Source organism: Nicotiana attenuata, chromosome 8 (assembly GCF_001879085.1).
Source record: "Nicotiana attenuata strain UT chromosome 8, NIATTr2, whole genome shotgun sequence".
Lineage (NCBI taxonomy): Eukaryota > Viridiplantae > Streptophyta > Magnoliopsida > Solanales > Solanaceae > Nicotiana > Nicotiana attenuata.
Window position 1 is genome coordinate 16,250,551 of NC_031996.1, and position 72,089 is coordinate 16,322,639.

Consider the following 72,089-nt stretch of genomic DNA (forward strand, 5'->3'; position numbering starts at 1 on the left):
GTACTCATTTCATGTTAGCACATCTATGTTTAAGAATTTAAAATTAGGGTCAGTTTGACTTACTATTAGATTGAAATTGGTGAGTTCATGTTTTCCTAAGTAGATGCAATAGCTAATATCAGTATAGTAAGTTTCCATGTCAAAATTAGTATTTCCTTAAGTTCATTACTTCAGAACAGGCGTTAGCCTTTAGTATTTGGTATTTATGAGTCCTCTGAATTTAGCATGTAATCTCAGTAATTGTCTGATTTGATTTAGTTAGTCATTGGATAATTAGATACAAACTATGAATTTAAATTTGTGATTCAAATTGTGTCAACTAGAATAAGAAATACAATGTCTAGCTTGCTGTCAAATATTGAACACACTGACTGTAGTAAAATCTGTGGTTTAAATCTGTTACTTTTGGTAAATTTGAGCATGGCACGCCAGCCATGGGGATTCGACCCCCTGACCATCCCCAGGCGTCATTTGTTCAGTTTGGGCCCATGCCAGGTCCATCTACTATTAATTCAATAAAGGCTTGAGCTACTTGGCTCAACGACCAGGCCCAAATAATCAAACAAATGTTACTTGGGCCCAGTTATATAACAATCTGCTCAATAATTGCCTATTTGCCTCTTGATGAAATCTTTGACCAATTAGGCTCAAGTAAGTTCACAAAAAATTTACCTTAGAATAGAGGAAATTAATTCATAAATATAAAATTGGGTTTCGAATTAGGTAGCGGGCTCAAGCTAAAAGGGTCTTCCCTTTTGTTTGAATTCAGACTTGAATTCGAGGCCCGAATTTATAAATGTGAATTAATCGGCCTTTTAGAGACAAATAATAATAAAATCATAGTTGTTTTAGGTTGGCCTCTAATAAAAAATGAGACGAGCCTCGCCAAACAAAATCCATAAAATTGCGGGGCCCTCATTAAATGCTTTATTAAAATCCTTATTATTTGGGACGTGCCATTTAGCGAATCTCATGGCCTCCCGCAAAGTTAATAATACGTTAGCTGCTTTAGGCCCGACATTTAATAATATTACCTTCTTAAATACGGGTGCACATTTATGTGACCCAAATCTAAATCTCAACGAAGTCGAAATGTGTCAAAAACCGCGGGTGCATTTATGTGACGTGGTTCGAGACGTGTTTTCACGACGTTGCAATTCTCTTTAAAAAATAATAATAAAAGCGGTTTAAATTTATAAAAGAAAAAGCACATAAATTAAAACATGTATTAAAATCATATTTTTAGCCAATTATAATAATTTAAGCGACCGTGCTAGAACCACGGGATCCGGGGGTGCCTAACACCTTCCCACGGGTCAACAGAATTCCTTATTCAGAATTTCTGGTTCGCAGACTCCAACTGGGAAGTCGAAATTTTCCTCGATTTGGGATTCAAGTTAAACCGGTGACTTGGGACACCAAAAGCCAATCCTATCCCAAGTGGCGACTCTAAAAAATAAATAAATAATCCCATTTCGAATAATGTCACTTTAAATGGAAAAACTCCCTTATACATTTATCCTTCGGGGTAGGTGTGTAAAGAAGGAGGTGTGACAACGATAGCATCAAGTAGGTTTCAGTCAATTACGCAGTAAAATCAACAACCGGGACGGACCAAGTCACAATCCGCAACGGTGCTCTACCCCACGCTCATACCTGGCATGCAAGTCACCACAATACAGCACTATGATGTGCAAATCCGGGGTTTCAAACCCTCAGGATATCATTTACAAGTATTACTCACCTCGAACCGGTGAATCCCTAGCTCGCGACGCCTTTGCCCCTCGAATCGGCCTCCACGCGCGTCGAATCTAACCAAAATCAGAGCGAATACATCACAATATGCTAAGGGAACAATACCCAATCGAAAACAATCGAAAATTAGCAAGAATCTCGAAACTAGCAAAACCCGAGCCCCGGGCCCGCTTCTCGAAAAATTACGAAATTCACATCACCGTATTCCTCGTCTCGCCACGAGTCCATACATATAAAATTCACCAAAATTGGAGTTCGTTTGACCCTCCAAATTCCATTTTTACATCAAAATTCTCAAACCCTAACTTACCCCATTTTTACCCTTTAATTCCTTGGGTTTTCAGTGTTAATTCATGTTTATACACAATAACAACATAATCTAAGCCCAAGAATCCATACCTGATGATAGCCCTCGAAACCCTCTTCGAAAATCGCCCAAAATCTCCTTAGTCCGAAGTCCAAAATGTTGTTCTTTCAAAAATTCGCGAAGATGATTAATTTCACTTAACTGCCAGGCATTTCGCTTCTGCGGATCCAGTACCGCTTTTGCGGCTTCCGCTTATGCGGTCAACGTCCGCTTTTGTGGACCTTTCACTTAAGGCAACCTTCCGCTTCTGCGGTCCCCAATCGCATCTGCGGGACCGCTTAAGCGATCCAATGCTCCGCTTCTGCGGAACCTGACCAGGGTTCCAAATTCCGCTCCTGCGAGGTCTAGCTCGCTTCTGCGAGGCCACCTATGCAGTCCTCCTTCCGCTCCTGCGGAATCTGGCAAGGGCCAAGACTTCCGCTTCTGCGCATCTTCCAATCGCTTCAGCGAGACCGCACCTGCGGTCCCATAACCGCAGGTGCGAAACCAACAGATACCAGCAAGGTTGAACCTGCAATTAACTCCAAAAACCTTCCGTTTAACCACCCGAATTCACCCCGAGGCCCCCGGGACCTCAACCAAAAACACCAACACATCCTAATACCTTATTCAAACTTGTTCCAATCCTCAAACACTTCAAACAACGCTAAAACCATCAAATCACATCGGATTCAAGCCTAAGTTTCTTAAAAACTTCCGAATTACGCATTCGATCAAAACCCCGACCAAAACACCTCCGAATGACCTGAAATTTTGCATACATATCCAAAATCACCTAACGAAGCTACAGCAACTCTCGGAATTCCATTCCGACCATCGGATCAAAATCTCACCTATCAACCGGAATTCGCCAAAATACTAACTTCGCCAATTCAAGCCTAATTCTACACCGGACCTCCAAAATCAATTCCAATCGCACCCCTAAGTCACAAATCATTTTCCGAAGCTAACCGAATCACCGGAAATCATATCCGAGCCTTCTAACTTATAAGTCAACGTCCGGTTGACTTTTCCAACTTAAGCCTTCCTTAAAGAGACTAAGTGTCTCACTTCTTATCAAAACCAATCCAAATCAACTCCAACACACCACATACCGATAACGAAACATAAGGAAACATAAAATGGGATAAACGAAGCAATAACACCTGAGACGACGGGTCGGGTCGTCACAGACAATTTCCTCTTACAAGGTTAGAAAGGAGACTCACCTCGCTCCGAAGGTCCATAACCGGCATTCCACGCCCTTCCAAAGACTCTAGTTGATGCACCACGCTCCAAAACTAGCCAACGGTTACGCAAATCCATTAATATATGCTCAAATATTCGTTACAATCTAATTTATAGAAATTCCTAACTCCGATCGAAAAGTTGCCCAAAATGCCCTCGAGCCCACGTGCCCGGAATCGAATTTTTTCGAAGATAAAGATTACCCATGACCTTAGGAACTCAAATATATAATTTTTCACTAAATTCCATACTCAAAATCGTGGTTAGATTCCAAGAATATAATTTCTAGGTCTTTCTACCAAAACCCCCAAATTTCAACCAATTTCATGCTCAAATCCTTACATAATTGATGTATTTAACTCATAATAGGTGGGGATAACTTACCTTATAATTGACGATGAAAAACCCTCTCTTGAAGCTCCCCAAAAATCGCCCAAGCTATGAAAAATATGAGAAAAATGGACAAGATCCGATTTTTAAAACACCCTCACTGCCTCAGCTATTTCCGCTTCTGCGGAAATATTTCCGCTTCCGCGGTCACGCTTTTGCGGACAAAACGCCGCTTCTGCGGACACTGGGCTTCAACCCAATTTTCGCTTCTGCGGACGGCCCACCGCTTCTACGGTTCCGCTTTTGCGAATCTAGGGCCGCTTCTGCGGTCCTGGGCTGCTTCACATCCAACCGCTTCTCCGGTTTCTTCCTCGCTTTTGTGGTCCCAAATCCGCAGAAGCGGAAATACCAGAAGCAGCAGCCCCAGCCCTTCTTCAAACTCCGAATTCGATCCGTTAGCCACCCGGAATCCACCCGAGGCCCCCGGGACCCCAACCAATCGTACCAACCAGTCCCAAAACACATTACGGACTTGCTCGAGGCCTCAAATCACATCAAACAACGCTAAAACCATGAATCAACCCCCAATCCAAGCTTTATGAACTATAGAACTTCCAACTTCTACTTTCGATGCTTAAACCTATCAAATCACGTCCGATTGACCTCAAATTTTGCACACAAGTCATATTCGAAATCGGATTCCGACCCCGATATCAAAAAGTCCACTTCCGGTCGAACTTCTCAAAAACCTTCAAATTTCTATCTTTAGCCAAATGACTCCAAAATGAACTACGGACCTCCGAATTCACTTCCGATCGCGCTCCCGACTCCAGAATCACCATACGGAGCTATTCACAGACTCGGAATCCCAAACGGACAATGATAACACTGAAATGCACTTCAAGCCAAACTTATGAAATTTCTTCCAAAATGCTAACTTCCACAATAGGAGCCAAAACGCTCCCGGGTTATCCAAAACCCGAACCGGGTATACGCCCAAGTCCGAAATCATCATACGAATCTGCTGGAACCTTCAGATCCCGATTCCGAGGTCGTTTACTTAAAATTCCAATCCTTATTCATTCTTTCAACTTTAAGCTTACGAAATGAGAATACTCCTGCCAATTCAACTCTGGACTTCCCAAAATTCAATTCCGCCCACGCGCACAAGTCATAATACCTGAAAAGAAGCTGCTCACGGCCTCAGGCTGCTGAACGGAGTGCTAGAGCTCAAAATGACCGGCCGGGTCGTTACATTCTCTCCCACTTAAACATACGTTCGTCCTCGAACGCGCTGAGAAGTACACTGAAGTAGTCTGAAATCACCGGTTAACTTCTCATGCACCTTCCCGTGCTACCACCACTCAGTTGAGCACATTAGCTCGATCAGTTCTGAAGATATTCCCTTCTATTCAAGCAGATAGGCCTTAGAGCCTAATTGCAACATTCGGAATTCTCTGTCAGGCCTGTTTCCAACATACGAACACCGTATCAATCACTACACGTTGTACCCGAACATGACTGCATAACTTTGCTGAATTCACACCTTGCATCATCTTACTCGCCGGACCACAATAACATTTTCTGATCAACTTAGTCGAAATTCCCCGAATCGGATGCTCCCATTGCACCCCACGACATACACAGGTCTTACTCTAACTCTTACAATACCGCCACAACGGAAGAGATGTGCAGAAATTCATAATCAACTGCCGAATCAACCAATCATTTGGGTCTATACTCCTGACAATAACCATCACCTCATTCTGAACCAAATAATGGTCTTAGCTCCTTAATGTACTTCGTATAGTCAGATTGCACTGATCCTAAATCCAATGATCTCGTCTCACCCAGTACGAACTGCTCAGGCAATAAGCCACCCCGACATGACCAAAAGTCCCATATGATGCTACAATGTGCCAATAGGCTACCATAACGAACGCAATATAAAGGAAAGCAAACTTTGAGAAGGAAACTCAACTACACCGCTCGCGAATCATACATGCGACGCGGTGGACTTAATTAACAAACACCCCGCTCGTGAATCATACATGCGACGCGGGCACACAGCTAATATAAGCTTTCCTCATAAAAATAGGAAACAAAACACATAAAAACAGATACAGGGATTTGTACTCAGCTTCACACTGTTGCGGCGTGCAACCCGATCCGAACAATATAACTATGGAGGCGTGCCACCCGATCCACCCATAAAACTCGTATAAGGAGATACGCACCGAGCTAGATTGCTCATTTTAATAATATACTGAATATCGGTCATAAGCATGCTAGATGCATAATAACATCCCTGAGGGAACATATAGCGCCATAAGCTACAAAACTCAAGCACAACTGAGGTACGATATACAATCTGAATCTCAAAAGCCATCTTGCTCATAATACATCATTCCTACATGGATCCTCAACACACAAGCAATTCCTCAAGCCGTCTCACAACTCACACGGCGCAATGCATCATTACATGAAATATTTGGCAACGAAATAACACCCTGACTACTCCATGAGGAGCACATTACTGAAATGAACACAACTAACCTGACATAGAGCCCAAATTCATATTTAAACCCATCCACCGACCTCAAGTCGATCCTGATCATATCAAACTAATCCAATAACCTTTCAAAGGTCCATACTAATTTCCCTCTTCTCATAACACACAAGGACAACCATCATAATCGGAGTACTCATCCACAGTCCACAACTCAGTAACGGAGTGCCCTCCAGGCATATATCCTCAACTTATCGCTATCATCACAAATCTTCATACTTGGTTTAATTGCTTCAATCAATCAAGTGACTACATGCCACACTTATACGATCTTCCTGTGGGGCTCGCTCCCGCAACCTTCTGAAACACATAACAGGTCCACACATCCAAACCACCGGCCGCACTAACGCTGAAAAGTGATCAAGAATCATCAACCATGACACAAGCCCCTTTTTACAAAACACCAATCTTAGGTGACGCTGAAGACAATACTAACTTACCTTAAACATCGAAACTCCTTTCCTGCTCATCTGAGCTCGTGACATCCTTGTCCACACCGAGCTGCTACCTTGATCTTCACTGCAATTTCCATACCACTCACTGCACTTAATATGCCAGTATACGATAGAACTCGTTTTTCATCATAGCTTCGGAACCACTAATAGGTTAACACTTCATCATATAAAAACTTTTCACTTGACTCACTTCAGGAGATCCATAGTATCACACAGGTGAATTCCCATAATCGTAGAATATGCAAATCTCTAAGTAGTGGTCTAAGCCACCATAGCCCTTCCGGAATCTGCTTCCACACAACAAGCCATAACAGTAGAATGCTTCTGAATAACATCAATTACGGCGGCTGACAAGCCTGATACGTACCATCACAAATCACTTGCATAACTCGATCACGCTGAAGGAACTGATCACTAACACCAATATGCCAAATTCAACTATGGCTAATCAATCTACCTTCTTCCAATTTATCCTTGATTGCCTTAGAGATAATACTAACTCCATCCAACACATAACATACTCCATCTGCACTCATCTCGAGTGACCTTGAATCACGAGACTATGCTGTCCTGAATCCCGTGAACCACTTCATACCTTCCTTGCGCGCATATTCGCACCCTCAACTGATATGCCCATTCTGCTAATCCTCTTACGAATCCGAAATCTCTTCTCATTTTCCTCTCAAGTTCTACACTGCAAGTCAAAACATCATAGAACACTATGTGCCTCTTCTCATAGGCTGCTATCAAGCTCGATTCTAAACCGTATCTATAGGCTCGAAATCATTAGGCATCACACTTTATCTTTTAAATTCACTAGGACCGTTGTTGAGAGCCACCCGCTCTGACTTGGCCCCGAATATAATCAATTCCATAAATCTTCTAGCACATGAATACCCCATTGGTGATGCACCTGGCAGAATCCCTTCCCTTGGAACCCGCATCTTTACAAACACAATCTTGAATCCTTCCCCAAGTCTGAATATGGCCAATAAGGCCAACGATAGCCCACCTTTTGATAATTCCTCTGCTCAAATTACCACTTATGGTCTTTTCCCATTGCTAAAATAGCCCATCAATATGCTAATAACCAGAAACTTTGCAAGTAGTTAACCATGCAACCCCATCATAGGCGGTGGGACTCTCCCACTTAGCTCGAAGCCACTATTACACAATTCTAGAATTTAATAGGATTCTTAATCTCCTAATTGACATAACCTTGCGCAATCAACTGCCAACATGCTCGATATCTTACTATAGAAACCCCCTTCTTATACTCAGAATCATCAACAACATTCGCACGACCGATCCCTTCGCTGTATAACCAATAGAATTCTTCGCAGAAGCTCGCCAACCACGCGATCGCTGACCTGCTCACAGGGATGAACTACCTGTAGAAATCACTCCCGTCATCTTCCAGCGCTGCTACACGGGGTACAATCACTACGACATCAATAACCCATCCTGAGTCTGAGCTCACTCTCCAGCTGCACAGGTCCATTTACCCCTCGTGGACATCATTTAAATGTGCGGCAACATCCTTCCAATTCAAAGTTATGCTGCATCCTTCTTCATTTAAGCGGCTCCTTTCCGTCATATTAAATCTCCTGCCGCACAAGAACCCCTACTTCAAATTAGATCCGTAGACCCTAATAACCAAGCACTAATATTCTCAAATCGCCCCAAACTCTCCTTAAGGTACGTGGTCATCCCGCTGCAAAGCCCATATGCAACTCCGCCACTCTCCCACTTTGGCGGAACTCATCCCCTTAATCGACTACTCGACCTTCGCTTCATATACCTGGCCTTTTTAGAATTTTTGAACACCGCCTGACGCTTCCCATATGTCCTTCCTCGTCCTTTGATATTCAGTGGCTATCTTAAATAAAAATCTATCTTCGTGGCACTTGAAGCCACAATTGCTGCTAACTTTAAACCTTTCCGAAGGTCATCTTTATCGAACCGTCAACATTAGAAATACTGATTCAATCCTGAACCTTCGCACCCTGCGATATCTGACAGTCGCATTTTCAATACTATTTAACAATAGCTTGCCCCAAAGGCGAATTGTAGAAGGTCATAACACCAGCGAACTTAGTACGTTCAATTAGGACAACGACACCACATCATAGAAGAAAGCTCCACCAAGCTCGCCAATACCCAGTCTCATTACTCCACCAGCCCACATCTGACCATTCTTAGTATGATTGTCTTTCCCTTGCCGTGAATAAAATACTGAATCTCTAGATTATGAACTGAGTCAACCTCCCTTCAAGTCATTCACCGCCCCGACACGTAGGCAAATGTCCTACCATCATATCAATACTGTGAAACAATAGTTCATAAGCATTATGGCAACTTGTGCCTAGCCTTAGAGCCCTCAGAAGTACTGCTACTGGGCTGAAATAATAAAATATTCTTCCATAAAACGACGATAATAATCCAACAGCTATACCGGGAGAAACATCCCGTATCACATCTGTAGTACCATTACAGTTCTTCATTTTTCGATTTATAACAAGCGGTTCACGTCACGTAAGATTGAGTAGGAATGAATTAAAGGCATACGCCTCCAAGGATCAAATCGCACGATAAGGAATCAAGAAGGGAAGTACTCCTAACAGTCCTGCAGCCTCCCGAGGATAAGTACAGACGTCTCCGTACCGATCGCGAGACTCTACTAGACTTGCTCATGACTCGTGAGACCCTAGGAACCTAGTGCTCTGATACCATGTTGTCACGGCCCAAAATCCACTAAGGGTCGTGATGGCGCCGGACACTGCTGTCAGGCAAGCCAACCAAATTACTTAATCAAATTCTCGTTTTAATACTTTTGAAATCTAGGATTTTCCTTCAAATTTAGCAATTTAAAAGATAATTGTCTCAAATAAAATTTAAATGATAAGCAGTTAATACAAAATACTTCAAACCATCCAAGAACCCGGTGTCACAAGTGCATGAGCAATTTCTAAGAAAAATCAAATAAAGTACAACAACTGTCCGGAACATAATATTGGACAGAAAATAAATACAGATAATTGAAAGAGACTCTGCTGACTGCGGGTCACCTCGAGAAGTGCAGCTCACCTAAGTCTCCGTATCCACCATGCTGCTATAGTGGGCCACTAGAGTTACATATACTTGTACAACAAAAATGCACAGAAGTGTAGTATGAGTACGAAAACAACGTGTACTCAATGAGTATCCCGTCTAATCTCGAAGAAGTAGAGACGAGATGGTCAACTTCGACACTTACTAGTAGTCCAGTAATAATATGGTGAAGATGTGAGGAAAACATGGATTTATCTAGCAATTATAACTCATAGAGCAAGAAAACAGGTAACACCTTCTCAAATAATAAGGAAATTCCATGATTTACTTTTCGTTATCTTTATTAGTTTATAGCGGGCCAAAAAGGCAATATCAACTTCATTAAGTTTCAGGATGAGCAATGCAAGCATGCACATATTATGTCGAGGCGACGGTCCGATCCAACAGAAATAAACTGTGTACTTGCCGAGGGTCGACGGCGCGCCTATAGATGCATCTATTTAATCAGCCGAGGCGTTCGGCCCGTTCCATAAATAAACACACAGACAGTCAATCAAGAAGTCCACACGGAGTAATTATCCAATGAAAACAAATCTTCTTTTAACCATTTAAGAAAAATGAAGTTTTATCTGTTTAGAAATTCGTTTACTAATTCGATGTGATTTAAGCAATTCAAGCTATCAATAGGTTCGTAAATAATCCAAGTATAGCATGCTTTTGGGTCCTAACTACCCGGGCAATAGCATAATAGTAGCTACGCACGGACTCTCATCACCTCGTGCGTACATAGCCCCCACAAATAGGAGCACATAATCAATTATTTTATCTATGGGGACAATTCCCTCTTACAAGGTTAGAAAGGAGACTCACCTCGCTCCGAAGGTCCATAACCGGCATTCCACGCCCTTCTGAAGACTCTAGTTGATGCACCACGCTCCAAAACTAGCCAACGGTTACGCAAATCCATTAATATATGCTCAAATATTCGTTACAATCTAATTTATAGAAATTCCTAACTCCGATGAAAAGTTGCCCAAAACGCCCTCGGGCCACGTGCCCGGAATCCGAAATATTTTGAAGATAAAGATTACCCATGACCTTAGGAACTCAAATATATAATTTTCACTAAATTCCATACTCAAAATCGTGGTTAAATTCCAAGAATATAATTTCTAAATCTTTCTACCAAAACCCCCAAATTTCAACCAATTTCATGCTCAAATCCTTACATAATTGATGTATTTAACTCATAATAGGTGGGGATAACTTACCTTATCATTGATGATGAAAACCCCTCTCTTGATGCTCCCAAAAAATCGCCCAAGCTATGAAAAATATGAGAAAAATGGCCAAGATCCGATTTTTAAAACACCCTCACTGCCTTAGCAATTTTCGCTTCCGCAGTCACGCTTTTGCGGACAAAATGCCGCTTCTGCAGACACTGGGCTCCAGCCCAATTTTCGCTTCTGCGGACGGCCCACCACTTCTGCGGTTCCGCTTTTGCGGATCGAGGGCCGCTTCTGCAATCCAGGGCTGCTTCACATCCAACCGCTTCTGCGGCTTCTTCCTCGCTTCTACGGGGCCGCTTCTTCGGTCCCAAATCCGCAGAAGCGGAAATACCAGAAGCAGCAGCCCCAGCCCTTCTTCAAACTCCGAATTCGATTTGTCAGCCACCCGAAATCCACCCGAGGCCCCCGGGACCCCAACCAATCATACCAACCAGTCCCAAAACACATTACGGACTTGCTCGAGGCCTCAAATCACATCAAACAATGTTAAAATCATGAATCAACCCCCAATCAAAGCTTTATGAACTTTAGAACTTCCAACTTCTACTTTTGATGCTTAAACCTATCAAATCACGTCCGATTGACCTCAAATTTTGCACACAAGTCATATTCGACATTACTGACCTACTGCAACTTCCGAAATCGAATTCCGACCCCGATATCAAAAAGTCCACCTCCAGTCGAACTTCTCAAAAACCTTCAAATTTCTATCTTTAGCCAAATGACTCCAAAATGACCTACGGACCTCCGAATTCACTTCCGATCGCGCTCCCGACTCGAGAATCACCATACGAATCTATTCACAGACTCGGAATCCCAAACGGACATCAATAACACTGAAATGCACTTCAAGCCAAACTTATGAAATTTCTTCCAAAATGCTAACTTCCACAATAGGCGCCAGAACGCTCCCGGGTTATCCAAAACTCGAACCGAGCATACGCCCAAGTCCGAAATCATCATACGAACCTGCTGGAACCTTCAGATCCCGATTCCGAGGTCGTTTACTTAAAATTCCAATCCTTGTTCATTCTTTCAACTTTAAGCTTCCGAAATGAGAATTCTCCTGCCAATTCAACTCTTGACTTCCCAAAATTCAATTCCGCCCACGCGCACAAGTCATAATACCTGAAATGAAGCTGCTCACGGCCTCAGGCTACTGAACGGAGTGCTAGAGCTCAAAACGACCGGTCGGATCGTTACACACAGAACGCAAGTAAATGAGAGTACATGTAAATGGTCAATAACATCAAGATTCATCTTCCTAAACCAATATGGGTGAGAAATTACGTGTATGCTTGTGCAAGTGTTCTATCACAATTCAAGTCAGTAAGTAAGAGTAGGGACTATGAATGGCACATAGGAAAACAGTCACCATGAAATGTATAATGTATAACTCACACAAAGTAGGCACACCACTACACAAATATCATCAATAAAAAGGCCCCCAGGCCATAATAAGTCATCACAAATCATTCCCCGACATATCACACCTTGTCTTACCACTTGCGCAACAATAAAATAAATGCCCGCCTTGTCTCGTTGCACGCGCATAATAATATTCCCACCTTGTCTCGCCACATATGCAAACCCACATATATAGCCCGCCTTGTCTCGCTGCATGTGCAAATAATAATAATAATAATAATAATAATATAATAATAATAATAATAATAGCACGGTAGAAATCTCGTGCAAACACTCGAACAATCCCCCAAGAAGTCCAAAAGTATCATAATCATAACAACACAACATAATGACTTGCACAACGTGCCCATATACCACAATATTTCTTAAAAATAAATTTCAATACCACAATCATACATAGCCCTCGGCTCAACAACACTGACTACAACAACAATAATAATGACCCGGGAGTACGACAAGTAGATCAACAAAAGAATTACAAAAGCACAATGAAACGTAAGGGCGAACTCACAATGAAGACATAACAAGTAATAATGGCTACAAATAGAATAACTCAACAATAAGAGAGACAACATGTAATAACTATTTCACGTAAGGATAAATCACAGTGGAAGAGACAACATGTAATAAAAGAGGCAACAACTCCAATTAAAGCATAAAAGAGTATATTTGGCAACAAAGGGTAGAACGTGAACTAATCAACTTCAATAAGGTATGTAAGGGTAAATTTAGAAATGGAGGATATAACATGATAAGTCAACTTCATTTCAAATGTGCATAAGAAACCTAAGAGTCTAAAACGGTCAGATTTCCACATATAATCCATGTACACACTCATCACCTCGTGTACACGTCTTTCACATAGTTCAAATAGTGCAAACAACCCAATTCCTATGGGGTAGTTTCCCCCCACACAATTTTAGGCAAGATACTTACCTTAACGAAGCAAGACTGATACTCTAAAATGGTCTTCTCGTGTGCAACAACCTTCGGACGGCTCAAATCTAGCCAAAATAATTTCATAACACAAATTAAACTCATTGAAAATAATTCTGGATAATAAAACTTTGATTTTAAATTTAACACTAAAAAGTCAAATCGAAAGTCAACCCCGGGCCCGCACCTTGGAACCCGATAAAAATTTACAAAATACGAACACTCGTTCCGATATGAGTCTAACCATACCAAAATTACTAAATTTCGACTCCGGTTCGGCCTTCAAAACCTCAAATCAAGTTTGGGAAAATTTCTATTCTAATGCCCCCCAAATCACAAAAAATAGGTGCTGGAAATAGTGTTAGATTCATGAATAACGGACCAAATCAAGTTAAGATTACTTACCCCAGTCCAATTTGTGAAGTTTGCCTCTGAAAATTGCTCAAACCGAGCTCCCCAACTCTAATTATGTTAAAAACGGTGAAACCCCCATTTTTAGAAACCTCTCCAGGCAAGTCGCATTTGACACCTGCGATTTGCCTATGTTCCCTTAAATACCAGAAAAACAACAGTCTTTCCCGGCACGGAAATGGGCATAACTTTCTCATACGACCTCGGAATGCAACAACTCTTGTTGCTATGGTTCTGTAATTACAAAACGGATTAGATGGTTCAATCGAATCACAAATCAAAGGTCGTTTGCACAATATGGTACCCTTTATGCCAAAAGAAACGACGCCGAAACATCAAATAAGAGCGCGGCACAATCCAAACCCATCCGAAACTCACCCGAGCTCTATGGGACCCCAATCAAATATACTAACAAGTCCCAGAACATGATACGAACTTGCTCGAAGCCTCAAATTGCCTCTAATAACATCGAAACTGCGAATCGCACTCATATTCAAGCCTAACAAACGAAGAACGCTCCATAAACCAAAACTAACGGAAAACGTACTTAGATACCTCGACTTGAATCCAATTTTTGCACACAAGTTCTAAATCACATAGCAGAGCTATTTTAACTTTTGAAATCATAATACGACCTCCATAACGTAGAATCGACCTACGATCGAACCTCAAAATCTCTAAAATTTCAACAGTTTCCAATTTTCGCCAAAAAGACCTAAAATGAGCTACGGACCTCCAAATTAAAATCCGTACATACGCCCGAATCCAAAATCACCATACGAAACTATTGAAATCATCAAAATTCCATTTTGGAATCATCTAGACAAAATTCAAATTCCGATCAACTCTTACCGCTTAAGCATCTAAAACAAGAATCCTTCTTCCAAATTGATCCTGAATCATCCGAAAACCGAACTCGACAACACATGCAAGTCAACACATAATTTGAAGCTACTCGAGACCTTAAGCCGCCGAATCGGACGCTAATTCTCAAAACGATCGGTCGGGTCGTTACAGGATGCCTCATGGCATGCCACCTCAGCACCCTTAATCCATATATAAAAGACTAAAATTTGAAATACAATATTTTTCATAGTAGCGGTAATGGTGGCAAAGTGGTGGAGGGGAAGGATATTTTTATGGTGAAAAAAAAAATAGAAGAGATGAGTAAAATGGGTTAGGGGCGCTGAGGTGGCAAGCCACGTGGCATCCACTTCATCAAATGTCAGTGCTACGTATGATTGGATGTCCACTTTGGAAAAACTTAATGGAAAAAGGGTATTTTTGAACCAATAATATAGCGACAAGGGTATATTTGGACTCAAAGTATAACGAGGGACATATTTAAACTTTTTCTAATAGTATAGGGGTATATTTGCCCTTTTCCGATAAAAGAATGACCATCTCTGAAATAATATGCATGGTTTCTTTCTGAGGTTCCGAACAATAGAAACATTTGGAAACAAAATTGTTCCCAAATCTTAAAAGAGTATCACCAAAAGGTAACTTATCTTTCAAGATTCTTCATACCAAAAATGACATCTTAAAAGGAAGGAATTTGTGCCAGATCCTTCCAAGAAACATAGAAACTTCCCTCCTTTGTCTGATGTTATTCCATGCTGAAGCCATACTAGTGAAACTGCCCCCATTGTCAAGCATCCACACAGGAGAGTCTGCGAAACATCTCAATACAAGAGGGACAGACTGGATATGCTCAGGGAGAAATTCAAGAAGTTGTAGGTTTCCAACTTCCTATTTGTCATTGAAAATGATATCTCTAAGTGATTACCATGATGCTCATGCATATGAATTATTTGAGCTATAGCACCTATTTCTAACCAATTATCCCGCCACAAACTAGAGTTACCTAAGTTGACCTTCCATACTAAAGCATCTGCCACCTTCGCCCTAATCTTTCACAGATTTTGCCATGTTGTAGATTGATTTGGACTGAGTTTAATAGCCACAAGATGTGAGATACTACAATACTTGGCCAGTAGAAAGTCAAACCACAAATTTTTGAAAGTTCTAAACCTCCACCACTTTTTCATTGTCAAACATTTACTAACATGCATCAAACTCCTGAAACCCACCCCTCTCTCCTCCACGGGATCGGATAACATAAATTAGACCACGAGCTCCAGTAGCTCCCCAGAAGAACCTAGCCATGTAACTTTCAAACTGCTTATACTGTTTTAGGTTCTAATGCAGATAACATGTGTATAGGTTGAGATTGTAAAACATATTTAATGAGAGAATATGTTTCCAATTCTCTGAAAAGCCAAATCACATGTAGTAGAAAATGCCAATTTGCTCTGTCGTAAGCCTTTGCTATGTCCAGCTTAATGACAATATTCCCATTTCCCTCCCACATTCTTTTTACTAATACCATGTACTATTATTTTCTGAGCTAATAACATATTCTCTGTGATAGATCTACCCTTTAAGAAACCAGTCTGATGGTAAGAAATGAGTTTGGGAAGTATAGTATTCAATCTGGAGCTCAATATTATTCCTTCTCCCTCTCCCCTTCCTCGGTTTCTAAGATAGAACTAAAAGTTCAATGGCTTTTAAAACCTTTGAGCCAATTCAGTACAAGATAGAATGGGTTACATCGTAACAGTCGAGGCATATAGCAAGTTGGCTGGAATCTGTAAATTCCAAGGGTTTAAATGATGGATACCGTAAATTAGAAATTTTCCAAAATCACTCTTATATGTTTGGTCAAACTTTTAAAAAGTATTTTTGGGAGAAGCAGTTTGTGTTTGGCTAATCAATTTAAAAGCAATTTTAAGCAATAATTAGTGTTTAGCCAAACTTTTAAAAAGTATTTTTAAGTGTATTTTTCTCAAAAATAAACTTTTCAAAAAAGTGTTTCCGGGAAAATATATTTTTTTTTTCTGCTTCTCAAAAACACTAAAGCAGGTATTTTCCTTCTAAAAGTTTGATCACACACTTTAACTTTAGAAAAAAAAATATATTTTTAGCCAAAAAAAAAAAAAACCCGGGCAATACATGCTATTAATCTATTTAAGCAACTTATATACTTACTTTATTTTTTAAGTTGTCATATCTTATTTGCTATAAACAGTTACCTCTTATTGCAGGTAATACGTACACAATATTACTTTAAAAACTCATATTAATTTCCAATACAAACAGTAATAAGCCGTCTCCCAAACGGAAAAGAAATTCCACTAACCCTTTTTTTCCTTTCTTTTATTATATTGTGGGTCTAATTTGTTAGGAAAGAAAAAACTTTTCCCTATCAAATTCGGACTATAACTAAGTTCACTAGGTCTAGGATTTGCTTCGCAAACTAATATATAAGTACATAAGACGGGGTTAAAATCACTTTGAAATTAACTCTCTGAACATGGAGTGTGTTTTTGAATACCACCATTGCTCCTCAAATATAATTACCAAAATTCATGAATCAAACCAAGAATTAAATTGCCCTATAACCATTCAGTTTCACCTTCTTACTCAAGAACAATATTGGCATATATCATCCCATGACCCCGCACAATATCAACTCCTAGATAATTATAATCAAACTCATACCAAATCACTTCATCTCACAATTTACCCTTGTTTATACACGTCTCATGACATGCTTTACCATGTCATATCTCGAGCACCTTTTTGAGAATAATTATCAACCAACTTTGATCCATGATACGATGGAGAAAATATGTAAAATTGTTGATGATGAATCTAACAATGGTCTTCGTCAGTTGGAAATGTTCGTTCATGTAACATCAAACATTGAACATGTTGGTTATATGAGGATATTATTAGAGGAATCGTCGCGCGACAATGGGACGGTACCTGCTAGTAAGTCATCCATGAAGTTGTTAAAGAGAATGGAGGTTGATGAAGAACGTACAAATGATGACTGTGTGATTTGTTTTCAAGAGTTTGGAAAAAAGATGGAGTTATTGTGCATGCCTTGCTCACATGGGTTTCATGCAGATTGTATTACCAATTGGTTGGAGAATTATGGCCATAGTTGCCCTATTTGTCGTTATGAGATGCCAACTACTGAATTAGACTCCTAGCTAGGAAAAGAAACATTAGTAGTTTACTACCAATTAATGTTTGGACTTTATTTTAAACAAATAGTTGTATGATATTTCTCCCTGCGTCTCAAATTATCTGTCATGATTTCTAAAAATAGTTGTCTTAAATTATTTGTCATTTTATTTTTTTCCTATTCTATCCTTAATATTAATTGTTCTTGAAGACTACAAATACCTCAATTTGCCTAAAAGATAGATTCTTTTTTTACAGTAATGTACTTTTCCCATACTGTTTAATAGTAGTAGAAGAAATGGGAATACAAATCACCAATGACTAGGGGTGTTCATAAAAACCCGAAAAACCGAAACAAACCGAAAACCAAACCAAACCGACCCAAAAAAACGATACTTTTTTGTTTGGTTTGGTTTTGGTTTTGAATTTTAAAAACCGATCAAATTTGGTTTGGTTTTGGTTTTAATCAGAAAAAAATCGAACACAACCGACTATAGGAGTAGCTATTTCAAATTCATTATTACACCTATATATATGTATATTTTTATATAAAGTTTCAAAAATTTAATGGTAAATGTTAATAGTTTGCACTTTTAGTATAGTTCTTACCTTTACATTCTAGTTTGATTGGTAGTTTTCTTTTATTAAGTGTAAGAATCCATTTCGTGTTAAAAATAATATATTTTTAATTGAGTCCTTAAATTATTCATCACTATTTTATTCAATTATCATCAATATATCTTGGTAAATAATAGATTTCTCAAAGGGAAATTGATTTGATAGTGTTACGTTGAAAATGTGATCTCCGGAATATGTGTTTGGTAGTGTATGTCTTATATTTAAGAAAAAACCGACAAATAACCGAAAAAAACGAAAAACAGACATAAACCGAATTGAGAAAATACCAACTTAATTGGTTTGGTTTGGTTTTGTTTTAATATTTGAAAAACCGACTTACTTGGTTTGGTTTCTTTTTATGAAAAACCGGTCCAAACCGAACCATGAACACCCCTACCAATGACATGTGACCTAGCCACTTTTACCAGAACAAAGCAACCATTTTTACAGGGCTGAACTGTTACAAAATGGCACAAAAGCTAAGTGGCTAGATGTTCAAGATATTTAGATGAGCTAACCTAGAATCGTAGTTTGATAAGTGACAGTGAGGGGATTACATTCCTTGCGACACACAAGAAACTAGTGAACTCGGAATTATTTTCTATTTTGTGAACTAACGTTTCTTTGCTTCTATGATTTTTTGATTTTGAACAGAGCTTAGATAACAAGAGCTAACACAACGTATGAATAGGCTACAGAGTGAGTATTTCAGCATTGAACAAAAAAACAGAACTATGCTAGGAATGCCAATGCATTAATACATACTAGACAACAAAATTTGGTAGATATATGTGAAATGTACAATGACAACTAAATATATATATATTCTCTCAGTCACCTTCCGCGAGGAGACTTTTGATAAGCTTGTAATGGAGAAGCAGACGGTGTCATATTCAGGGGTGAGCGATGTCTCATAGGCGATACTGCCACGGGACTAGAAATACCCCTATGCTCGATATGTGAGAGTTTGCTAGCACCTTTTGGAGATTGAAGCTCTTCAAGTGCAACTAAAACCTCAGACATTCGTGGCCGGAGCTTGGGCTCATTGCTTAGACATTGCCAAGCAAGGTTAGCAGCTGTATATGCCCCTTTCTGAGGATACTGGCCTTCTAATTTGGTATCCATTATTCGAAACAACCTCCTCTTGTCACCCAAATATGGCTTTGCCCAGTCTACAAGATTTTGCTCTATACCGACCTTTGTGTTATCAACAGCACGTCGGCCTGATAACAGTTCAAGCAACACAACGCCAAAGCTGTAAACATCACTTTTTGCTGTCAAACGACCTGTAAGATAGCACGATAATTAGTTACAAGATAATAGACAATGGTATCACAAGCATAATTTGTTCAGTCGTGAGAGGATAATAATCATCATAATTCATATTCACGAAACAGAGTTATGTTTATTCCTAATAAGAAATCAAGCGCTTTCTTCTACGTGAAAATATACCGATTTTGTCAAAAGTTATGGACAAATAAGATTGGTAGGCGGCGTCATAGGAGTCTGGGTAAGAAGATGTATAGATCTATACATCGTTAACCTTTTCTCTATGTTCAAGTAAAGCAAGAGGCTATAACAAGAGTAGAGATAACATTGTTTTTTCTGAAAAACAAATATACAAACACATTCCCCCAATATATTTCCTCTTCTCTGGCAATTAACGACATCATCAACAACAACAACAACAACAACAACCAACCAGTATAATCCCACAAGTGGGATCTGGGGAGGGTAGAATGTACGCAGCCTTACCCCTACCCTGTGCGGGCAGAAAGACTGTTTCCGATAGACCCTCGGCTAAAGAAGGTGAGAGAAGCCCTGATAGCATGGCAATTAACGACATCAAAGAACATATTTCCACCATGCTGGTAGAGTATTACCATCATATCCAAATTATGAAAAGTAAAGTAGATATAGCAAATCTTATCACAAAAAAGTTAGTGTTTAAAATATTTTAATCCTAATTCCTGCATGATGGATCTCTAACCAAAAGGCCGTGCTACAAGTTCAATATAGCTAAACAGAGAGGTACTCTACTAACCTGTAGCAACATATTCGGGAGCAGCATAGCCTTGTGTACCCATTACTTGAGTGGATACATGAGTGCGATCACCGGTTGGCCCAGCTTTAGCCAAACCAAAATCAGACAGCTTTGCATTAAATTCCTGCAATCACAGAAACCAGACATGTCTTAAGCTTTGCAAGGCACCAGGAAAACTTATCCTAAGGAAAGGCGTATTTACAAATAGGGGGATCAGGGTCTGATACGTACTGCATCCAACAGAATATTTGAAGCCTTGAAATCCCGATATATGACTTGTTCTTTAGCATCATGAAGGAATGCAAGGCCTCTAGCAGCACCAATAGCCACCTTTATTCTTGTAGCCCAATTCAGAGGTTGAGGTCCTCCTGTTTAACAAAGATTAAGCTAAGAGTTACCACCAATTTGTAAATACACATATAATACAAGTTCCACTGGACAACTGAATTACATTTGGTCATGACAAGTGTTTAAAAACTATTAAAAGGTAAAACGGGGAGGCAAGCAGCAGATGAAATCACAGCAGTTTGACAAATCCAAATCAAGGAGGAGGGAGAAAGCTGACATACTTCTAAACAAATGGTTCTCCAAGCTTCCTTTAGGCATGAACTCATACACCAAAAGGTGGTTGTCACCGTCGATGCAATAGCCAATGAGTTTAACCAAATTTTGATGACGAAGTTGCCCGAGGTAATTAACTTCAGTCTGTAAATTACTTGATATTAATTACAATGCCAACGAGAATAATAATTCATAAAGGAGGAATATTGCATCGGTACATACCAGCCACTCCTTGTGACCTTGAAAACCCTCTGGCTTCAATTTCTTGACAGCAATCACCATTCCCGAACCAGGCTTTGCAGCAGTAAGATTATGCTCATCGATCCATCCTTTAAAAACATAACCAAATCCGCCTTCCCCAAGAAGACTGTCAGGTCTAAAATTCCTCGTTGCATTTTTCAATTCATTGAATGAGAAGGATTTGACATTAGGAGAAAATAATATTTCGCCTTCGGATCTTGGAGTAGGGATGCTATCACAACTGCTTTTCCTTCCGTAGGATGGAATACTTAGGCTTGACGGAACAGAAGAATCGCTGGTTTTGCTTGGAAATCTTGAGGCTTCAGAAGCTGGAACATAAAAGCATAGGAAATGTCATTGTTTATTCTCAACAATCAATAAGCATTCTTGCAATAAAATTCTCCTTTTCAACACCTTGTGGTTAATTTTAGGAGACAAGCCAAAGACTTTGCTACGTCATCAATTTCAGTTGACACTTTAAGTATGAAATTACTATGATGTGTTTTGCATCCTAAACATAAGAAAACTGGACATAAAAAAGAATCATCTTGATGGTTGGAAATAAACTTGCAAGTAACTATTCGCTGCGAAATACATTTGTTCGATGCATTTAAGCAGAAGAGAATGACTTCTAAACAATCTAATCATCTCTGAGTTCAAACGAAAATAAGGATGACAAAGCAACTAGACAACAGCAAATAGAGAGATTACAAAATTCAAATAAAAATTCTAAACCAGCATCCAAAACTCACAAATTTCACTACTAAATTATCTTGCAAAAGTCAAATAACTTGAAATAAATAAAAAGATCCATGCTTTTATGTACCAACATAAATAGACTTCCTGATCAAACCAAATGCATCAATAAAGAGGAGGAAAAAATAAAGCCCACACATCAGATATCTAACAAGTAACAACTTAAACTCACCTCATACACTAATTGGAAGCAATCAAGATTACAGTTGACAAAGAACAAAGCAAAGAACTAAATCAAACCCATCATATAGCAGAAAAAAAAGATACCCAAAAACCAATCTTTAACTGCTTTTATACCCCACAAAAAGAAGAAAAAACAAAATAGGGATGCAATTAACTAAGCTCAGAGACATAACAAGACTAATGAAAACAATCAAGATTTACTGCTGAAAAAGAGCAAAGCAAACAAAATCACACAAAAACCAATTTCTAACTGCTTCTACACACGCACACACACACACATACAAGAGCAAGAAAAACAGAAAAGGGTGAAGTACCAGAAGGGGTATTAGAGCTCAAAGTGGCTTCAACTCTAGCTGAGGAACCTATGCAATTCCCCATCAGAACAAAAAAAAAATGACAACCCCACAAAATATCAAGCAAAAACTCTCCAAAATCAAGTCTTTACAGCAATATTTCTGCAAAAATGTCAAATCTTGCACAACCCAAATACAAGATATTTTTGGGGGGGTTGTACAAAATTTATGTGAGCTGAAAAGTTTGGTACGTTTTAGTTGAAAAAAATGAAGATGAGTCACATGAAACAACTACTAAGAATAGTAGTTGAAGGCTTTTAGTTAGTAGATAAATATAGAGGAATTAATTAAGGAAGTAGAGGGGAAGAGATATAGAAATGGGGGAGTAGCTTCCTTTTTCCATTTCTCACTTGTTTATTAATCATAATTCATACATTAAACGACACAAATGCGTGTCTACATTATGATAACGTGGGACGTCACTACTCGTCATCTCTTTTTTAGCTCCTAATTTGCCCCTACCTACTCAGCATGTCAAATCTACAGAATTTCAGAAATTTTCTCTGAAATGACTTAAATAACCCCCTTGTATTTGCCTTTTTTCTTAATACTAATAAATTAACAAAATGCTGCCTTATTTTATTAAATAAATATTTTGTTCACCACATATTAAAAAAACTTGATCTCTTTTTAGTTAGTTATTAGAAAAAAAAGGTGGAGAAATTAGGATAATCTAAAATATATAGTAGGTAAATTAATTTAGGTCAAACAAAGTACACTTATTATATTCACTGTTCATAGATATTATTCCAAATAATTGAAAAGCCTAATGTCAAGGAGCTGAAGAGAAAATGAGAAATATAGGACCAACAGCCCCACATGTGTGTCACTTGGTAGGCGTTTGGGCTAGGGATGTCAATGGATATTTGAAAACCGGCTAAATCGATCGAATCGTACTGCATCGAACCAATTTTAGGTTTCTTTAGGTTTTTATATAAATCTGTAACCATACCGATAATTACGGTAGGTTTTTTATTTTATAAAAATAAACCGAAAAAATACCAAACCGTACCGAATAAACTTTATAGGTGAAAAATATATTTATATAGCAAGTTTAAAACGAATAAACATTAAATTTTTTATTGGGTCTTGGAATTATGAAAATTGTTACTACAAGCCAACAAGTAATTAAACTCAAAATACTAATTCCTAAAATCTATTATGCTACTTATACTTAAACTAAGTTATTTCAAGTATCTTTATTAGCAAGACACAAAGTGTTCTAGCGATTATGAGTAGAAAACTACAATGTATTGAATATGTTTCCTATCATACAATTTAGATTTATCTTTTTCAATATTTAATATAAACTTTATTTTTGTGTCCCGGCTTGGTTAATATCTTTCCACTCGTGTGATTTATATTTTCTTTGCTTTTACTTGGGTTTTTTTACGTTGCTGTCGAATAGTTGATGGATCTATACTCTAGCCATCTTCCATGTTTTTTTAAATTCATCACCCTTTAAACAGTAAAAATGTCTAGAAAGTTTTGGTAAGTCCTGTAAAAGAACATATGTTATTGCATTCTACTTCTACTAGTGAGTTTTACACATGATATTTAAAAAAATACCGAAAATTAACCGAACCGTACCGATACCGAAGTGAAACCAACATGATTGGGACGGTTTCGAAAAGTCTAATTTTGGTTATACATAATAGAATAACCGAGAAATTGGTATGGTATAAATTTTATAAAATAACCGCCCGAACCGAACCATTGACACCCCTAGTTTGGGCATAAAAGGTGTAATTTTTTGGAAAAAAAAGTATTATTTGGAGTTAAATGACATTTGAAATTTGAAATTATGTTTGGACATGCATTTCATTTGAAAAAATGTTACAGTTTTGTCAGTGAGGAAAAAAATTAAAAAAATTGATTTGAAAAAACTCTTTTTTGAAAAATTTTCAAAAACTAATTGCAAAATTTTATGGACAGACACATTTTTGACAAAAAAATTCGGAAAAAAAAAAAAAGAAATGGACAAACGGATCCTTAGATTGCTCTTGGGAAGATGAGATTTTCACGTAGAAATATAACAAAGAGATAATTGTGAATAAAGTGTTCGAATTTCTAGATTCTATAAATTATTGCTGGTGACTTGACTTCAATATGAAACAGTTGTTAAACATACGAGTATCAGAAGTTAGAAAACAATCTTTATATTCCTGCAAACAAAATAAAAGCATTTTTATACAACAAAATGAGGTCGGTATGTCCCTTTACTTTTTTATGTTTGGCTTTTGCATGGCTCTAATGAAGAAGATATTAGCTAGAAGGATTCACTATATTAATCTCTCTTCACATTAGTAATTTGAGTAAGGATAAAAGTCAAAAATTTAATTAATTTTTCTTGATTTTCTAAACTAAAAATCATTTTGAATTAATTATTTTTAATAATCTTAATAACTAAAAAGGACATGAGGACTACAGCTTTTAGTCGTTTTCAGAAACTAATGTAATTTGTTGCCGAACACATTACACACGTTTTTATGTTCAAAGTCTGAGACACGGCTAGCATGTAGTTATATACATGTTTCAGAAACAAACAACTTAAAAAATAAAAAAATAGACATAAAAGGACCAATAATAAATGTGTATGTATATAACTAGATAGAGTGACTTGTCCATACTCCACACACCGTCCATCCTTAGTGTTAATGTGTAGTAGCTTTACGGAATAAAGAATTTTTTTTTTTTTTTTTTGAGGAAATTAAAAGCACACAAACATGTGTGAGTGTAAAACTTGAGAAATAAATGAGAGCAATTGCAAGAAGAAATGTGTATGTGTTTCTTGTCCTGGAAAATGAAAGCATAAAAGGTTGAGTTTAAACTTATAAAATGGTCCCCAAAAATCATGGAATTTTGGAGGAGGAAAAATATTTAGTTCACATATTAAATATTTGACTTAGAACATGACAACTGTCAGGGGCGGAACTAAAGTTTATGTTGCGAGTTCGGCCGAATTTAATATTTTTGATTCATATTTTGTATTTGTCTTAAAAAATTCATTAACTACGTATAAATTATTAATTGACTAAAATCCTGAATCTGTATGTTTCAGGGCTGGAAAAGTCATTTCTCCTTTTTGGAGGGCGTAGATAACATTTAATTAATTTATTTACAAGACGCTTTTTGAAAAGGCAAGCAAAGCATATACTCCTGTAAGATATTCCATTTTTGTGCAATCAGCAGGTACCACCAAGGAATTTAATATAATTTTGATTAATATACTTTATCTTATACAAAAATCAATAAACTAGTGGCTGAATCAATATACTTTAAAAACAAGTTTCGTTGACTGACAGTGAAAGTCCAGCAGTGTCTGAATCTGGCCAAGACAAATTTAATTCGAATCCACTTCAACCTCACACTTTCTTCTTGATGCAGCCTGCAAATTATTTTTCCCACTTCAAAAAATAGAGTTCATACTTCAATTGGATTTATTAAATTCAAGGGAAATAGTCCTTTTAAATAAATCTAATGATTTTTTAATTACTATTATCCTTATTGTTGTAGAAACTTCTTAGCCAAGGGGAGAAGTGAGAGGCAAATGATACTCATATGTGAAAATTTTAATTTTTTCTTTTTCTTGGAAAGAGTGGACTACAGTTTACTGAGGCAACTTTTTTTAAGGCAACCATGCACAAAAGAAATTCCATTCATGTGGAGTATTTGACAATCTAAGTTAGCCAGTTGACCCACGAGAATTCAGTAGCTTTTGGCCAAATATCATATATGTTGCATACGGTTAAAATCCAGGATAAAGTTACCTCCAATTTATCGTTGTGAGACGAGAAACGATGTTATTTCTTACTGGCTCGAGTGAGACCGAAGATAACTACAGATCGGAACCAAGAACGGACGAATGATATAACGGGTCTCGAGCACGGCCAAACCCGGAGGGAAGCAAGCTCGAGTGGGATATAGAATCGAGGGTAAAGGAAAGACGGTTACAGGAGACAAACATGGAGCCGAAATATCCGCCATCAGCCGGGGATTGCAGCACGGATCACGCTCGGTATCGAACTGTGTGGGAGATAAGGAAGGAAAAGATTTTTACCTTATTTAGACTTGTACTAGGGTTAAATCTCCTCTGCTTTATAGAGAAGAGAACCCTTTCATTTTTTGGGCATTGTTTTACACGAATAATTAAGGCAATAAAATTTACTTGGCTCTCAATATTTTTTTTAAGTGTTCTTCAGTTGTTCACTCGTTATTCGGATTCAAGCTCTATCTCGAGGGCTCAATCGAGACCAATCGTTGGCATTTAAGCTGAACATAAGGCATAATTACAACGCCACATTGGTTTGATCGTTTTATCTCATTTTAATTCAACTATTTATTGTTCTTTGATCATTTATGTTAAACTAAACCACATATCATTTAAATCGCGTACAAGAATTAATTATTATCCATTTTAAGGGGTAAACAGTTTTCCCCAGCACTGGGAACGACTACGTCCTTGTCGTCCCATTTGCAGTCCTCTCGGACAGCCATGAGTGTCTTCGGTGTAATGGAGCAGGCATACCTCCACGCTTCCTCACCATGATCTCCTTGTGCGGAGGCTTTCTCGACTTTGAAATCGTTATCTATGGAGCAGCCACCGGGGATAAAAAGGAGGTCCCGGGGCTACTACTGGATGCACAGCCTTGGTGCCAGTGGCCGAAGAAGAGGTCGGCGATGCAGTGTTTTGAGGTACTGATTTTGAAGTCTTCCCTAACCCTATTTGAGAATATGAATATCTAGGGATCTGATATGAGGATTTGAAGATCTGTTATGAAGATATGAAGAACAAATTGTGAAGGTTTGAAGGAGCAACAAACGGATGAAGCTATGAAAAGTTCGAAGGTAACTTGGGGAAATTTGAAGACAGAAAGCAAAAAAGTGAAAGTGAAAAATCGAAACTTTTATTGGGAAGGAGTAATTATTGCAAGACGTTTTGAATTTGGTAACAGCCGAGGGTGTTCAACCGATGACTGACCTGTGTCCAAAGTCAGAGCGACGTGACTGATAGGACGTTTCGATTTGTCAGCTTGAGCATGATTTACGAGAGAAGGAACCAGGGTCAATTAGTCACTTCTCATCACTTTTGTATTCTACTCTCCGAGAAATGACGGGACTATCTGCATACGGTTAAAATCGAGGATAAAGTTACCCCCGATTTCCCATTGTGAGACGAGAAACGACGTTATATGTTACTGGCTCAAGTGAGACCGAAGATACCCACAGATCGGAACCAATAATGGACAAATGATATAACAAGTCTCGAGCACGGCCGAACCAGAGGGAATCAAGCTGGAGTGGGATATAGAATCGAGGGTAAAGGAAAAATGGTTAAAGTAGAAAAACGGGGAGCCAAAATATCTTCCATCAGTTGGGGCTTGCGGCGCAGATCATGCTCGGTAGCGACTGTGGATCTTATTTTCCTGGAGCACTACAAGAAATCGAGTTTTTAGTGGCGACAAAGTCGCTACTAAAGCATGAAAAGTCGCCGCTAAAACCATTTAGTAGCGACATTATGGTTGCTCCAAGTAACACCGTTACTGAATGTTACTTGTGATGACTCTTGGATGTCGCCACAAAAACATACATTTTGTGGCGACGTAACTCGCACAACAAGTAAAGAAAACATGCAACCACACAGTAGATTTGGGAATAGGTCGCTGCTGATGATGGACTTTTAGCAGCGACGACAGTCGCCACAAAAGTGATCATACCATTAGTGGCTGTTCAGATCGCCACAATAAGATTATGTTTAGTAACAATATTGGTCGCCACAAATACTTATTTTTAGTGACAAAATTGGTCGCCCCTAAAACCGATTTTTCCAACTGATTCTACTTCTTAAAAATTATTAAGTTGCAACAATATTTTAAACTAATATTACACAAATTAGAGAAATTCATTAATATTAAAAAGACACCATTAAAACTTCTATCAAACAGAATGATCAAGGAACATTTTATTAAAAATTCATAATAAATAGGAATTCTATACATATGAAATGCCAGAAAAAAACAACACAATCCAAATGTCTTCGAGCTCGTCCTTGGCTAGTTTCATTTCCTTTTGAAGAATATGACCTTAGAATGCAGCAACAAACTTTCATAACAAGATAATATTGGCTGCCCACCAAGTGCGGCTCCTTTTGTACAGTTTCATAGGAAGGCACATTATTATCTTCAGCGTATTGGTTACTACCTACAAAAGAAATTCAGGGTGATTTGTTAGAAATTTAGATACCATTAAATGAAATGATGTAATCATGCCAATGTGTTTTTAAATATTACAATAATAATGATGGCTAAATCTTTCACGTGTAAGTGCTAAATATTAAAACTAATCAACACATATTAACAACAAATGCAAAATATAAGGAATAAAAACTTTCTCTACTGATTATTTACTAATTGTATTCTCTGTAAAAGAACAAACTTCCTAAATACCATATCATAGTGCACGTTGATGGAAGTATAGTTTGAAAACATTACGATTTGAAATAATTCCTGAGTTGATGGTATAAACATGAGTCATGTTTTATATTTCCAGATTGTCCTAATTTTCACTATGCTCTCTCTCTGTTTCTCATAAAAGGTGCTCTTCCAACTATAATTTACTAATTTTAAAGTGAAACTACTAGATGGTGAACTGCAAAGTGAACTCCCACATGCTAAAAGGTGAACAAACATTCAGGCAACACGCATATTCTTTGTTCATTTTCAGAAACAAGTGTTAAAAATTAACTAACATAAATGAGCTACCAAGGAGTCGTAACTAAGCCTAGTTGCAAAGTGTAAGTATCACTAAGTGGTCTTCTTACTAAAAAAGATCATTAGCTCTGCAATTCTTTGGTGTCTCACTGATCACACAAAGTCAGAAGCTTTGGATGGGAAAATGCATGGCCAACAATCTGGAACAAGAAGTGATAAGTGAAAGAAGAAACTAGGCATACACATCACATAAGCAGTCAATAGATGCAGTGTAATTCCTCTGGTACAACTTATGAGGCCTACAACTGTGACTCTATAAACAACATTATGTGATCTTTAGTGTTCCCCCGATTAGCACTTCTGATCAAGTGATACAATTGCTCATTTCTAATTGGTTTCTAAACAAGAAGATCATCAGGTATTAAAAGGTTTGACAACAAACTTAATCCATGCAACTTACAAGTGTCTTAAATCACTTCTTACCCATATGTCTATGTCTTCATTGAATCATTCTAGTCTTCTAAGAAACTTAATTTAACCACAGAGTACCAAAAGGTGCAGGTATCCTGATATACGGAAGCTGCTAGAGATGGAGGCTAAGATGATCATGGAATGACCTCTAATAGCCCAACTGTATGCCAAATGCAAAGAGGCAAAAGCTGTAACATTACTTGATTCATGATCGCACTTTAGCTTTGAAGAAACACTTCTTCGATCATGGGAAAAGAATGTCTTGTGTAATCGCATAAGATAAGTGCCAACACTCTGGATGTTATCAATTATGAGATACGTGCTTCAATGTTAAATAGGAGAGGCAGCACCAAACAACCAAATTATTTTAATTTTTGATGTGGTATTGAAGCTGGCATATGGAAGCATCACACTTAAGGAAGAGGAATCACGCATATCCTTCAACAAGATCAGATGGAATCTGATACATTGACTGAAAGAAGTCGTGGCTGAAAGGAAAACTTACATATGATTCGGACATTGAAAAGTATGAATATTTAACAGCCTTTAAAATATAAGGAGCCAAAATAATATTTACAACGAAGAAGCTATGCACACAGCAAGATAGACACAGAGATGGAACTTTAAAGATACAACCAGAGAACTTCTAATATACTCAAATTTATGAAGGTCACTATCTTCACAAGTAAGATGATCCGTCATCCAACCCAGTTTACAAATACCATGGAAATTCAAGCACAAGGTTGGTTCACATTTATTTTGTCAGTAACTGGAAGGTCCCTATGAAGAGAAAAAAAAAATGAGCCCTTAAAGAAAGCACAGAATGTGAACAGGATATCAGTATCAAAAGTGATGAAATACCCGGTGATTTCTATAAAGGAGTGGCAATCCAAAATCGAAACCATATTACTAACTGGAAAAGTGCAAGTGAAATACATATTGATATATGAAACACTTCAACATTGAGTAGGTACAAGAGCCACAAAGCCGCTTAGAATGGTAAAAGGAAAGACAACAGGGTGGAGACAATCCTCTGGCTCGAACTAATAATTTTTACTCCTTTATAAAATCAAAAGTACACCAAGATGAACAACGAGTGCAACTAAAAGAAAAGCTAAACCATTCAGATAAGTTTATTGCATGTCATATAGGACAGTGTTCTTTTGATAGATAAGCAAGAAAATCAACATGCCACACAGACAGTAGTATGACATCCTTTCATAGATGTAAACAAATGATTATCGAAAATGAATTGGAGTCTTGCACAGGTGTATGGAAAGTGTCGCATGAAGGTATCTCGAGGATCCTGAAATGAGTGGTGCATTCTCTAGCCTAATAATTGCTGCCCTTACAGCTACAATCTTCTTCAATTTCGAGTTGTACTGCTAAATGTATACAATATGTTCTGCATTGTTTGTCTCGCCACATTAATATTAAGGATATAAATAATATTCTGCATTATGTCCTGTCTTCCTTTTACGCATATAGATTACATTCTATTCAAAGAGGAAAACAGAACAGAGTACTTCAATTTTTCATATTGCTTCTACTCTTTCTTCCTCCCAAAACCAATCAAAGAACCAAATACCAAGAAAAAAGATACAAGGTCAAAAAGAAAAACACAAGCATGTGCACAGCAAGAGTGGAAAGAGAAGCAAAACCATGAATTGAAATAAACAAAGGAAAAGCAGAGCAAAGAATTGATAGAAATAAAAATGTAAGGAAACAACTAATTAGATGTAGTAACAATACATACACAATTCAGTGGCTAAATAAAATTCATCATTAAAAGCAGAACACAAATGATAACCATGAGAACAAGGACTAGTTTTGACTTAACCTCAACAAAGGAAATTTTCTCAAATTGAAGAAAAGTAGCACTGGTCGCGGCCGGCCACCTGTTCTATAAGCAGAAATGAATAGAGCCAAAAACTTCAAGGGCAACAAAGCGATAGTTGTTTAGAGAGCCGAAAAGTTTGACAAAATGCAGAAACGGTGTAATAACGAAACCCTAAGTTAGAAAGGAGTGACTTTAGCTTACCTCGATGCAACAATATCTGCGAAAATCAACGAAACCCTAGAAATAAAAAGTCAGCAAGAACTGAAATTGTCGGAATTTGTTTATTTTGTTGCTTCGGTAGCACAAATTGGAATTGACGGGAAATGTGAGTTTTTCATGAATAGTGATGTGCAAGAGAAAAGTCAAATTGACCCAAAAAGAAACTGAATCAAGCCAACACAAGAAAACGATTGTACCTTAATGTTACTCAAACTTCAACTTCTGGGATATAGACCTCTGCTATCTCCTTTAAATCTCCTCTTTTCATAAATGAGATGGGTTTTCTTCTTGGCCGAGAGGAAATTGCGTCTCTGATGGTAAACAATGCGAGTTAAGAGAGGAAACCCTAAACTCCTTGTAGATAAAGACGAAATATGAAGGGCCCAGAGGGAACTGGGGGAGTTTGATAGGAAATTTTGGGTCTTTAACTGGAAGTGGGAACCATTTACGGGTTTCTTTATGTTTTGATTTCTTTTGCTTTTTTTTTTTTGGATTATCTAAATTGGAACTAAAAATGACTTTTTGATGAACCAACTGTTATACACTATATGAAATTATTTCAAGTACTTAGTTAAATAACTCTACTATTATTAAACCTTTTCAATATATGAGTATTTATATTTAAAAGTGTATAGATATATAAAATTATTTTAAGTACTTATTTAGCAATATTAAGGGACAAAGAATACATGAACTTATTTCAACTAAATAGTAAAATTTATATATAAATAAAAATAATAATCAATATCAAAATAAAATAATTAGTGGCGACATATAAGGTGCCACAAAAACTCCACTTTAGGAGCGACAATGTCGCCCACAACAAGGTCTTTAGCAGCGACCTTTCTAAGGTCGCCACAATACATTTCCAGCCATATTTCATTGTGAAAAAATTAGTACATTTTTGTAGCGACCTACACGTAGTCGCCACTATATGAGATTTTCTGTAGCGACAGCAAGAGTCGCCGCTAAAAATATCACTTTTGTGCCAACTATAAGTGTCGCCGCAAAAAGTCGTCACAAAAAATCATATTTCTTGTAGTGGAAAAGAAAAGATTATTACCTTATTTAGACTTGTACTAGGGTTAATCTCCTCTACTATATAAAGAGTAGAATCCATTTATTTTTGGGCACTGTTTTGCACGCATACAAGGTAATAAAATTTACTTTGGCTCTCAGCGATTGTGTTAAGTGTTCTTCAGTTGTTCACTCGTTTATTTGGATCCGAGCTCTATCTCGTGGGCTCAATCAAGACCAACTATTGGCATTTAAGCTGAACATAAGGCTTAATTACTACGCCACAGTGGTTTGATCGTTTTATCTCATTTCAATTCAATTATTTATTGTTCTTTGATCATTCGTGTTAAATTAAACCACATATCCTTTAAACCGCGTATAAATTAATTTAATTATTATCTATTTTAAGGGGTAAACATATGTAATAAGAAAAATTATTAAGTATTGATAATATAAACTGTAAATTCAATTATTATTATATACTAATCTGAGGTCGTTGTATAAATTTATAAATTTCAAATTTTAAATCGCCTCTTGTATTTAAGTAATATAATTTATCGTAAACAAAAATCTATAAACAAGTAGAAATTAAAAAAGTGAGTTTAATTAGTTGACTTACACTTGGGTCCAGTTAGGATAAAACTCAAAACAGGTCCTCCACTTCTGCCCCACGTTATATTCTTGACAAAACCTGCAAATCATCTTATCTATTAGTACTATTATTTGTCATCTTAAAGATTAAGCCAATGTTTGGACATAAATTTGGTTAACTTTTGAAAACATAAATTTTAGAAAATGAGATAAAAAATAATTATTGAAAGTTAAAATTGTGTTTGAACATGTATTTTACTTGAAAAGAATTTGAAGTTTCTGAGTAGAAAACTTCAAAAACTACTCTAAAGTTGTTTTAGGGATTTGAAGATTTTGTTTTTCAAAATCTACCAAAAATAATTAAAATCTATAAATAAATAGATATTTAAAATAAAATTTGAAAAAAAAAAAAAAAAACTCCCAAATTTATGGCCAATCGGGAGCTCAATCATTTTACTATAAGATTGTTTTATTAAGCAATGAGAAAATGCAATGAAGTGACAATTGTGGAATTATGTTCTAAAACGTGAGTACGTTTGTTCGTGGACTACATCAGCAGTGATGTAAGTTGTTCAAAGAGTCATTATCAATGGAAGAAAAAATTTCCTATGTTTTTTCCAATCTCTTTTCCACCTAAATCATTATGATGCTTTTTTTTTTTCCACTTCCCTTTTTTCCCCTTTTCACTTAATTAATCTCTTGAATTTAAGATCATTGACTTTCTTGTTATGTTTTCATTAGTTTTAAATTCTCTATTTCGTTGTTACATAGGGTTACTTGAGCTTTAATTTTTGATAGTTGGATGGTAAATAACTAGAAACTATATTGAAAATGTTATATTTAAAACTATCAAAAGAATATTTGGAAAATTATGCAAGTCACAAAAAAGTTTACTTGATTCAACAATGTGTCCAAAGTTTGTTCGAGTCATACAACGTTGTCGGACTGTTGTATCTTGAAGAGGACAAGTTAAGAGTATTACTACTGGACCGCTGAAGATGCTACCGCAATGAACTTGAATCTCCGTAAAGAGAGCGACATATTCACGCTTCAACCTAGAGAATATTTATTTATTTTTCTTCATCGTAGTTTTCAACTTTGATTAATTGTATTTTCACAAACAAATAGTAAAAATGACATAAAATAAAACAAATAGAGTACAAAGGTGGTGAGGGGCTATTAGGAAACCTAATCTGTTGCTTCTTTAACTTCCCACCAAAGCATGACGAGAATGATGCCAACGAAATTGCGTCCAAAAGGAAAACATATAGCCTAACGTTTAAAAGTACAAATAAATAGAGTAATAATTAACACATATATAAAAAATTTCTGCATTCGCACTAATCCTTTCACACTAGAATAGACAAAGTTAGCTTCCTTGTTGACCAGATTTATTTTCTCGAATTTTTTAAGTCTGCACAAGTGGACCATGTTATCACAATTCACTGGAAGATTCTTTTGGTGAAAGTTTCGTACTACTAATTAAGCTAGCATTTGACCATAGATTCCAAATTTATTTTGAAAAATCTGATTTGGGTGAAGTTTGGTTTGAAGATAAAAATGTGTTTGGACATACGTTTTCAAAACATATTTTCCAACTTTATTTTGGAAAAACATGTATATAATTCTCATGTTTTGGGATTGTGGCCCAAAATCATCTCAATAGCTATTTTGGTATTTGGGATTTGGGATTTGGGATTTGTCCAAAATATGGGCAAAATTTATGGCCAAACATGAGTTTTGAAAATAAATCCCAAATTTATTTTGGCAAAACTCATGGTTAAACGGGGCCTAAATTATAGGTAGTCATGTACAGTTATGTACTATCCCCGCAAAGTCATGGGAGCGTAGACTTGAGTAAATTAATGGAACTAGTCTCTGAACACGTGCGTTGCACGTGTAGCCCTAAATGATATTATAAAATTTGCTATCAAAAAGTAACAATTTCTTCACTCCATATATATTTCTTTCAAAACATTAGGAGCTATAAAATTGAATTAAAGCACACAAGTTTATCATAATATTGCTTATTTCTAATCTGATGAATGATGTCAGATGTGTTTGCCTTTTGTTTAGATTTATGTACATGGCTTCTGCAGGAAACTTTCTCACTATAGTTGCATGAACTACAACTTTTAGCGTAATAATGCGATATTTGAAATTCACTAGCTCGACTATTATGTCTTAGCACACGATATATAATTAAGATAGAAAAGCTAGTATCTTCCCTTCTCAGAAGTAAATGACATCTCCGAGACAAATGTGAAACTTCTTTAGGCGATTGGACAAATAGTTCTACTTACATTATCTTAACTTTTTTTAGTATTAATTTTAAATCACTCATGAAAATATTTTTGACTTTAGGAAAGTTCATAACGTTAATAAAACATTCTTTTTGTAAATTTCTCAAAATATTAATTCTAGATATTATCCATTAAATAATTGAATGACTGTTCTAACACATAGAAAAAAGGTTCAAGAAATTAGCCGCATACTCATAATTGTCTTGAGGTGATTATCATTTATCATGCATAGGATTTTTTTTCAAAATTTTCTACTTCAAAGGCGGTTGCATCGATATAATTAGCTGGTACACGAGTTCAACACTAACAAATACACATGTATACTTTTTGTATTCAACTTCTTCCAATTTTCAGACTTTGACCTTGTCATTTTTTTTATTTCTTTTATTCGTAAAAAAATTAACTTTATTTCTACCTCATGTATGATATGCACCTCTATAATTATATATAATCGAGTATCTGACCTTTCTCCTCTTTGCACCAACTAATGTTATCATTATTGAAATGTAAATGTGTAATATTCGCGTACAAGAGAAGATAGAAGACAAGGAACACCATACCTGTAGCGTGATTAGACTTTGCACTTTAATTAATAGGTATACCGTGGAATAAAAATTATTAGTAGGTTGCAACAGGCACTAATAGGTATAGGTTTAGAGTGCATATTAAAAAAAAACTAACTTATAAAGTGCTTTCGTTATACCTCTTTACTCAAAGATAAAGTAAATGATGAAATTTCGCTTCCCAATTTATATGTTGAGTAACAATATATAACACAAATGTTCTAAATTTCGCTGCAGTGAGTCTTGCAAAAGGCTCCTCAAATGGGTAGAAAGCGTTCTATATTTTTGAATTTGTATAAAAGCAGGGAGAAGTTGTAAGAATTGTTACCAACTTCACACCCTATTTATCTAGATTAATCCTATACGTTTCAGATTTCTAATATTTCTTTCTTTAATGCATCATTAAATATATAATGAAGAATGACCACTCAGATGGATCACATGAATCGGGTCATCTTTTTTGCAAACTCCTCAAATTCTCCTTACTAACAACATAATGAATTGGTTAATTCAGTGGTTGATTTCCCGTATAATTTGATCCATTGATAATAATTAATTGGAAGGTAAATTTAATATTTGGTACAAATAATAGAAATAGTGTTTAGATGAGGGGTAAAAATGTCATTCAGTTTTTTATGGGTATTTATGTAATTCAACTTTACACCTAAAATCTTCCCACTTATAATATAGTGTGATGATGATGTCGTAAAGAAAAAAGATAAAGAATTTCTAACAATAGATGATAAGGCTATCTTTTTTATTCTTCTAGACAGGGGTGTAAAAAGAGAACCGATAAATCGCACCAAATCGATAATCCGAATCAAACCGAAAAAAAAATCGATTGTGGTTTAGTTTGATTTGGTTTGGTATTAGAAAAAGAAATCCGACTATAATTGGTTTGATTTGGTTTTAAGTTTTAACTAAAAAAAAGTCAAACCGAAATCAAACCTATCTGATAGTACATTTATACAAATTTTGCATATAAATAATTTATTGTAATGTAATGTATAAATATTTCTTTAAACTTTTTTACAGTTTTATCTTTTAACGTATTATTTCAAGTTTGGACTTAACATTCTTGAATGGTAAATAAATTTTATAACCTATAAATGTAGTAACTCAAATAATGTTCAAATCAATATTAATGCTAACAAAAGAAATTCAATTCAAAACTAGGAATGATGATAGTGTTGAATATCTATTTTTTAGTTTTACATTGGTTTATAATGAAAATACATAACTTAGTTTATCTTTTTCTTTACTGCGTAGTTATGTAATTAATAGTACTTATTAGCTATACTTATTTTATCATGACCAATATCGTATTTTTAGATTATGTTAATTTTTATTATGACTTATTAATTAGCAATATTTGCGTTATGTAATTTTATTATCTTTGTTACTGAATATTTTAGCATAAAGTTATGACTTATCTCATATTACTGTGTTATTTTCTTGCAAAATACATTATATAGTTGTATCTTACTAGGATTAAAGACATATTTGGAGCACAATTTACATATTTTGTGTAATGACCCGATAGGTCATCTAGAGTTTTAGAACCTAATTTTGTATCTTGAAGCCTCAAATACCTCATTTTAGCCTTCCTCGATTTACGTGCGCAGTCCGACTATTTTTTTTAAAAAGCTTTTGTGTTAAAAATTGATAAAATATAAAATCTTGCCTTAAAATTTATTTGAGTTGACTTCGGTCTATGTTTTGAGCAAACAGATCTGGATCCGGGTTTTGACGCTCCAGCTGGGTCCGTACCATGATATGGACTTGGGCATATGCCCGAAATCGAATTCGGAGGTCCCTAGCTCGAGTTATCGTGTTTTGTTGAAAAATTGAAGTTTGAAGGCTTAATGAATCTAAAAGTTTGACCAATGTTTGACTTTGTTGATATCAGGTCCGTATTTTGGTTCCGAAATTCGGTATAGGTCCATTACTATATTTATGACTTGTCTGTCAAATTTGGTGAGAAACAGAGTTGGTTTGACGTAATTCGGACGTCCGGTTGTTAAAATAGAAGTTCATCAGTTTTCTTAAAAATTTTATTTGGTTTGGTGTCCGATTCGTAGTTCTAGATGATATTTTGGCGATTTGATTGCGCGAGCAAGTTCATATGATATTTTTGGACTTGTGTGCATGTTTGGTTTGAAGCCCCGAGGGCTTGGGTGAGTTTCGGATAGGCAACAGTGTGGTTTGAACTTTGGAAAAATAGTTGGTGAAGTTGTTTCTGGTGCATGCCTCAGATCTCGCAATTGCGAGGTCTGAGTTTGCATTTGCAAAAAGTTGCCAAGCATGCTGGGTTCGCATTTGCGAACCCAGTGATCGCATTTGCGAAGTGCACCTGAGGAGAGCTTATTCAAATCTGCGATCATTTTGGTCGCATTTGGGGAGGGTCCACGGTCGCAATTGCAAACTATTCATCGCAATTACGATAATAGCAGAAATGGGAAGACATTGCAATTGCGACTGTTTCTTCGCATGTGCGGGGTTCGCAGATCGCAAATGCGACATTTGAGAATGGGCAAATAGCTGAAAAATGGGATTTTCTCTCATTCTTCAAATTTTCAAAACAAGAAAACCCTAGAGGCGATTTTCCTAAGAACCCTTCTTCCCCAATCCATTGGTAAGTGATTCTAACCTATTTTCTTTCAATCTTTCATTACATTTCATAAGATTTCAACCTAAAACCTAGTATTTTCATGATGAAAATTGGGGGTTTGGGTAGAATTAGGGATTTTTAAAAAATTTGGATTTAGACCTAAAATTGAGGTCGGATTTCGAAACAATACATAACCGCGCTCGGGGGGTGAATGGGTAATCAAGTTTTGCTCCGAATTTCGGATTTGGACCAAGCGGGCCCGGGGATTGACTTTTGTTGGCTTTTTTAATAATGACCTAAATTGAATCTTTTGCGATTGTAGGTAGTTCCTAAGGCTTATTTTGAATCGTTTGGTTGGTAATTTGCTAGATTTTGTTAGTTCGGAGGCTTGTTTGAAAGGTTTGGAGCGAGGTAAGTGTCGTGATTAACCTTGACTTGAGGGATTAGGACTTGTTTGCCTATTTGCTACTTGTTTAGATTTTGGGTACAACGTATATGTGAGATGATGAGTATTTATGTGTTGTTGTTGGGTTAAAGCATGCGGGTGAGACTTGTTTCTTGTAATTTATTGCTTTATTTGATCATGATATCCTTGCTTAGACTGATTAATTGCTAAATTGATCGTTCTTTCCGCGTTTATGGACTACTTGTGATAATTGAGTATTGTTTCTGAAGTTGAGGTTGGTATTGTGGAACCATTTTGACGTAAGGCTTGTTCTTGTTTATTCTATCTCCCTATTGTTATATGTTCATTGTTTTAAGGTAAGGGAGAGTGTTAATGCACGAATGGTGATGTCGTGTCGTATTTGATTGTTAATGCACGAAGGGTGATGCCGTGCCATATTTTGAGAGTTAATGCACAAAGGGTGATGTCGTGCCGCATCTATCGATTTATGATGAATGTGAGAGTAAAAGCACGAAGGGTGATGCCGTGTCGTATTATTGTTTCATTGTGAGGTTGAGAGTAAAAGCACGAAGGGTGATGTCGTACAGTTTTATTCATTGTGTTTATTCGTTGTACTGGTTAAAGGCATATTTACTGTTCTGGTTATTATTTCCTATTGTATTTATCTTATCTTGTACCCTTTTCGCATGTCCCCTCCCAATTGTACATGTTTAGCCTTTATTTGTTGTTATCTTGTACGTATATTGTTATCTGCACGGGTAATTTATGCGGTTGTATTGTCATAGCCTCGTCACTACTTCGTCGAGGTTAGACTCGACATTTACGGTGTACATGGGGTCAATTATACTCATACTACACTCTGCACTTCTTGTGCAGATTTTGGTATTGGTCCAGTTTCCCGTGAGGTGCATTATCTCGGCTCAGCTGACCTGGAGACCCGAGGTAGATCTGCTGGCGTCCGAAGACCTTGAAGTCCCCTTCCATTTCCCCTTATTTACTAGTCTTTTCATTCGAGACAGTTGTACCTAATTCAGACTCTGTTTGTAGAAATTCTAGAAGCTCGTGAATTGTGACTCCAGATCCGGGTTGTACTAAATATTAATGGTTGTTATGTTATTCCGCACTAAGTTTTAGTTTCATTTTAGTTTAATTGACTTTACGTATTGAAAATGATTAAAATTGGCTTAAAGATCCTCTAACGTTGGCTTGCCTAGCAAGTGAAATGTTAGGCGCCATCACGGTCCCGAAGGTGGGAATTCCGGGTCGTAACAAGTTGGTATCAGAGCACTAGGTTGCTTAGGTCTCACAAGTCACAAGCAAGCTTAGTAGAGTCAGGAGGATCGATACGGAGACGTCTGTACTTATCTTCTAGAGGCTATGAAGTTTAGGAACAAATTTCACTTCTTTTCTTCTCTATCGTGCAATTTTATTCTCTCACTGCTAATTGAACTCTTCTACTCTTGTTCTCTCGCAGATGGCGAGAACACGTACTACATCTTCAGCTGGACAGCAGCCGGAGCCCCCAATGGTAGCCCCTACGAGAGGTAGAGGTTCGAGGCCGAGGTCGCGCCAGAGGCAGAGCTCGAGCAGCAGCACCGGCAGTGGAGCCTCGGGTGGAGTTTGATGAGGAGGTTCCAGCTCAGGTCCCGGAGGGGTTCATTGCCACCCAGTGCTTCAGGACGCTCTAGTCCGTTTGGTGGGTCTTATGGAGAGTGTGGCCCAGACCGGTACATTCCCTATGGCACCGACGGTGATGGGCCAACCATGTCTTTTGAGGGCTAATGGAGATTGGACAAGTTTACCAAGCTCTTTCCAATTCACTTCACTGGTGTACCTTTTGAGGACCCACAGGATTATTTTGACCGCTGCCATGAGGTGCTGCAGAACATGGGGATAGTTGAGACCAATATGGTCGATTTTGCTGTGTTTCAGATGATGGGTTCTGCCAAGAGATGGTGGAAAGATTATGTATCTACCAGACCAGCTAGGTCGTCTGGCTCTGCTCTTACTTGGGACCAGTTCTCTCAGTTATTTCTTGAGAAGTTTCTTCCTATCACACTGAGAAAGGATTATCGCAGGCAGTTTGAGCGTCTCCAGCGGGGCAGTAAGTCAGTCACTCAGTATGAGACCCATTTTGTGGATCTAGCATGTCATGCTATTCTTCTGCTTCCTACCGAGAGGGAGAGGGTGAGGAGGTTTATTGAGGGACTCGCTCATCCTATCAAGCTGTAGATGACCAAGGAGACCGGGAGTGAGATTTCTTTTCAGACAGCTGCTAATGTCGCCAGGGGGATCGAGATGGTTCTTGCACAGGAGAGAGGTCAGGGGTCTGATAAGAGGCATCGTCATTCCAGTAGGCTCAGTGGTGCCTCATCTGGAGGCAGGGGTACTTTTGGTAGAGGCCATCCTCCCAGGCCGTTTCATTCAGCGCTCCAGGCATCCCATAGTGCTTTAGGTGGTCGCGGCCCTCATATGTCTCATTCCGACCAGCTAGCCTACAGTGCACCACCAGCTCCTATTAGTGCACCTCCGCTCCAGAGTTTTCAAGGTGGTTACTCAGGTCGACAGGTTCAATTTCAGGGTCAGCAGTCACAGCAGCCGAGGTCCTGTTATATTTGTGGTGATCCGAGGCACATTGCTAGATTTTGCCCTCGGGCATCGAGCAACTCACAGCATCAGGGTTCACATGCCATAGTCCCGGCACCGGGTGCTTCACCGCCCGCTCAGCCAGCTAGAGGTAGGGGTCAGGCAGCTAGAGGTGGAGGTCAGGCAATTAGAGGTAGAGGTCAGGCTATTAGTGGTGGAGGCCAGCGAGCTAGGGCCCGTCCTAGAGATGTAGTTTAGAGTGGTGGGGTCTAGCCCCGATGTTATACTTTCCCGGCCAGGCCTGAGGCTGAGTCATCTGATGCTGTTATCACAGGTACTGTTTCAGTTTTCCATAGAGATGCTTCAGTTCTATTTGATCCGGGCTCTACTTATTCCTACGTGTCATCCTATTTTGCTTCAAATTTGGTTGTGCCTCGTGATTCTTTAAGTGCTCCTATGTATGTGTCCACACCTGTGGGAGATGTTATTATTGTAGATTGTGTTTATCGTTCGTGTGTGGTTATCATTGGGAGTCTTGACACTAGTGTAGATCTTCTACTTCTCGATATGGTAGATGTCACCTTATCACACTATATTGGATTGTCATGCCAAGACAGTGACCTTAGCTTTGCCGGGGTTGCCTCGATTAGAGTGGAGAGGGACTCCTGGCCATTCTACCAGTAGGGTTATCTCTTATGTGAAGGGTCAGCATATGGTCGAGAAGGGGTGTCTAGCTTATTTGGCTTATGTCCGCAATTCTAGTGTGGAGGTTCCTTTCATGGATTTAGTACCAATTGTTCATGAGTTTCCAGAGGTGTTTCCTACAGACCTGCGGGGGATGCCACCTGACAGGGATAGTGACTTTTGTATTGACTTGGCTCCGGGCACTCAGCCCATTTCCATTCCGCTATACCGTATGGCCCCGCTAGAGTTGAAAGAATTGAAGGAGCAGTTGCAAGATTTGCTTGATAAGGGCTTCATTATACCTAGTGTCTCTCCCTAGGGTGCGCCCGTGTTGTTTGTGAAGAACAAAGATGGATCGATGAGGATGTCCATGGATTACCGGCAGTTAAACAAAGTTACCATCAAGAACAAGTATCCATTGCCGAGGATTGATGACGTATTTGACCAGCTTCAGGGTGACAAGGTGTTTTCAAAGATTTATTTGAGGTATGGCTACCATCAGTTGAGGATTAGGGCATCTGATATCCCTAAGATAGCTTTTCAGAATCGGTATAAGCATTATAAGTTTCTAGTGATGTCATTTGGGCTGACAAATACCCCAACAACATTATTGATTTGATGAACAGGGTGCTCAAACCCTATTTGGATTCCTTTGTGATTGTTTTTATTGATGATATCTTGATCTACTCCCGTAGCCGAGAGGAGCATGAGCAGCATCTTCGGATTGTACTTCAAACTCTAAGAGACAACCAGTTATATGCCAAGTTTTCAAAGTGCGCGTTTTGGCTGTACTCGGTCGCTTTCTTGGGGCACGTCGTATCGGCAGAGGGCATTTAGGTGGATCCTAAGAAGATTGAGGCAGTTCAAAACTTGCCTAGACCCACTTCAGCTATGGAGATCTGGAGTTTCTTGGGTTTGGCAGGATATTACAATCGGTTTGTGGAGGGGTTCTCATCTGTAGCAGCCCCATTGACCAGGTTGACCCAGAAGGGTGCCCCGTTCAAATGGTCAGACGAGTGCGAGGCAAGATTTGAGAAGCTCAAGACTGCTTTAACTACGGCGCTAGTATTGGTGTTGCCCACGGGTTAAGGATCTTATACGGTGTATTGTGATGCATCTTGTATTGGGCTTGGTATAGTATTGATGCAGGATGGCAGGGTGATTGCATATGAGTCGCGACAGCTGAAGGTTCATGAGAAGAATTACCCTGTTTATGACTTAGAGTTGGCATCCATTGTTCATGCGCCGAAGATTTGGAGGCACTATCTTTACGGCATGTCGTGTGAGGTATTCATGGATCATCGGAGCTTGCAGTACTTGTTCAAACAAAAGGATCTCAATTTGAGGCAGGGGAGGTGGTTGGAGCTATTGAAAGACTATGATATCACCATCTTGTATCATCCCGGGAAGGCCAATGTGGTGGTCGATGCCCTGAGTAGAAAGGCAGCGAGTATGGGAAGCCTTGCATACATTTCCGCCGGTGAGAGACCGCTTGCATTAGATGTTCAGGCTTTGGCCAATCAGTTCGTGAGGTTGGATGTTTCAGAGCCTAGTCGTGTTCTAGCTTGTACAGTCGCTCTGTGTTCCTTGTTTGAGCGCATCAGGGAGCGACAATATGATGACCCTCATTTGCTTGTCCTTAGGGACACAGCGCGGCACAGTGGTGCCAAGCAGGTTACTATTGGAGATGACGGAGTTTTGAGGAAGCAGGGTCGTATTTGTGTGCCTAATGTAGATGGACTTCATGAGTTGATTCTTGAGGAGTCCCACAGTTCCTGGTATTCTATTCATCTGGGTACCGCCAAGATGTATCAGTACTTGCGGCAGCATTATTGGTGGAGGAGGATGAAGAAGGATATAGTTGCATATGTAGCTCGGTGTCTAAATTGTCAGCAAGTAAAGTATGAGCATCAGAGACCTGGTAGTTTGATTCAAAAGTTAGAGATTCCTGAATAGAAGTGGGAGCGTATCGCTATGGATTTTGTTGCTGGACTCCCACGAACTCAAAGGAAGTTCGATGCGGTGTGGGTTATTGTGGACAGGCTGATCAAGTCAGTGCATTTTATTCTTGTGGCAGCTACCTGTTCTTCAGAGCGGTTGGCTGAGATTTATATCCGCGAGATCATCCGTCTTCACGGTGTGCCCGTGTCTATCATTTATGATCGAGGTACACAGTTCACCTTGTACTTCTGGAGGGCAGTACAGCTTGAGTTGGGCACGTAGGTTGATTTGAGCAACACATTCCATCCTCAGACGGACGGATAGTCCGAACGTACTATTCAGATTTGGAGGATATGCTCCGCGCTTGTGTTATAGACTTCGTAGGTTCTTAGGATCAGTTCTTGCCACTTGCGAAGTTTGCCTATAACAACAGCTATCAGTCGATCATTCAGATGGCTCCTTATATGGAATTATACGGGAGGCGATGCCGATCACCAGTTGGATGGTTCGAGTCGGGGGAGGCTTAGTTGTTGGGTACAGATTTGGTACAGGATGCCTTGGATAAGGTCAAGATTATTCAGGAGCGACTTCGCACAGCTCATCAGGCAGAAGAGTTATGCCGATCGTAGAGTCTGTGATGTTGCATTCATAGTCGGAGAGAGGGTATTGCTCCGGGTTTCACCCCTGAAGGGTGTGATAAGGTTCGTAAGGAAGGGTAAGTTGAGCCCTAGGTATATCGGACCTTTTGAGATTCTTCAGAGAGTAGGTGAGGTGTCTTAAAAGCTCGCATTGCCACCTAGTTTGTCAGCAGTCCATCCGGTGTTCCATGTTTCCATGCTCCAGCAGTATCACGGTGATCCGTCCCATGTGTTAGATTTTAGTTCAGTCCAGTTGAACAAGGATTTGACTTATGAGGAGGAGTCGGTGGCTATTCTAGCCCGGTAGGTTCGTCAGTTGAGGTCAAAGAGTTATCCTCAGTTCGAGTGCGGTGGAGAGGTCAGCCAATCGAGGCAGCTACTTGGGAGTCCGAGTCGGATATACGAAGTAGATATCCACACCTTTTCACCAGTCCAGGTACTTTTCTATATCCGTTCGAGGACGAACGATTGTTTTATAGGTGGAGAATGTGACCCTTAGGTCATCTAGAGTTTTAGAACCTAATTATGTGTTTTGAAGCCTCAAATACCTTATTTTATCCTTCCTCGATTTGCATGCGAGCCCGTGTATTTTTCCGGAAAGCTTTTATGTTAAAAATTGATAAACTATGAAATTTTGCCTTAAAATCTATTTGAGTTGACTCCGGTCAACGTTTTGAGCAAACGGACCTGGATCCATATTTTGACGGTCCCAGTGGGTCTGTACCGTGATTTGGACATGAGCGTACCGGAATCGCATTCGGAGGTCCCTAGCTCGAGGTATCGTGTTTTGTTGAAAAATTGAAGTTTGGAGGCTTAATGAATCTAAAAGTTTGAGCAATATTTGACTTTATTGATATCGGATCCGTATTTTGGTTCCGAAACCCGGTATAGGTCAATTACTATATTTATGACTTGTTTGTCAAATTTGGTGAGAAACGGAGTTGGTTTGACGTGATTCGGACGTCCGATTGTTAAAATAGAAGTTCATGAGTTTTCTTAAAAATTTCAATTGGTTTGGTGTCCGATTCGTAGTTCTAGGTGTTATTTTAGAGATTTTATCACGCGTGCAAGTTCATATGATATTTTTGGACTTGTGTGCATATTTGGTTTCGAGCCCCGAGAGCTCGGGTGAGTTTCGGATAGGCTACAAAGTAGTTTGAACTTAGGAAAATAGCTGGTGCAGCTATTTCTAGTGCATGCCTCAGATCTCGCAATTGCGAGGTCTGAGTTCTCATTCGTGAAAAGTTGCCAGGCCTGCGAACCCAATGATCGCATTTGCAGAGTGCACCTGGGGAGAGCTTCTTCGCATTTGCAATCATTTTGGTCGCATTTGCGGAGGGTCCACTGTTCACAATTGCGAACTATTCATCGCAATTGCGATGACAGAAGAAATGGGAAGACATTGCAATTGCGGCTATTTCTTCGCATTTGCGGGGTTCGCAAATATACGAACCCCAGGTCGCAATGCAACATCTGCGACTAGGGAAACAGCTGAAAAATAGGATTTTCTCTCATTCTTCAAATTTTCAAAACAAGAAAACCCTAGAGCAATTTTCCCAAGAGCCCTTCCTCCCCAATCCATTGGTAAGTGATTCTAACCTATTTTCTTTCAATCTTTCATTACATTTCATAAGATTTCAACCTAAAATCTAGTGTTTTCATGGTGGAAATTGGGGGTTTGGGTAGAATTAGGAATTTTTATAAAACTAGGATTTAGACCTCAAATTGAGGTCGGATTTCGAAATAAATTACATAACCGTGCTTGGGGGTGAATGAGTAATCGGATTTTGTTCCGAATTTGGACCAAGCAGGCACGGGAGTTGACTTTTGTTGACTTTTTCAATAATGACCTAAATGAATCTTTTGCAATCGTGGGTAGTTCCTAAGGCTTATTGTGAATCTTTTGGTTGGTAATTTGCTAGATTTTGTTGGTTCGGAGGCTTTTTTGAAAGGCAAAGCCGTGGTTGAGCTTTGATTGATCTTTGGAGCGAGGTAAGTATCGTGGTTAACCTTGACTTGAGGGATTAGGACTTGTTTGCCTATTTGCTACTTGTTTAGATGTTGGGTAAAACGTATATGTGAGGTGGCGAGTACTTATGCGTTGTTGTTGGGTTAAAGCATGCGGGTGAGACTTGTTTATTGTAATTTATTGCTTTATTTGATCATGATGTCCATGCTTAGACTAGTTAATTACTAAATTGATCGTTCTTTCCGCATTTATGGACTACCTGTGAAAATTGAGTATTGTTTCTGAAGTTGAGGTTGGTATTGTGGAACCATTTTGACGTAAGGCTTGTTCTTGTTTATTCTATCTCCCTATTGTTATATGTTCATTGTTTTATGGTAAGGGAGAGTATTAATGCACGAAGGGTGATGTCGTGTCGTATTTGAGTGTTAATGCACGAAGAGTGATGCCGTACTATATTTTGAGAGTTAATGCTCGAAGGGTGATGTCGTGCCGTATCTATCGATTTATGATGAAAGTGAGAGTAAAAGCACGAAGGGTGATGCCGTGCCGTATTATTGTTTTATTGTGAGGTTGAGAGTAAAAGCACGAAGGGTGATGCCGTACAATTTTATTCTTTGTGTTTATTCGTTTTATTAGTTAAAGGCACATTGACCATTTTGGTTATCATTTCCCGCTGTATTTATCGTATCTTGTACTCCTTTCGCATGTCCCCTCCCAATAGTACATGTTTAGCCTTTATTTGTTGTTATCTTGTACGTATGTTGTTATCTGCGCAGGTTATTTACGTGGGTGTCTTGTCATAGCCTCGTCGCTACTTCGTCGAGGTTAGGCTCAACACTTACGGGGTACATGGGGTCGGTTGTACTCATACTGCACTCTGCACTTCTTGTGCAGATTTGGTATTGGTCCCAGTTGCCCGCGAGGTGCATTATCTCGGATCAGCTGACTTGGAGACTCGAGGTAGATCTGCTGGCGTCCGCAGATCTTGAATTCCCCTTCCATTTCCCCTTATTTACTGCTCTTTTCATTCAAGACAGTTGTACTTATTTCAGACTCTGTTTGTAGAAATTCTAGAAGCTCGTGAATTGTGACTCCAGATCCGGGTTGTACTAAATATTAATGGTTGTGATGTTATTCCGCACTCAGTTTTAGTTTCATTTTGGTTCAATTGACTTTACTTTTTGAAATTGATTAAAATTGGCTTAAAGATCCTCTAATGTTGGCTTGCCTAGCAAGTGAAATGTTAGGCGCCATCAGGTCCCGTAGGTGGGAATTCCGTTTTGTGCTATGGATACTATATCGGAAAAAATCCGAAAATCCGCAAAAATCCAAGAAAAACCGAGATTTAAAATCCGACTTTGTTGGTTTGGTTTGGTTTATAGATTTTAAAATCCGACACCATTAATTTAGTTTGATAATTAAAAAATTCGAACCAACTCGACCTACGTACACCCCTACTTCTAGAATACAGTAATGAGTTGTTTTTCGCAAAACAATTCCAGAAATTTTCTAGAGCAAACACAATAATGTTTTTAAGGAAACAATACAAAGGAGACAATAACACAACAAGCTCTTGTTTGTCACTGTAAAAATTACGGACTCCATGTTTAGACACTGACATCAATATGTTTAACACTTGAAAAAAACAAAAAAATTGAAACAAAAACAAAATGTTTTTTAAAATCAAAATCCATGTCATAACTACCGTTTAAATGATAGATTCAATACTTGACATTTAGTAGCGAAAAACAAAATGTAATAAATCGTTTTCAACCTCTCAGAAAGTTCTACGGAAAAACTATTTCGTGCTTCCCGTAGAAGAAACAAAGAAAAAGAACTTAGTAAAAAGGACAAAGAAGAAATGGAAAAGTTGACACATTTTGTTTTATATATAGAAAGAAAATTGATTTTTCTCCAAGGAAAAAACCTACTTTTGTTGACAATGAACTAATGTCCAAATAGCCGAGATCTATCGAAAACAAGGGGTAAATTTTGCATATCACGATTCAAGATATCGCTCATGAAACACTGAAACGGAGCAAGTTAAAAATAAAACGATAAATGGCCCATGCAGGTCTCGAACCTGCGACCTTCGCGTTATTAGCACGACGCTCTAACCAACTGAGCTAATGGGCCGTTGTGTTTGCAATGTCATCTAAACTTTATTTGTATTAGTCTGCTTGGGTCGTCCATATAATCAAATAAATACTGCTGATATCACGTTGAGAATAAAGACTGTTCATGACTTTCTACTTCTTACTACTCCAAATAAACAATCTGTTGAACTTTAAGCTGGAGCATTGTGTGTACAAATGGAAAAAAAAATTCGACTGAAATTGTCTCACCTATTCATGTGCATAATCAATGTACATTTGACCAACTGAGACATCAGCCATTGTAATTTGAAAGTATTATATTTATACAGTACTTATGAGAGGAAAAGAGAAACGTACTTTTATACTTAGCATATATTAATATGGAGTATATAATAACTTATGCAACATATTTTAGATTGAAAACTAGTTTAATGATACATTAAAATTCAAAAATAGCCAGATTTACAACTGGTCGTTCAAAAATAGCCCAATTTCAAAAGTAATCGAAATTTAGCCACTTTTTATGTAAAGATAAATCTGAGCGAAAACACTGTTCAAAACCCGGAAAATACTCCAGTATATTATGTTGGAGTTTCAGCATAAGTATACTTGAACTCCAGCATATTATACTGGAGTTCCAGGATAAGTATGCTGGAACTCCAGCATAATATGATGGAGTTCCAGCATAATATGATGGAGTTCCAGCATAAGCACACTAGAACTCCAGCATAATATACTGGAGTTCCAACAAGTATATTGGTCCAGTATAATATACAGGAGTTTGGAGCACCGGTGCTCCAGTCTCCAGTATATTATACTGGAGCCAGCAAAGTATATCGGTCCAACATAATATGCTGGAGTTCATACACAAGTGCACCGAACTCCAGTATATTATGCTGGACCAGTCTCTATTGCAGCAAAATAGTGGCTATTTTTCATTGACTTGGTAAACGCTGGCTATTTTTGATTGACCAGTCCGAAAACTGGCTATACCGTGCTATTTTTACGTTTATTTCTGTTTATGAAAGATATTGGGCTTGGGCCATATTCTAATACCATCATTCAACGGTTGCTTGATCTATAAGTCGCTTTGTTTAACATATTTCTCATCATTACAAAAACGAATTTTTACATTCCTATACACTATATGAAATAATATTACCCTTCCTATTCAAGTTTTACTATAATTACATTTTATATTCCCAATTACCATATATGTACATTTTAAGAGAATTAATGGTATTAATTACTGTCTTAAAATAACTCTACCGTATATTCCCACTCCCCCCACGTTTCTCTCTCCACATCTCACCCCCTCACCCACGTATCTTCACCCACGATTCTCTTCACAATTCTCAGAATCCTCCATTAACCCCTATTTCATCTCTTCTTCACAAACCAGACGAATTGGGACTCTTATTCAAAATTCTACCTCCATTAACGTCTCTGATTACCTTGATTTTCAATGAAGAAGAAGATAGCTTCAAAGAACAGCCCTACAAAAGACAAAGGAGAAGATATTCCTTCATTTAATTTGGGTGTTTTCTCAGCAAATTCACCCAAAAAGGCTTCAAAATCAGCTCATGCAGAAGAAGAGAACAAGCCCGAGCTTTCCCCTCGTGAAGCTAGGGCAAAAGCTCAAACAAAGCAAAAGCATGATATTGATGCTGGTGAATCTTCGATACCTATCAAATCTGCGAAAAGGAAAGGCAAAGAGATTGATTTCGATAATGATTTCGTCGAAGAAAAAACTGCCATTAAAGTTGCAAAAAAAGTTAGAGTGTCTCCTAATGTAAAAGCTTCAAAAAAGAAGAAAGTTCAAAAATCTACTAAAACTATTCTCCAACAGTCATTGGTGAAGGTAAGAATTTATTAGTTTTAAAATTTAATTTTGGTAAAAGCTAAAAAAAATTGTTCTCATTCTTATGAACCTATATAATGTTTGATTTTGTAGTTTGTAGAAATTTTGTCTACATTGTGTAGATTTGTTGTAGATTTATAATTCATGATTGTAAATACATTTTTTTTTATAAATGTTTGCTTTATTTTGACTCTGTTTAAAGATTGTAGAAATTTGGTTATAAAATTATAGTTATGTTGTTATCTGTTTTTGACTTTTCCATGTAATTGTATAGGAATATTGTATTAAAAATGTGGATAGTTTGTTTTTTAGGTTTGAGCCTTGTTTTAATAAGGAATATTTCCTTTTGCTACAGAATGGACCTTTTTTTGCACCTCATAATGTTGGTTATGGGCTCGTTAGGTTTCAGACATTATCCGACCCCAGTATACCTGGCCAAATCAAAGATTTAGTGTCTGCAAATGGTTTAAAGCTTTTCAAGAAGACATGTTTTGATTATTTGCTTTCATTGCCCAGAATATGTATGCAAATCAAGCAATTCATCTTCTAATGAAGTATGAAGTGAATGCATCTGGTTCTGACTATTTTTCAGCAGAGATAAAGGGTCAGAGGTTGAATTTTGGCTTGAGAGAGTTTGCATTGATAACTGATCTAAAATGTTTTACGGAAGTGACAGACTTTGGTTACACACCTACATATAACAGTAAAATAATCAGAAGCTATTTTCAAACAAGGAAAAGGTTGAGAAGTCATACTTAAAACAATTGTAACCACCAAAAGTTGGTTGAATAACGATGACGCAGTCAAGTTGTGTATTCTATATCTCATAGAATTCTTCCTCTGTCCTTCAGACAAAGACAATGTAGGGTTGGTAGACCATTTTAGGTTTTCGACTGCTACTCAATGACTCAATCAAGGTTGTTTTGCAGGCGATAAACAGTCAAAAGAATAACATTGATGCCAGGGTAGTATTTGAAATATATTCATTTAACAGAACAATTTATATCACCTCTAAATTTATATTATCGTCCATAAAGTATATATCCTAACAAATTTAAAGCCTGCCGTTTGCTGGGAGTTCTACAAAAATTGTTGAGCAATCAAAAGAAAAGAACAATCAACATTTTTCGTGCAGTAGTGATAAACCAACGCATGCCAGCAACATTAACAAAAGTATGGACAACATATCTGCATTATATCTAGAATATGTCTAGACATATATACATATGCCTACAGTATATCTACACAGATTTTCATATATATGTAGATGTTTACAATATAAATTTCATATTGCCTACAATTTTATCAACTAATGTGCATTATGATTCAAATGGGTTTATTAGATACAGGACAAGTGAATGACATGGAAATTAATGAGAATGTTCTTGTACGTGTTTGTCACGACCCATCTCCATTATAGATCGTGATGGCGCCCGACACCATGTCAGGCAAGCCAACGCGGAAATATACTTAGGTTCTCATTTTACTTTTACCAGAAAAAATAAGTGCAACAAATTCTCAAGTTAAGGTTAAGACCAGAAGCGATCAATAATGTATCAAAATAATTATACAACCCCAAAATAATAGTCTACTAATGTGTGTGCCAAGACCTGGTGTCACAAGTAATGGGCAACTAGTAGAATGTACAAAAGGATAACTCTATCCTACTATCTGAGATAGAATAGACAACAAAAGTAAGAAAAGACTCCATCAGGTTGTTGAACGGCTCAGGAAGGGAGCAGCTCACCGTGGAAGTCACGGTCTATGAATCAGGGGCGCGCACCAGACTAATAGCCAAATGTACCTACCTCAGATCCTGTACAATTAAGTACAGAAGTGTAGTATGAGTACATAAACAATATGTACCCAGTAAGTATCCCGTCTAATCTCGAAGAAGTAGAGACGAGAGGTTGACTTGATACTTACTAGGGTCAAATAATGCAATAAAGTGCTATACTAAGCATGGGAGTCACAAATAATCAACAATTTATACCGAGAGGTAATAAGTCATGTCCTTAATAATATTTCAGTTAGCTATTTACATTTCAAAATACTTAGCAAAACAAATCATGGATAAGATTTCACATAGATATCATGCGCACATTATGCCGAGGTCGACGGCCCGATCCAACAGGAAATAACTGACTGTCAGAGGGTCGAATGACGCGAACCATAGATGCATCTATTTATACCGAGGCGATCGGCCCGATCAACAAATATCAATTAATATCAAGAAAACACACGAAGGCGCATTTATATTCAAATAAACTCATGCAAGGGTTCAACATTACCAAGAAAATATAGATATATTCACAAATATAGCATGATGTGGGTCCTAGACTACCCGGATAATTAACATAATAGTAGCTACGCACGGACTCTCGTCACCTAGTGCGTACGTAGCCCTCGCATTTAGTAGCAAATTACTCAATTATTACACCTATGGGGACAATTCCCTCTTACAAGGTTACAAAGGAGACTTACCTCGCTCCAAAGCGTACGTCCAATACCAAGAACGAGCCCTAACCCTCAATTCGGAGCCGAACGATCCAAAACTAGTTAAATGAGGTAGGAACTAGTTAATATAAACTCACAAGATCGTATTCTAATCATTTAAGCAATTTCCCAACCCATAACACAAGTTTCCTAAAATCCGACCCCGGGCCCACGTTCCCGGATCCCGAAAATTTTCGAAGGAAGTTGTTCTCTATAACCTAAGGATCAATAATATATGATTTCTAATTCATTTCATAACCAATTTTGTGGTAAAATCTAAGTTTTATTAAAACCCTAGGTCTAGCTCTAACCCCTTGATTTCTCCAAATCTTTGGGTGTTAATCTACCCAAAACTCGAGTGTTAAACTTAGGAATAAGAGGGATGAACTTACCTCACGATGCTATGTGAAAATCCCTTATTAAGAGCTACAAAAACGCTCAATACCCGTGTGCCAAATGGTCAAAAATGGCTGGAGCTCGACTTAAATGAGCTCACTGCATCAGCAGTTTCCGCATCTGCGGTCAGGGGACCGCATCTGCAGTCCCGCATCTGCGAGAGGAGACCACATCTGCGGAATTGGCTAAAAGGGCCGGGACCGCTTCTGCGGTCTTGAAGCCGCATTTGCGTAGCCGCTTCTGCGGTTTGTCCTGGCCAACTCTGGGCCGCATCTGCGAGGCTACGACCGATTCTGCGGTCTTGCACCTGCAGTAGACCAACCGCAGGTGCGGTTATGACAGAAGCAGATGCTTCAGCACTTCTCCAAATTCCCAACTTCACTCGAGCCTCGTTCGTTTGACGCTCGGGGCTCCCAGGCCCCGCCCGAACATACCGACAAGTCTGAAATCACGAGACGGAGCTACTTGAACCTTCGGAGCGCCCGAAACAACACTAAATCTAAGAATCACCCCCTAAAACCAATTGAATCAAACTTATGAACTTCAAGTTCTTAATTTTCCTCTAACGAGCCGAAACGCCCTAAAACTACTCGGATTGACACCAAATTTTGCGGGAAAGTCTTAAATGATATATCGGACCTGTACCGGGCTCCGGAACGAACATACGAGCCCGTTACCCATGGAATCAATCATTAATTAGTTTCTTTAAATCCTTAGAATTTCAGTTTAACTGTTTCAAATAAAAATTCATTCCTCGGGCTAGGGACCTCGGAATTCGATTCCGAGCATACGCCCAGGTCCCATGTTTTCCTACGGACCCTCCGAGACCTTCAAATCACGAATCCGGGTCCGTTTGCTCAATATGTTGACCAAAGTCAAACTTAGCCTTTTAAGAAAATCCTTAGGAATCAAATGGAAATATTTCACTCCAAACTCTTCCAAATCCCGAACCAACCATCCCCGCAAGTCGCAGATTAGTTAAAGAAAGCGTGAGAAGTTTGGTTTAAGGGAACGGGGTTCTAAAAAGCAAAATGACCAGTCGGGTCGTTACATTCTCCACCTCTTAAACAAACGTTCGTCCTCGAACGGACATAGAAAAGTACCTGAGCTGCTGAATAAATGTGGATATTTGCTCTGCATGTCATCCTCGGACTCCCAGGTCGCCTCCTCGACTGGTTGGCCCCTCCACTGGACCCTCACCGTAGAAATCCTCTTGGACCTCAACTGGCGTGTCTATCAATAATGGCAACTGGCTCCTCCTCATAACCCAAACTCTCATCCAGTTGAATAGTACTGAAGTCTAACACATGGGACAAGTCGGCATGATACTTCCGAAGCATCGATACATGAAAAAATGGATGAACTCCCGATAAGCTGGGGGGTAAAGCAAGCTCATAGGTAACCTCCCCAACTCGTCTCAACACCTCAAAGGGGACAATAAACCTTGGGCTCAACTTGCCCTTCTTCCCGAACCTCATAATGCCTTTCATTGGTGAGACTTTCAAGAGAACCTTCTCGCCAACCATGAATGATACATCACACACCTTCTGATCCGCGTAACTCTTCTGTTTGGATTGAGCTGTGCGAAGCCTCTCCTGAATTAACTTTACCCTGTCCAAGGCATCTTGCACCAAGTCTGTACCGTATAACTTAGCCTCACCAGGCTCAAACCACCCGATAGGAGAACGACACCTCGACCATATAACGCCTCAAATGGAGCCATCTCTATGCTGGACTGATTGCTGTTGTTGTACGCAAACTCTGCCAAGGGCAAGAACTGATCCCACTGTCCTCCAAAGTCAATCACACATGCTCTGAGCATGTCCTCCAAGATCTGAACTGTCCGCTCCGACTGCCCGTCGGTCTAAGGATGGAATGTTGTGCTAAGCTCTACATGGGTCCCCAACTCACTCTGAACAACTCTCCAGATATGGGAAGTGAACTAAGGGCCTCTGTCTGATATGATGGAAATGGGCACACCGTGCAACCGGACTATCTCTCGAATGTAGATCTGAGCATACCTCTCTGCTGTATAAGTAGTCGCCACCGGAATAAAGTGAGCCGATTTGGTCAACCTGTCAACAATGACCCATATTGAATCAAACTTCCGCAAAGTCCGCGGCAACCCAACTACGAAATCCATGGTAATGCGCTCCCACTTCCACTTTGGTATAGGCATCTGCTGAAGTAGACCACACGGCCTCTAGTGTTCATACATGACCTGTTGGGAATTCAAACACCTAGCTACATACTCCACTATGTCTTTCTTCATCCTCCGCCACCAATAATGCTGCCTCAAGTCACGATACATCTTCGTAGCTCCCGGATGAATAGAATACCGCGAACTGTGTGCCTCCTCTAGAATTCTCTCCCTCAGACCATCAACATTAGGAACACATAGACGACCCTGGAGTCGTAAAACGCCACTCGCCAATAGAAACCTCCTTGGCACCTCCCTGAAGCATCGTCTCTCTGAGAATCGCCAAATGTGGATCATCGGACTGCCGGGCCTTGATATGCCCCAATAATGAGACTGAGCAACCACACACGCAAGAACTCGGCTGGGCTCTGATATATCCAATCTCACAAGTCTGTTAGCCAAGGACTGAATGTCTAGAGCTAGTGGCCTCTCCTCTGCTGGAATGAACGCCGAGCTACCCATACTCTCTGCCTTCCTGCTTAAGGCATCCGCGACTATATTTGCCTTGCCCGGATGATAAAGGATAGTGATGTCATAATCTTTCAGTAACTCAAGCCACATGCGCTGCCTAAAATTAAGATCCCTCTGCTTGAACAAATGTTGTAAGCTGCGATGATCAGTATAAACCTCACATGACACCCCATACAGATAATGCCTCCATATCTTAAGATCATGAACAATCGCGGCCAACTCTAGATCGTGCACAGGATAATTCTTCTCATGAACCTTCAGCTGATGCGAAGCATACACAATAACTCGCCCCTCCTGCATCAATACACATCCCAAGCCAACGCGTGAAGCGTCACAATATACCGTATACATCCCTGAACCGGAAGGCAATACAAGAACCGGTGCCGTAGTCAAAGCTGTCTTGAGCTTCTGAAAGCTCTCCTCACAATCATCAGACCAACGAAAAAGACCACCCTTCTGGGTCAATCTAGTCAAAGGTGAAGCAATAGATGAAAAGCCCTGCATGAATCGTCTGCAGTAACCTGCTAACCCCAGGAAACTCCTGATCTCGGTCACTGAAGTAGGGCGTGGCCAACTCTGAACTGCCTCAATCTTCTTGGGATCCAACTTAATACCCTCTCCTGACACAACATGCCCCAAGAATGCCACTAACTCTAGCCAAAACTCGCACTTGGAGAACTTAGCATATAGCTTCTTCTCTCGCAAGGTCTGAAGCACTACTCTCAGATGGTGCTCGTGCTCCCCCAGGCTACGTGAGTATATCAAGATGTCGTCAATGAAGACAATGACAAATGAATCATTATAAGGCCTAAATACCCTGTTCATGACATCTATGAATGCCTCTGAGGCATTAGTCAAGCCAATGGACATCACCAAAAACTCATAATGGTCATATCTAGTCCGGAATGCAGTCTTCGGAACAACCGAGTCCCGAATCTTCAGCTGATGATACCCTAACCTCAAGCCGATCTTAGAGAACAACCTAGCACCCTGCAACTGGTCGAACAAATCATCGATACGGGGCACTGGATACTTGTTCTTGATGGTGACTTTGTTCAACTGACGGTAATCAATGCACATCCGCATAGTCCTATCCTTCTTCTTCACAAATAACACTGGTGCACCCCAAGGTGATACACCGGGCCTAACAAACCCCTCCGCCAACAATTCCTCAAGCTGCTCCTTCAAATCCTTCAACTCTTTAGGAGCCATACGGTACGGTGGAATCGATATAGGCTGGGTGCCTGGAGACAAATCAATACAGAAGTTAATATCACGATCCGGTGGCATGCCAGGAAGATCAGAAGGAAACACATCGGCGAACTCTTGAACTACTGGAACTAAATCAATCGTCGGAGACTCTGCGGTGGTGTCTCAAACATAAGCTAGATAAGCCAAACACCCCTTCTCGACCATATGCCGAACCTTTAGGAATGAAATAACCCAACTAGATGTATCAACTGTGGAACCATTCCACTCCAACCTCGGCAACCCTGGCATCACTAGTGAAACAGTCTTGGCATGGCAATCTTGGACGACGTGATATGGAGATAACCAATCCATGCCCAGGATGACTTCAAAGTTGATCATGTCAAGCAACAGGAGATCCGCTCTAGTCTCAAAACCATAAAAGTGACCATACAGGATCGGTAGATCCGATCGACAACCACAGAATCACCCACAGGAGTAGACACATGAACAGGAGTGCCCAAAGGCTCAGGTGAAATAACCAGGAAACGAGCAAACAAAGATGATACATATGAATAAGTAGACCCTGGATCAAATAATACCGAAGGATCTCTACCGCCGACGGAAATAATACCTGTGATGACGGCATCTGAGGCCAATGCATCTGGCCTGGCCGGAAAGGCGTAGAATCTGGCTGGAGTACCGGCTGGCTGGCCTCCACCTGACTGAGCAGTAGCTGGTTGACCTCTCCCTGTCTGGCCTCTACCTCTAGGACGACCTCTACCAGTCTGCCCTCCACCTCTAGACGGTTGGGCAACCGGTGCTGAAATCATAGGCTGCTGACCCTACTATACTGCCTTGCCCCGAAGCCTGGGGCAATATCTCCTCATATGACCAGGGTCTCCGCACTCAAAACAACTACGTGGTGCGTTGACCTGCTGCCCTGATGGCTGGCCCTGATAACCCGTAGACCCACTGGAAGAAGCCTGGATAGCCGGTGGATGGTATGAACTCTCCGGCATAGCACTGAAATAGGAACCAGAAGAACCTTGGGGACCTGAATACCCACTGGAGGAACCCTGAATAGCTGGCAGGCGATAAGAACTCTCTGGCGTGGCACTGAAATAAGGGCGTGCTGGAGCACCCCGAGCAGGCGGTGGTGCTGAATATGGGGGCCTGTTGGGCTGACCCCTCCCAAACTAACCTCTACCCCTAGCCGGGGCACCTCTGAACTCTCCAGAGAATCTAGCCCTCTTATCCTGCTGCATCTGCTCTCTACCCCTCTGGCGATATCCCTCAATCCTACGAGCAATCTCTACCACTAGCTGATACTCTGTACCCATCTCCACCTCTCAGGCCATGCCAGATCGAATACCGGGGTGCAACCCCGCAACAAATCTCTGCACTCTCTCTGCATCTGTGGGAAGTATCATGAGTATATGGAGAGACAACTCAGAAAACCTCGCCTCATAATCGGTCACAAACATATGACCCTGCTCAAGATGCTCAAACTGATATTGTAGATCTTCCCTCTCAGAGGGCGGAATATACCTATCCAAGAATAACTGTGCGAACTAACCCCAAGTGATGGGAGGAGAACCTGCTGGCCTGCCAAGAACATAGGACTGCCACCATCTACGGGCCCTGCCCTCAAGCTGAAAAGTAGTGAAGTCAACTCCATGCGACTCCAATATCCTCATGTTGTGCAGTCTGTCCCTGCACCTATCTATGAAGTCCTGGGCATCCTCATGACGCTCACCCCCGAAGACCGGAGGGTGAAGTCTAGTCCATCTGTCCAATAGCTTCTGCGGATCGCCATTCGCAACTGGTCTGCACTGGGGCACCACTGCAGCAACTGGCTGAGCCCCATCTGCGGATAATGCACCCGGAGTCTGATACACTGCAGCTGCATGACCAGGAGCATAAGCAGTAGGGGTCTGTGCTCCCCCTCTCGCCTGTGATATAGCTGGATCCGCTGGAAATAAACCAGCCTGAGTCATAGAATCCATGAACCGCAACATAAGGCCCACGACCTCCTGAAAACCCGGTGTTGTCATAAAGTCTGCCGGGGTAGGCTCAGCTGCGGGCACCTCGTCCCGCTCCTCGATGATAGGATCTCCTACAGGATCTGCTGGTGGCACTACTGGGATAACTCTGGGACGCCCTCGTTCCCTACCTCGGGTCGGTGCCCTCCCCGGCCTCTGCCTCGACCTCTCGCAACGGGGGGAGCAGCTCCTCCCGGGTCTGGAACATCAGCCGCGCGTGTCCTCACTATATGTGAGAGAATAGAAGAGGAAAATTTAGTATACCAACCACTGCACGGATGGAACGAATAAAGAGTAGTTTTCCTAACACCCTATAGCCTCTCGAAGATAAATACAGACGTCTCCATACCGATCCGCAAGACTCTGTTAGGTTTGCCCATGACTTGTGAGACCTACGTGAACCTAGTGCTTTGATACCATGTTGTCACGATCTATCTCCATAATAGATCGTGATGGCGCCCGACACCATGTCAAGCAAGCCAACGCGGAAATATACTTAGGTTCTCATTTTACTTTTACCATAAAAAAATAAGTGCAACAAATTCTCAAGTTAAGGTTAAGACCAGAAGCGATCAATAATGTATCAAAATAATTATACAACCCCAAAATAATAGTCTACTAATGTGTGTGCCAAGACCTGGTGTCACAAGTAATGGGCAACTAGTAGAATGTACAAAAGAATAACTCTATCCTACTGTCTGAGATAGCATAGACAGCAAAAGTAAGAAAAGACTCCATCAGGCTACTGAACGGCTCAGGAAGGGAGCAGCTCACTGTGGAAGTCTCGGTCTATGAATCAGGGGCACGCACCAGACTGATAGCCAGATGTACCTGCCTCAGATCCTGTACAATTAAGTACAGAAGTGTAGTATGAGTACATAAATAATATGTACCCAGTAAGTATCCCGTCTAATCTCGAAGAAATAGAGACGAGAGGTCGACTTGATAATTACTAGGGTCAAATAATGCAATAAAGTGTTATACTAAGCATGGGAGTCAAAAATAATCAACAGTTTATAGCGAGAGGTAATAAGTCATGTCCTTAATAATATTTCAGTTTGCTATTTACATTTCAAAATACTTAGCAAAACGAATCATGGATAATATTTCACATAGATAACATGTGCACATTATGCTGAGGTCGACGGCCCGATCCAACAGGAAATAACTGTGCATTGCCAGAGGGTCGAATGGAGCGAACCATCGATGCATCTATTTATACCGAGGCTATCGGCCCGATCCACAAATATCAATTAATATCAAGAAAACACATGAAGGTGCATTTATATTCAAATAAATTCATGCAAGGGTTTAACAAGTATATATGCTCACTTTTATTCCTTTCCAACTCTCTAGCATATCCTAAGAGATCACATTAGCAAGAAAATATAGAGATATTCACAAATATAGCATGATGTGGGTCCTATACTAACCGGACAATTAACATAATAGTAGCTACGCACGGACTCTCGTCACCTAGTGCGTACGTAGTCCCCACATTTAGTAGCAAATTACTCAATTATTACACCTATGGGGACAATTCCCTCTTATAAGGTTAGAAAGGAGACTTACCTCGCTCCAAAACGTACGTCCAATACCCCCAAACCCTCAATTCGAAGCCGAACGATCCAAAACTAGTTAAATGAGGTAGGAACTAGTCAATATAAACTCACAAGATCGTATTCTAATCATTTAAGCAATTTCCCAACCCATAACACAAGTTTCCTAAAATCCGACCCCGGGCCCGGATCCCGAAATTTTTCGAAGGAAGTTGTTCTCTATAACCAAAGGATCAATAATATATGATTTCTAATTCATTTCGTAACCAATTTCGTGGTAAAATCTAAGTTTTATTAAAACCCCAGGTCTAGCACTAACCCCTTGATTTCTCCCAATTTTTGGTTGTTAATCTACCCAAAACTCGAGTGTTAAACTTAGGAATAAGGGGTATGAACTTACCTCACGATGTGAAAATCCCTTCCCAAGAGCTCCTAAATCGCTCAATACCTGTGTGCCAAATGGTCAAAAATAGCTGGAGCTCGACTTAAATGAAGCTCACTGCTTCAGCAGTTTCCGCATCTGCGATAAGGGGACCGCATCTGCGAGAGAAGACTGCATCTGCGGAATTGGCTAAAAGGGCTAGGACCGCTTCTGCGGTCTTGAAGCCGCATCTGCGTTGCCGCTTTTGCGGCTAGGGAGCCGCTTCTGTGGTTTGGCCTGGCCAGCTCTGGGCCGCAACTGCCAGGCTACGACCGTTTCTGCAGTCTCACACATGCGGTCGACCAACCGCAGGTGCGGTTATGACAGAAGCAGATGCTTCAACACTTCTCCAAATTCCCAACTTCACTCGAGCCTAGTCCATTTGACGCTCGGGGCTCCTGGGCCCCGCCCGAACATACTAACAAGTCTGAAGTCACGAGACAGACCTACTCGAACCTTCGGAACGCCCGAAACAACGCTAAATCTAAGAATCACCCCCTAAAACCAAATGAATCAAACTTATGAACTTCAATTTCTTAATTTTCCTCTAACGAGCCGAAACTCCCTAAAACTACTCGGATTGACACCAAATTTTGCGGGCAAGTCTTAAATGATATATCGAACCTTTACCGAGCTTCGGAACCAACATATGAGCCCGATACCCATGGAATCAATCATTAATTAGTTTCTTTAAATACTTAGAATTTCAGTTTAACAATTTCAAATAAAAATTTATTAATCGGGCTAGGGACCTCGGAATTCGATTCCGGGCATATGCCCAGGTCCCATATTTTCCTACGGACCCTCCGGGACCGTCAAATCACGAATCCGGGTCCGTTTGCTCAAAATGTTGACCAAAGTCAAACTTATCCTTTCAAGAAAATCCCTTGGAATCAAATGGGCATATTTCACTCCAAACTCTTCCAAATCTCGAACCAACCATTCCCGCAAGTCGCAGATTAGCTAAAGCAAGCGCGGAAAGTTTGGTTTAAGGGAACGAGGTTCTAAAAAGCAAAACAACTAGTCGGGTTGTTACATTGTTGTCACGACCCATCTCCATAATAGATCGTGATGGCGCCCGACATCATGTCATGCAAGCCAACGCGGAAATATACTTAGGTTCTCATTTTACTTTTACTAGAAAAAAATAAGTGCAATTAATTCTCAAGTTAAGGTTAAGACCAGAAGTGATCAATAATGTATCAAAATAATTATACAATCCCAAAATAATAGTCTACTAATGTGTGTGCCAAGACCTGGTGTCACAAGTAATGGGCAACTAGTAGAATGTACAAAAGAATAACTCTATCCTACTGTCTGAGATAGAATAGACAACAAAAGTAAGAAAAGACTCCATCAGGCTGCTGAACGGCTCAGGAAGTGAGCAACTTACCGTGGAAGTCTCGATCTATGAATCAGGGGCGCGCACCAGACTGATAGCCAGATGTACCTGCCTCAGATCCTGTACAATTATGTACAGAAGTGTAGTATGAGTACATAAACAATATGTACACAGTAAGTATCCCGTCTAATCTCGAAGAAGTAGAGACGAGAGGTCGACTTGATACTTACTAGGGTCAAATAATGCAATAAAGTTCTATACTAAGCATGGGAGTCACAAATAATCAACAATTTATAGCGAGAAGTAATAAGTTGTGTCCTTAATAATATTTCAGTTAGCTATTTACATTTCAAAATACTTAGCAAAACAAATCATGGATAAGATTTCACATAGATATCATGCGCACATTATGCCGAGGTCGACGGCCCGATCCAACAGGAAATAACTGTGCACTGCCAGAGGGTCGAATGGCGCGAACCATAGATGCATCTATTTATACCAAAGCGATCGACCCGATCTACAAATATCAACCTACCTATACCTAGCGGAGTTGGCACTAAACTAATAAGGAGAGCAGAAAGCAGCTATCAATTAATCCCACAAACCGGGGAAGCTTAAGCGGAAATGAAAGAGGAGGGTGAGGGAAGCCATTAAATTGAGGGCTTCGCTCGTTATATCAAGAAAACACACGAAGGTGCATTTATATTCAAATAAAATCATGCAAGGGTTCAACAAGTATATGTGCTCACTTTTATTCCTTTCCAAGTCTCTAGAATATCCTAAGTGATCACATTACCAAGAAAATATAGAGATATTCACAAATATAGCATGATGTGGGTCCTAGACTACCCGGACAACTAACATAATAGTATCTACGCACGGACTCTGGTCACCTAGTGCGTACGTAGCCCCCGCATTTAGTAGCAAAATTACTCAATTATTACACCTATGAGGACAATTCCCTCTTATAAGGTTAGAAAGGAGACTTACCTCGCTCCAAAGCGTACGTCCAATACCAAGAACGATCCTAAACCCTCAATTCGGAGCCGAACGATCCAAAACTAGTTAAATGAGGTAGGAACTAGTCAATATAAACGCACAAGATCGTATTCTAATCATTTAAGCAATTTTCCAACCCATAACACAAGTTTCCTAAAATTTGACCACAGGCCCACATGCCCGGATCCCGAAATCTTTCGAAGGAAGTTGTTCTCAATAACCAAAGGATCAATAATATATGATTTCTAGTTCATTTCATAACCAATTTCGTGGTAAAATCTAAGTTTTATTAAAACCCTAGGTCTAGCTCTAACCCCTTGATTTCTCCAAATTTTTGGGTGTTAATCTACCCAAAACTCGAGTGTTAAACTTAGGAATAAGGGGGGTGAACTTAGCTCACGATGCTATGTGAAAATCCCTTCTCAAGAGCTCCAAAATCGCTCAATACCCGTGCGCGAAATGGTCAAAAATGGCTAGAGCTCGACTTAAATGAAGCTGACTGCTTCAGCAGTTTCCGCATCTCCGGTCAGGGGACCTCATCTGCGGTCCCGCATCTGCGAGAGGAGACCGTATCTGCAGAATTGGCTAAAAGGGCTGGGACTGCTTCTGCGGTCTTGAAGCCGCATCTGCGTAGCCGCTTCTGCGGTTTGGCCTGGCCAACTCTGGGCCGTATCTGCAAGGCTACGACTGCTTCTGCGGTCTCGCACCTGCGATCGACAAACCGCAGGTGCTATTATGACAGAAGCAGATGCCTCAGCACTTTTCCAAATTCCCAACTTTACTCGATCCTTGTCCATTTGACGCTCGGGGCTCGCGGGTCTCGCCCGAACATACCAACAAGTCTGAAATCACGAGACAGACCTACTCGAGCCTTAGGAACGCCCGAAACAATGCTAAATCTAAGAATCACCCCCTAAAACCAAATGAATCAAACTTATGAACTTCAAGTTCTTAATTTTCCTCTAACGAGCCGAAACTCCCTAAAACTACTTTGATTGACACCAAATTTTGTGGGCAAGTCCTAAATGATATATCGGACCTGTATCGGGCTCCGGAACCAACATAAGAGCCCGATACCCATGGAATCGATCATTAATTAGTTTCTTTAAATCCTTAGAATTTCAGTTTAACAATTTCAAATAAAAATTCATTACTCGGGCTAGGAACCTCGGAATTCGATTCCGGCCATACGCCCAGGTCCCATATTTTCCTACGGACCCTCCGGGACCGTCAAATCACGAATGTCCGTTTGCTCAAAATGTTGACCAAAGTCAAACTTAGCCTTTCAAGAAAATCCTTAGGAATCAAATGGGTATATTTCACTCGAAACTCTTCCAAATCTCGAACCAACCATCCCCTCAAGTCGCAGATTAGTTAAAGCAAGTGCGGGGAGTTTGGTTTAAGGGAACGGGGCTCTAAAAAGAAAAAGGACCAGTCAGGTCGTTACATTGTTGTCACGACCCATCTCCGTAATAGATCGTGATGGCACCCGACATCATGTCAGGTAAGCCAACACAGAAATATACTTAGGTTCTCATTTTACTTTTACCAGAAAAAAATAAGTGCAACAAATTCTCAAGTAAAGGTTAAGACCAGAAGCGATCAATAATGTATCAAAATAATTATACAACTCCAAAATAATAGTCTACTAATGTGTGTGCCAAGACCTGGTGTCACAAGTAATGGGCAACTATTAGAAAGTACAAAAGAATAACTCTATCCTACTGTCTGAGATAGAATAGACAGCAAAAGTAAGAAAAGACTCCATCAGGCTGCTGAACGACTCAGGAAGGGAGCAGCTCACCGTAGAAGTCTCGGTCTATGAATCAAGGGCGCGCACCAGACTGATAGCCAGATGTACCTGCCTCAGATCCTGTACAATTAAGTACAGAAGTGTAGTGTTAGTACATAAACAATATGTACCCAATAAGTATCCCGTCTAATCTCGAAGAAGTAGAGACGAGAGGTCGACTTGATACTTACTAGGGTCAAAAAATGCAATAAAGTACAATACTAAGCATGGGAGTCACAAATAATCAACAGTTTATAGCGAGAGGTAATAAGTCATCCCTTAATAATATTTCAGTTAGCTATTTACATTTCAAAATACTTAGCAAAACAAATCATGGATAAGATTTCACATAGATATCATGCGCACATTATGCCGAGGTCGACGGCCCGATCCAACAGGAAATAACTGTGCACTGCCAGAGGGTCGAATGGCGCGAACCATAGATGCATCTATTTATACCGAGGCAATCGACCCGATCCACAAATATCAATTAATATAAAGAAAACACACGAAGGCGCATTTATATTCATATAAATTCATGCAAGGGTTCAACAAGTATATTGCTCACTTTTATTCCTTTCCGAGTCTCTAGCATATCCTAAGTGATCACATTAGCAAGAAAATATAGATATATCCACAAATATAGCATGATGTGGGTCCTAGAATACCCAGACAATTAACATAATAATAGCTACGCACGGACTCTCGTCACCTAGTGCGTACGTAGCCCCCGCATTTAGTAGCAAATTACTCAATTATTACACCTATGGGGATAATTCCTTCTTAAAAGGTTAGAATGGAGACTTACCTCGCTCCAAAGCGTACGTCCAATACCAAGAACGAGCCCAAAACCTCAATTCGGAGCTGAACGATCCAAAACTAGTTAAATGAGGTAGGAACTAGTCAATATAAACTCATAAGATCGTATTCTAATCATTTAAGCAATATCCCAACCCATAACACAAGTTTCCTAAAATCCGACCCCGAGCCCACGTGCCCGGATCCCGAAATTTTTTGTAGGAAGTTGTTCTCTATAACCTAAGGATCAATAATATATGATTTCAAATTCATTTCATAACCAATTTCGTGGTAAATCTAAGTTTTATTAAAACCGTAGGTCTAGCTCTAACCCCTTGATTTCTCCAAATTTTTGGATGTTAATCTACCCAAAACTCGAGTGTTAAACTTTGGAATAAGGGGGATGAACTTACCTCACGATACTATGTGAAAATCCCTTCTCAAGAGCTCCAAAATCGCTCAATACCCGTGTGCCAAATGGTCAAAAATGGTTGGAGCTCGACTTAAATGAAGCTCACTGCTTCAGCAGTTTCCGCATCTGCGAGAGGAGACCGCATTTGCGGAATTGGCTAAAAGGGGTGGTACTGCTTCTGCGGTCTTGAAGCCGCATCTGCGGCTAGGGAGCCGCTTCTGCGGTTTGGCCTGGCCAGCTGTGGGCCGCATTTGCGAGGCTAATTAAAGAAACTAATTAATGATTTGTAGGAACAAATCGAGCCCACTGAATACACAGTGTGTCCTTAAGGAAATTATTCCCCTCAAGTACCTGAGGTTCTGGAATATATCCTCCCAGGATAGAAAGCTTTAACTCACCAGTGTATCGGTACCTAAAACTCTGGTGATCGGCGAACCACTCGATGGTCGTAAAACACACTGGAATATTTTGTGCAGAAGAAGAAGAAGATTCAGAAAATTTAGTAAGTTAATATTCTGGGATTTGAAGGTGTATTCATAGCCAATTTCGGTGCTGTTTCTGAAAAGGTTTGTAACCTTTCAGAACAGCCATGGTGGTTGGAACAGGTGTGATACTGTTTCAGAACAGCCATGGCTATTGAAACTATTGCGGGAAAATTTAATACGAATTTAAAATAATCCGGGGAAGAAAAACGGGCCGGATCGGACTGGATCGCGGGTCATGGGTTATTCCGGATTGAATTTTCTTTAATAATTTAATTAATTAATTAAATATTAAAAAGAATTTTGTCCAAAAAGATTAATCAATCAATCGATCTTTGACAAATCCGAATCTGAATCTGAATCCGAATCCGAATCCGAATCCGAAGCCGAAGCCGAAGTCGAAGCCGACCGAGCGAGCGAGCGACGACGACGGTGCGAGGCTTGCCTTCTTCTTAGCTCTTTAAGAGCTAAAAGATGAGCTTCTCTTTACATACACAAAGATTTTCTTTCCTTCTACCAATGAGGGACAAAGTGCATAAGTAAAATGAACTCATTCAAAATTTCACTTCCCTCCATTTCTTTTCCTACCATTTTCCATTCACACCTCTTTTGTTATTATTTATTAATAACAAACCCAACAGTCTCGCACCTGCGGTCGACCAACCGCAGGTGCGGTTATGACAGAAGCAGATGCTTCAGCACTTCTCCAAATTCCCAACTTCACTCGAGCCTCGTCTGTTTGATGCTCGGGGCTCCCGCCCCCTCCCCCCCCCCCGGAACATACCGACAAGTCTGAAATCACGAGACGGACCTACTCGAACCTTCGGAATGCCCGAATCAACGCTAAATTTAATAATCACCCCCTAAAACCAAATGAATCAAACTTATGAACTTCAAGTTCTTAATTTTCCTCTAACGAGCCGAAACGCCTTAAAACTAATCGGATTGACACCAAATTTTGCGAGCAAGTCTTAAATGATATATCGGACCTGTACCGGGTTCAAGAACCAACATACGCTCCCGATACCCATGAAACCAATCATTAATTAGTTTCTTTAAATCCTTAGAATTTCAATTAAACAATTTTAAATAAAAATTTATTACTCTGGCTAGGGACCTCGGAATTCGATTCTGGGCATATGCCTAGGTCCCATATTTTCTTACGGACCCTACGGGACCGTCAAATCACGAATCCGGGTCCGTTTGCTCAAAATGTTGACCAAAGTCAAACTTAGCCTTTCAAGAAAATCCTTAGGAATCAAATGGGCATATTTCACTCCAAACTCTTCCAAATCCCGAACCAAGCATCTCTGCAAGTTGCAGATTAATTAAAGCAAGCGCAGGAAGTTTGGTTTAAGGTACCGGGGTTCTATAAAGCAAAACGACCAGTCAGGTCGTTACAGTGTTACTTTATATTCTCATTTTGAAGGGGCAATTGATGAAGAGAATGCAAGTATGAGTTAGTACATGTTATCATAACAGGAACATTCTAAACTTAGTTGTTATCATATGCATGACATTATTTCAACAAAATTACTACATTTAAACTACAATTTGTATTCTGAAATGTTAGTGTTTAGTACAAATTTTCTACAAAATGATTAATTTAAAAATACTTACTGTAACAGTGAAGGAACCTTTGCCTGTAGAATCTCCAATTCATGAAGATACAATAAGCATTCAAGGAGAACAGAAGAATGAGGAGAAGGGGAAAAAAATTCAATCTCTCATTGAAGAAGAGAACATTGTAAAAAAAAAGGAGATGATTGCTGTGAAGAAGGAGGTGAACCAGCCGAGTACATTAATGTAGGTGATTCGGATGACTCCAGATATGATAAAAGGGAAGTAACACTTGATGATTTTGAGCTGCCAGAGAACTTCTCCCAGATTGTTAAGTTCGGTGAGCTTAACCAAGATGAAACAACCCATGTGCATCAAGGAAGAACAAGGCAGCCTGGAAAGCATGCCCGGTCACCCTTTCTCCCTTTTTACAGTTCCGGTGGCAGCACTTCTGTTGGACCTCAAATTTTTCAAATCAAGCATTCGTTTACTAGGATTATAGGTCAAAATGTTGATCCTGAGTTGTTGGACGAATTCAACAACTGGTTATACCTTGGTACCGATAGAGCTTCAAAGAGGTTAGTGTATACAATTTATTCATATTTCTGAGTGCATTCATCTTTTGGATATCCACTTCAGCCTACATATTTATTGTAATTGCTTTGTGTTTAAATAGGAGGAAGGCGCCTTATTTTATAAAAGATAACCAGCTTAAGCTGTGGTATGATCTTGGAGTGGAGAAAGTTGATATAAAGGAGTGGTTTTACACTTTAGCACATCCCGGACAAGTCCTCAACAACACGATAAACACATACCCCTAGCAGAATTAAATGATTGGAGGATATTGTAGTTTTTTTTGTTTAAAAATTGTAGTTAATTTATTTGAAGCATTAACAAATAATGAACTCTATTTTTTTTGCAGCACATTAATGTTATTTTATACTATTTGCGGAAGAGAGAAAAGTATGGTCCTGTGAACAAAATACGTTTTACAACCACTGACTGTATTTTCAAGACTAGAATTGAACAAATTTATGAAAAATACATTAATGCTCCTGACAATAAGAAGCTAGCTGTTGTCAAATCCTAGAACGTCGTAGCAGAATACATATTGGGGTACAGGCTATTTGCAAATGTTGCATGGAATCAAGTTGATTTTGTGATTATGCCCATAAATATTATGAAAAAAATTTATTTGTTGTTGGTTGTTTTTGACATTACCGAAAGGGTTCTATATGTTTATGATTCAATGTTCTCTTCACACAATCACATCATTGTTGAATCTGTTGCCAATAAATTTACAATAATGATCCCCCTATACTTGTCATCCACTGGCTTCTATGGCAAGCGTCCAGACATTAACTACAAGAACACAAAGGCATACATTGAAAAAGGTATTACTGACCCTCTTGAAATTCAGTGGTTGGTCGGTGAGATACCCTAGTAAAAAGAGGGTTCACTGTATGAAAAAGCTACTTTTTTCTTCTATTTATTTAACAGATTTTATTCAATCGCTGAATGCTAAATCTTTTTCCCCTAATTTCTATTTTGCAATGATTGTGGTGTATACGTTGATGCATTTGCTTAATATATCAGCATTGGAGAGCTGTCGATTTCAAAGGAAGACCTTCCTAATATTGATCAACATCGTAGAAGCTATGGAGCTCTACTTTGGTATTATGCTTTGAAAGAGCGAGACATTGGTGCAATTAGTGAGAGTGAGGTGACTGGCAGATTAGCAAGAAGAAAAGGTCCACCAGCTGCAAATGAGAGAACAAAACTCTGGAAGAAGAAGAAGAATTAGTTTCTCTATTCTGTAGTAAAATTATAGTTAAAATGTGTAGGTATAGTGGGTTTGTAGTAAATTTGTAGACAATATGTTACCTTAGAACAAGTTAGTTGAAACATATTTGTAGCAGATTTGTGCTACAATTATTTTACCTTTAGTGTTGTTATTTTGTCCATGAAATTACTACTTTAAAGCAAAAACACTACGGAGATCCTTTTTTGGTTCAAAATTATTAGTATTTTATTATACTACTTTTGTTTTTTGTTGTTACCCTTTATTTCATTATTTATTTTTACCAGTTGTTAACGAGATAACACAAGTCCGGAAGAAGATGAATTAGTTGCCATTTTCTGCAGGGAAAATGTAGTTAAATTGTTTAGTTGCAGTTGATTTTGTAGAAAGGTTGTAGACAAATTGTTACTTATGAGCAAGTTTGTTGAAGGTTAATTGTAGCAGATGTGAGCACGTGATTTTTGCCCGACAAAAAAATATTCCTACAAGATCACAAGTGTATTTTTTCCAGTTTATTTTAATGTTTGTAGAATTTTCAGGAATATCTTGGTATTTGTTGGTTGCATTTAAATTGCATATTCAATTATTTAAAATAAAATATAAAAAAATACAAAAAATACATCATGCGTTGCATTAGGTCTCAATTTCATATAATATAAATGTAAAAAAAATCACAAAAAATATTGGTTCATTCTTGCAATTTAGTTTAATTGCAAATTAGTAAAAAAAAATCATTAGCTTTAGGATTAATCAATTATTTTAGTGCTAAAATAGATAATTATTTTAATTTTATGTATTAGATTTTATTTAGGATTTAGTTTAGGTTTCAATTTAATGTTATGAGTTTTAGATAAATCAAGATAAAGAAAGAGAAAGGCTGCCTTATCATTTGGGCTAAATTTTTCCCCTTAGCCCAATTCCCTCTTATCCAACGTAAAAATTGCACGGGGCGTCCTATTTGGTCGCCCCCATTTAACCTATACCCATTTTTTTTTAAACTTTTAACTTGTACC

The 72,089-nt window shown here is 39.2% G+C and overlaps 2 protein-coding genes, 1 long non-coding RNA gene and 1 other non-coding gene across 4 annotated transcripts; 1 reads left to right on the plus strand and 3 right to left on the minus strand.

The window, feature by feature from the left end:
- On the plus strand, nucleotides 17,502–17,879 carry LOC109231523 (E3 ubiquitin-protein ligase RING1-like). The gene has a single exon (XM_019397182.1). It carries the CDS (start codon nucleotides 17,502–17,504, stop codon nucleotides 17,877–17,879), a length of 378 nt encoding a protein of 125 aa, XP_019252727.1.
- LOC109230978 (protein kinase 2B, chloroplastic-like) lies at nucleotides 19,129–22,942 on the minus strand. Its single transcript, XM_019396493.1, has 6 exons — nucleotides 22,570–22,942; nucleotides 21,299–21,645; nucleotides 21,085–21,220; nucleotides 20,747–20,883; nucleotides 20,516–20,639; nucleotides 19,129–19,757 (listed from the first exon to the last, which is right to left on the minus strand). Exons 1-6 carry the CDS (start codon nucleotides 22,631–22,633, stop codon nucleotides 19,306–19,308), a joined length of 1,260 nt encoding a protein of 419 aa, XP_019252038.1. The 5' UTR covers nucleotides 22,634–22,942; the 3' UTR covers nucleotides 19,129–19,305.
- On the minus strand, nucleotides 28,541–32,286 carry LOC109230979. The gene is made up of 2 exons (XR_002068735.1): nucleotides 31,630–32,286; nucleotides 28,541–28,809 (listed from the first exon to the last, which is right to left on the minus strand). It is a non-coding gene; the product is annotated as an uncharacterized LOC109230979 (long non-coding RNA).
- TRNAI-AAU lies at nucleotides 49,220–49,293 on the minus strand. The gene has a single exon. It is a non-coding gene; the product is annotated as a tRNA-Ile (tRNA).

Coding starts and splice junctions, on each gene's coding strand:
- LOC109231523 (XM_019397182.1), top strand. CDS start 17,502: ATGGAGAAAATATGTAAAATTGTTGATGATGAATCTAACAATGGTCTT.
- LOC109230978 (XM_019396493.1), bottom strand. CDS start 22,633: ATGGGGAATTGCATAGGTTCCTCAGCTAGAGTTGAAGCCACTTTGAGC. Junction 21,221..21,298: donor AAGGTCACAAGGAGTGGCTG/GTATGTACCGAT, acceptor AGTAATTTACAG/ACTGAAGTTAATTACCTCGG. Junction 20,884..21,084: donor GGAGAACCATTTGTTTAGAA/GTATGTCAGCTT, acceptor TTTGTTAAACAG/GAGGACCTCAACCTCTGAAT.